At 26.4% G+C, this 72089-nt stretch overlaps 4 protein-coding genes across 4 annotated transcripts; all 4 read right to left on the minus strand.

Moving 5' to 3' along the window:
- Positions 1 to 15681: 15681 nt before the first annotated feature.
- LOC145829946 (uncharacterized) lies at positions 15682 to 20644 on the minus strand. Its single transcript, XM_082937833.1, has 3 exons — positions 20546 to 20644; positions 16669 to 16880; positions 15682 to 16288 (listed from the first exon to the last, which is right to left on the minus strand). The coding sequence occupies exons 1-3, from the start codon at positions 20607 to 20609 to the stop codon at positions 16091 to 16093; spliced, it is 474 nt and encodes a 157-aa protein (XP_082793959.1). The 5' UTR covers positions 20610 to 20644; the 3' UTR covers positions 15682 to 16090.
- Positions 20645 to 26947: 6303 nt separating this feature from the next.
- LOC145829591 (tyrosyl-DNA phosphodiesterase 2-like) lies at positions 26948 to 27987 on the minus strand. The gene has a single exon (XM_082937430.1). It carries the CDS (start codon positions 27985 to 27987, stop codon positions 27043 to 27045), a length of 945 nt encoding a protein of 314 aa, XP_082793556.1. The 3' UTR covers positions 26948 to 27042.
- A 1240-nt stretch (positions 27988 to 29227) lies between these two features.
- Positions 29228 to 33826, minus strand: LOC145829954 (uncharacterized). Its single transcript, XM_082937845.1, has 3 exons — positions 33694 to 33826; positions 30224 to 30359; positions 29228 to 29802 (listed from the first exon to the last, which is right to left on the minus strand). Exons 2-3 carry the CDS (start codon positions 30336 to 30338, stop codon positions 29612 to 29614), a joined length of 306 nt encoding a protein of 101 aa, XP_082793971.1. The 5' UTR covers positions 30339 to 30359; positions 33694 to 33826; the 3' UTR covers positions 29228 to 29611.
- A 19061-nt stretch (positions 33827 to 52887) lies between these two features.
- Positions 52888 to 57603, minus strand: LOC145829618 (uncharacterized). The gene is made up of 7 exons (XM_082937463.1): positions 57505 to 57603; positions 56938 to 57064; positions 56386 to 56554; positions 56268 to 56323; positions 55730 to 55819; positions 54560 to 54884; positions 52888 to 53756 (listed from the first exon to the last, which is right to left on the minus strand). Exons 1-7 carry the CDS (start codon positions 57583 to 57585, stop codon positions 53657 to 53659), a joined length of 948 nt encoding a protein of 315 aa, XP_082793589.1. The 5' UTR covers positions 57586 to 57603; the 3' UTR covers positions 52888 to 53656.
- Positions 57604 to 72089: the final 14486 nt, after the last annotated feature.

Here is a 72089-nt window from a genome sequence, read left to right on the forward strand (position 1 = left end):
ATAGATTTAAGCAAAGTTAACTTATAGCGTTAACAAATAAGCAAAGTTAACTTTATGCTTGTTATTTTAGTATGTTAAAGATAAAACACTCTATGCAATTTTAAAACTTTTGATATTTTAACAAAAATAAAATCTTACTTAAAATTCGCTAGTCAAAAACATAAATTTTAAGAAAAAAAACAATGTTTGCCTTAGCCATATGTTTCAAATTTAAACAATTTCTACGACTCTTAGTTGATTATACACTTTTGAAGAAATAAAAACTTGATGGCTTAGTTTTATTTTAGCAGGTCAAATAAGTATAGCGTCATTATAAATTTATATAGTTGAGGAAAAAATGATTATCAAAGAAGCACAAAATAATACTTTAACTACTTTCTTATAGTACATATCAATAAGTTTTAATCGTAATAAAATATGCAACAATAAGTTATTCGTAAACAATCTAGTGTGCACATAAAGTTTTTACTAATTGCCTACTTTTTAAATTTGGCAAGTCACTGCTTCGATAGAGTATTATATATGCCTTGAAATAATACCAATTACATACTTAAATTATTAAACACAAAAAGTAAGCAAGCAGCACTTATTTTAAAGACGCTCAATAAGGTGTACGCCTACGTGCTTTTCACACAAGACATTTTATGAAGTCAACAGCTTTATACAAGCAAGTCAAACAAGTATAGCGTCTGTATAAAAGTAGATAGAGTACGCAGAAACAGATTATTTCAGAGGCGTAAAGTATGATTTGGAGAACTTAATACTATTTTGTTATAAGACACATAGCAAAAAACATAATAAAAAGTTTCAGTAATTAAGCTGTTCATTGTAAACAATCTAGTGTACACAGTATCATTTATAATAGTCTAGCGTGAGTAGCTTTTGTTAGTTAAGCCGCTTCATTATTAGTGTATCGCATGTGCTTTGAAAAAAGCTAAACTAAATAAGTTAACTTAAAATACAAACAAAATAAGCAAGCTGCGCTTTAGAGAAGCTTAATTAGTCAGTGCTTACGTACTTATTATACATAAAGCAACAAACAAAAAAGTTTTGATGACGTAACATTTAATCACGCTGCTCAACAGTTTATTAAGAAACTTGTAATAACAACAAGCTTCTTACTCATTTTTACGTGCAATGAGCTGATATAGTTACACGTGTAAAATTTCATCCAATCACAGATCACGAAAAAGCCCAGCCGTGTTCAGCATAAATACGCTGGTGTCTTGTCAGCAATTGCCAGTTTTAAAATTCTGTACAGACAATAGAATGCTGAACCTGGTAGATGAGATGCTTTAGAGCTTTTTGTATTTTTGTTATTTAAATTTACAAACAAAATAAATTGTATTTAAGATTTTTTTTTTCTGTTGTTCTCGACAAAATTATATTTTAATCGTCAAACTAACGAATTTCTCAAAACGTTAATAAAAAAAAATAATTTTTAAACTTTTAACAGTTTATTCATTAGTTAAAAAACTAAATTAACATAATGAATTATTTGTTAATGGCAGCTACACTACTATTCTACACGCAGGCGACAGAGACAAAAAGTTAGTTTTATAAGTTTCTTATTTTTACAAACAGCATGTAGTTTTTCGTATTAATATTTTTTGGTATACAACTAACATCACACTAATTGTTATAAAAATTGTTAGAAATCAGTTCAGACGTACAAGTACATAAATCAAATTAAGTAGCTTTGTAATCAGCTAATAAAATTAAGTTCTTTATAAAATTAAAAGTGTTTAAAAACCTATTGAAAAAATGTCGAATGAAAATGACTGGCTTTATCACTTAAAACGAATCGGTCAACAGCTCAGTGGCTCTTAAACTGTTAAAATATCGAACAGCGGGTTGTTAATGATAGTCAATGTGTTTTCGCATATTTTGTTGTATTAATACTAATTGTACAACAGTTGTACATTGTATTTAATTGAAATTACCACTTTTAATAATGTCAGTCATAAAAAACTGCTTTCGATTTGTTTTTTTTTTTATTGTGCACCAAAGCACTGGAGTTTTTAATGAGCTTGAATTGAGGATATAATTTTTGTTACAGAGTGCATCAAAAAGTATGTAATAACGACAAACAAGGCGAGCTTTACAGAATCCAAAAAGGAATGTGAAAGTCTTTCGGGTGGTATGGCATCGGAAGACCTCAAGGACAGGTTGATTGCAAATTCATATAAAAATAATAAACTAAGGAATGAATTTTTGATAAGATAAACATTATGATCAAAAAGCAGCTCTAAAAAACTAAAGTAGACAAGAATAATATGTTTTTATTGGTAACAACAACTTTAAATACATGTTAAAAAAACGAATACATGTTTTTAAAAAATAAAAACTTTATGATAAATAAATATATTATGGTTAAAGGAAGATTATAAAAAAGAAGGGACTGTAGTAGTAGGCAGAAAAGCTTTATTTTAAATTATTTATATAAACTTCATCCAAAAATCATAACTGCAGAATAAAACTATTATTAGTTAATAACTAAATTATCAACTTAAAAAAAAAAACATTAAGTAATTCAAATTATAATTAGCTTATTTTAATTTTAAACTTTAAAGTAACTTGTAACTTATATATAATATATTTAAAACTTTTAAAATAATAATGTTATTTCTTTAGTTAAAACAGCTCCTTTAAAAGTTCAGTGACTAATATACTATGTGATGAATATATGTAACTAACAAAAATCACTTTAGCTAGTTATACAATTTATCTTGTATTTTGAAAAAAAATAACTAAAAAACTTAAAACTTTAGAATAAAAATCCAAATTTACGGTAACTAATAGATTTTGTTTTAAAGTTATGTCGTCTCGAAGAAAATTAACATTCACTTTAAAAGAATAAATTTGTACAGAAAATGACAAACAAAGCAAAATTACAATTCTAAGCCTAAAAAGAATATGAGTAAATAGCGAATTATTTAAAATGCGACTTCAGTAGACAAAGCTTTTATTTTCTTGGAAAGTAGCTACTAAATCTAAAAATTTAAAACGGTAGAAAAAAAATATATAAAACACAACTATAGTTTATCTAAACTTAAAACGTCAATTTAACTTTATAAAGACAAATGAAACTAAAGTATATGCTATAGTTTAAACTTTTGATTAAAAATAATTTTTAGTGGATAGTCACGATTTAGTGGTCAAATACATTTTTTTGTACTATTAAAACAATTTTTTCAAAAATTTGTATTTGTTGAATAAAGGTATAATTTTCATTAAGCTTAAAAAATAAAACTATAAAAAACGTATTGCATTTTTAAATAAAAGTTTTTTTTATCGTTTAAAATTCTGAAATTGTACGAATAAAAAGACTAATAGTACAAAATTAATAACAGTTTATAATATTGATTTTACAGTTAACAGCAACTTTACATCAAAATAATGGTCGTTTTAGGGATTTTTTTAGTAGTAGCAAAAAAATTATTTATAACTTGTACATGTAGAATAAAAATGCAGTTTGTTTTATAGTTATTAAAGCTAGTTTATTAGGAAAAGTAACAAATTATAGAAAAACAGTGTTGTTTTACAAAGTTAAAACAGCCAACTTATACTAAACAATGACTAATAGAACAAAGTACAACTATGCGACAAAATATACTTCAGAAAATTTAAAAACCAACTTAGTACAAAAATAATGACTAATAAATAAAAAGGCTATAGCTGTATAACGATATATTTTGTAATAAAAAATCAACTTTACTTGTGATTAATAACTTGAAAGATAGAAGTATATTTTTTAACTTTAAAGCGTAACTTTTTTTGAACACCACCTATAATAGAACAAAGACCTAATTTATTCTATAAATTAAAGAAGTACCTCATTCAAAAATTATGTATACGAAATAAAGATTTGACATTTAAGTTTAAAGAACAATTTTAGGCAAAGTATAAAAACACAAGTTTAGTTTAAACAAGTAACATTAGGATGAAAAAAAGAGAACATTTATCTGAAAATGTTAGCAACTTAAACTTTTTTATTAAACACCAACAATAAAAAATATTTATGACCTCTAAAAAATACTGTATTTTTAACGACAAAAAACGCTCAAAATAATGTGCCCTAGCAAAATAGTGTGCAAAAAATCTTTCGGTTATCAAGTCGATAATATATATTTATATCAAGTATTTAAAATTTACATTATTGTTAAATTGTTGTTTATTTTTTTTTTAATTTTCTGACACTGTTAAGTAAATTAAAAAATTAAGCAGCATATTAGTTATTTTATATTAAACCTACAACCGCTTAAAGAAAACTAGCTATCAAATACTTAAGAAATCAAACAGAACTCTTTGAATATATAGCGATGTAAACACCTGCTGGGAAAAATTTTTTGATGATTAAATAGGGTCTTTGTATTTTGCAGCTGCCATAAAAAGATTAAGTACATTAAATTATATTTTACCTGAAACAATTATTTTATCGTTTAATAAGTGTTCTTTAGCAAACGTTTAAATAAATAAAAAGCAAATTATAAGCGTAGATAACCAATTTCATAAAGTTTGATGTTCAATAACTGTAAAATAAACATATACTAAGTTAATTTAATCATTAGTTGTTAAATTTTAAAATTTGTTTTTGTCATAAAAAAAGAAAAAACACGAAACTTGATACTAGTAAAAACATATAAAAGCTATTCTTAAAACGAAACAATAAAACGTTAAATATATCAAAAAGAATGAAAACCATGAAGTAGTAAATCGAAATCGATAAAACAATTTTTCACAGTGTAAACTCCGTAAAAGCAGAACGTTTAATCGAGGATTATCACGAAACCAGCAGTTCGGCCATCTGGATAGGAATCACTGTCAAGAACATAGGTGAAGCTGCCAACGCCACCGACAACCCGTTCGTGTTCTCAGACGGCTCCGACGCCGTCAACGACACCGGCTTCGTCTTCAAGTGGGCGTCTGACGCCGAGCCCGACTACGCCGAGAAATCGGGCGGTCTTTACAGATGCGTTTTTGTGCATCGCGGTGGAAAGATGGACACCAGAACGTGTGACAGCTATGAAAAACACGCTCTTTGTAAAACCTTTTGTGAAGATGAAAACCCGCCAAACTCCGGATCTGAGCGTTCCCGCGCAAACTTGCTGCTTTTCGCGCTTTTCGTGGCCTGCAGCGCTTTCAGCACTTTCCACGTCGCGCTTGTGTTTTAAGGTCGCGCGCATTCTGTGCAAACTCTTCTTTTGAGTTTGCACCTGAAACACTTCGATGCTTGTGATTTTGAAGAAAATTGTTTTCATCGCGTCCACGAGTATCGTACGAGTCTTGTTTTGTTCATTGCTTTGTTGTTTGTCTGTGAAACTTTTCTGCTGTGAAATGATCAATATGTGAGACTTGGGTGTTTTAAAAAATAGTACAATCAATTAAACATGAAATTCAATTGACTTTGGCGGTGTTTAAATATAAAATCGACTTTCAAATTCACTTTTTTTAATTTACACTAAGTGCGAAACTATGTTTTTAATGAAGTTTATATCAATCCTTTTTACTTTTACAGCACCGTTTCACAAATAAACTCAAAAATAAGCAGGACAAGGTTCAAAAACTTAGTTATTTCGCATGTTGCATGCCTTAAATCAACACTGTCTTTTAAATTTTTCAAGACTTGTTTTAAACAAGCAAATAAACCGTGCTTTTTTCCTACTAGCAAATAAGATCAATGCTTAAGGTTTTTTTAACGCAGGTTTTAACCATAGTAAAACTTCATTGTTGTTTATTAACATTATACTAACGTTCAATAAAGCAAAAAGTTTCTTAAATGTCAGTTGATGAATATCTTTTAAATTTTATGCAGTGTTAAAATATATTTGCCGTTATTAATGCTCAGCAACAGTTTTTGTTTTTTTTTTATTACAAACAATTTTGTAGTTGTTTACGTTAATAAAGTGGTACGGTTGAATTTACTTATTACTTTTTAAATTATATTATTATATTATTTAAAAGTAGAGTGTACTGGTAAAAGCAGTTTTATTTTATTTTTAATGTGCAGATAGTTTATTTTAAAAGAATTCTTAAATTGAAATACTTGTTTTAAGCTAATTTATAACATTTTTCTCTAAGTACAAAAAGTAAATATTTTTCTATACGTAAAAAATGTTCCTTTATTAATAATAAATACATTTTACAGAATTATATTATGTTATTGTTTTTGTATTATTAAAAAAATTATAAAAAAAACTAGCTAATTTTTATATAACTAAAAATGTTTAGGTTTTTTTACATGTACAGCAAATAAACCTACTTACCCAATTAAAAACAACTAAAAATATATTTGCAGTAAATAAAGTTTGAACTGGTATAAATTTATTTTACTTAACTACCTAAAAGATCACTGAATTAATAGAAGAGAACAAGTTATTTATTTCGCAAAGGTTGACTTAAATAAGTAATATTCCAAAAATTGCATGAAAAAATTGTTGTTTATATGAAAAATGTACAAAAGTGATACGTAAATTTTTTTTGAACTCGGTTTTTAATGAAAGTTAGGTGGTAACTAAACAAATAAAATAATTAAATTAAAGTTATTAAGTGGTTTAATAGTAGACATTTTATTAAGAATTAAGTATATTATCGAATGTAAATTTTAGTCCGGTAAATATTTATAATTTTAGTAAGCCCTCTATGTGTTTTTTTCTTATGCCTTAGTTGTATTTCGTTATTTTATTTATTAAATTTAATTCTGAACAAAATAACAAAAAATTGTTTATAAAGAATATAATAATACTTCATTACTGTACGGGTTTTACTTGATATTTGAATTGATGTTAAAGCATTTACAAAATAAGTTTTTACAGCTTGATTGTACTTTGAAGACTTTTAAGTAAATTTTAAGTTGTTTTTAACTGTTCAAACAACTTTGAAATATACGTAGTTAAAGTTGGAGAGAAGAAACTTTTTATGTGAGGAAGTACAAAATGACTTAACAAAAAACAAACAAATTATTTATATCCAATTTCATTTTTTAGGCAAATACATTCAAGTTTTTAGATAAACTTACTTACACAAGAAATTAATAGATTACAGACAGTTCTTATACTTAAAATTATATCAACCTTATTTAATCTCACAAACTTCATGTATTTATTTAAAATAAAAGTTCTGTTAAAAAGTTTAATATAGAAAGTTTGTCTGATGAAAGAAGTTTACTGTGTATTTGTCTGCATTTCAATTAGATAAAATAGAAGAAGTAAAAGCATTTTATTTAGATGTAGAGTAGTAAAACCTCTGTAAAAAATAAATGCAAAAGTGTGGTCTGGTTAAAAATTTGGGAAATATGGATTAAAATAACTTGTTTAAGTCATTCACTGAAATCTCAAAGGTTTTGAACATAATAATAGCAATGCCGATGTGTTCAACAGAGGCTGAAAGAAAACTTTCAGTTCTCAAAAGAATAAAAACTTACCTGAGAAACACTATGGGCCAGCCGAGACTTAACTCCTTAAGTGTGCTATCAGTTGGTCGAGATCTACTTAGTGTTTGTGAAAGTTTTAATTCGAAGGTTATATAAATGTTAGTTAAGAAAAAAGAAAGAAGGATGCATTTCACCTAGAAAGAAACAATATTCCTATCATCATTAAAAGATAGAACATAACAAAGTTGATATTGTTTCGGGTTTTTGTTTAATATTTGTGGTTGTTAAGTATTATGGTTCAAGGGTTACTTTTAAACTTTTAATACTAATTTTGCAATTAGTAAACTATTAAAAATATTTTACTTATTTTTAAATTCTGTGTATTGAATGCTAACTCTGACTAAACTTTAATTTTCATTTCTTTTCAGATACAATTTATGTTTTTAGCTAGTATTTATTAATTAGATATTAACGCTTATAGATTATTTTAGAACTTTTAGTTTTGTTGGTTTGCAAATTTTGATCTATTATGTAGATTTTGCTTTATTTATTAATTTTGTTTATATAAACTAGTTCTGACTTGACTTCGATTTTGTTTGTAGTAAAAGTTAATTGTTTTAGATAATTATTTGTTGATGCTAAATATAAATTTTGACAGCTTTTTTTACAACTTTAGTTTACAAAAAAAGACCTTTTAAACAAATTTTGTTTTATTTGTTTATGTGTCTATATTCAAAACTATGTATGACTAAACTTTGCTTTTCATTTTTTTTAAGTTACTGAAAATATTTAGATATCTATAAAAACTTTACATTTATTATACAACTTTTTTTATTCATTTTTTTATATTATTAAATGTAGGTTATTTAAGTTTTGCTATTGAGTCTGAAATTATAAGTCATTATCTTTATTTTGTCATTTATTTTAAAACGTTTAGATAGATTAGATAATTATTTTTTAATAACCTTGTTATTTCTTATCAAATTGATAGCACAAAAAATTATTTTCATTAAAACAATATTTTTTTATTGCTAGTTAGTCAAGTGTTAATTTCAGACTAGTAAATTTATTTTTTTTCAAATACAGAAACTATCATGGCTTAGTTTTACAAAAAAGTAGCTACAGTTGTTTCAAAAGAGTAATGGTATATACAGGTATAAGATATTTTTCTAAATATTTTTTTAAATTTGATTTTTAACTAATTAAAAGAAACTTGTTAAAATTTTTTCTTAAAACTAGCCTATTTCTTCACGTTACCTTTATGATTTTTATCTAAAGTTTCAAACTAGGTTTTAACTTGACAATCTCAATTTGCAGCACTCCCTAAAAAAAAGACGCCACTAGTGTCTACCTTGGTTTTTTGATGATTTAGTGTCAATCGTTGCGATCACAGACTTTTTAGTTTACAAAGTTCAAAGTAGTATTAAATATATTATGTATCAAGTTTGTTATCTTTGTTAACCCTTAAAGAATTTAAAAAAACGAGCTTTTTTATTTAAAATCATTTAAACATACTCTTTGAAATCTTTATATTTTTCAATTGATTTTTTTAAATAATTAAGCAGAAATTAGAATTTTTAAAGTATTTTTCGTAAATAGTTTACTTTTTGTAATTGGATTTCTTTTTGTAGGTTTAGCCTTTAAATAATTGATACAAACTAATAGCTTCCTAACATTAGTTTGCTGTTTAAACTGACCAGTTTTTAATTACCTTTTTTTAGTTTTGTATAACATAAAAACTGTTGTTATTTTAATTTCAATTGGGCTTTCACAGGTTTTATGAAACTAATCAAACTGATAATATATTGTTAATAAAACTACACTTCTAGAAGTAATACTAAAGTTAAATGAATTTAAAGTTAAGTAAGTATAGAATATTTAAGAAAATATTTTATTAATCTAAAATATAAATCCACTACACTTCCATATTTCTAGGACTTGAAAACTTATCAGTAGAATTATATAATGTTTTAGTAATAATATAAGGATGACAATTTTACCTTGAAACCTGGATTTTTAAATAGCTTTTATGTACAAATAAAAAACGTTCTATTTTATTTGAAAACTATTTTTTATACTTTTCTTTAATTTTTTTAGTTAAAATTTAATGAAAAAAAGAAGAAAAATAAGTTTTTTTTTTAGTTTACTATATAAATAACTTACAATAACAAATATTAATAAATTTAGATCAAAAGTAGCTGTTGTATATAAAACATTAAATTTATATTAGATTTGTTAAGTACTCGAAATAACTCTGACTTTTAAAAAATTTATGGCTAATTTGAAGTTTTTATCTAAGCTCAGGCTTGTTTGATTTTATTCGCAAAACTCCTGCTAGTTTGAGTTTTTATATTTATCCTATAAATCTCAGCCTATTTTTTATGACTTTTCTGATAAATAGTATTTTAAGTTTTTAGCTCGTATTTTTTTTTTGTTTTATAGGTTTTAAAGATGCGTAAAAAGGTTTTTAGCATTAAGTTTAGTAAAACAACAAAAGGTTTTAAAGCGAACATACTGAAAATAGGTAACAACAAATTTCATACCAATTTTTAAACCCTATAACAATCATTTAGCAAAAGCTTGATGGGAGCTGATTGAAATAAGTTTTACAAGTTCAAATTAGAATACAAAACATGTACAAAAATTTCTTACATTATTTTAACAAGAAAAATTTCTAGATTATTGTTGAGAGAATCGCCAAAAACTGCTCGAGTGTGATGTTTTAACTTATAACTAAAAAAATACTTTATCAGTGTTCAGAACTCTTGTTTATTTATCTAATCCCAGTTCAACAGTGCTTAAAATCAGATTAGAAGTAAACTGTTATACATAAAATTAAATAATGGTAAACTATACTTTGAAGATAGTTTTAGTCATTGCTAACCAGGGATAAAATGAAAAAGAGTTGTTACTTTGAACTCTGTCCCTGCTTTTTATGAAATTTAGAGGCCTTTCAAAATAAACCCTGATGACTAAAATGATTTTATTGCTTTAAATGAAAAACTTCTAAAGTTAATCATTTGTCTGTACACTTGTTGACGTAAGTTGTCCAAAGGCTAATAATATATTTTTATTTACTGTAGTTAATTTTTATACTTTATTTATTTCAGTAGGTAAACAACAATGTGCTATTATAAATTATTTGTTGAAAACTTTCCAAATACTTTACTTAGAATAGCTGATTATTTTTTTAAAATTGTTCACAAAATATTAAAAATTAAATTTACAAAAATACTTCTAATCATTAAAAAATTGTGTAAAACAAATAAGTTTTAAACAACTTTAAATCAGCTGTATCTAGTCTTTAAAATTTTTATGTAAAAAGTTTTAAATGTTGCATTATTTTTAAGTTGTTATACTTTTTATTGTTTTGTAATTGACTATATTTTCTTTAAATAATTTTAAAATTCAGCTGTTAATGTTGGATTACACTTATTTAATTGTAAAAAATAGTTTAGGTGCACAAGCCGTTTAGTTTTTTATACATGAGAAAATTAAGAATTTATTTAATTTAAATTAATTCCAACAAAAAAATAGAAAAATATTTATTTACTCAATTTTATTTTGAGTTTAGACTATTTATTATCATCAGGTTTCATGTTCCTAAATACTCTGTAAGTGACATTAAACTTTTGGTAAGGTTACCCTACACACTAGAGAACTAAAAACACATTTTTATAACACTTTTTTTCTAGTTTTAAACCATTATTTAGTTCCTATATCCTTTTTTACTCTAGTACTTGCAATTTGGTAACTTTTGGATATATTTAAAAATTCAAAGCTATTTATCAATACTTTTAAGAAGTTTGCCAAAAATCTTAAATTCTTGAACAACTTGGAATTTGACAATCTAGGCTAAAATAACCTGGAATTTCGAACAATAATAAGTATAAAACCAAGAAAAAAATTATAGATATAAAATTTTTTTACATATTAAGTAGTAAAATTTTAATTTGATACAACAAACTTTTGTCATCATTAAAAATATTTCTTTTAAAAAACACATTAATAGTAGCTTTAAAGTATCTTTAATGTTGTTATACTATTTAGCATAGGTTTATACTTTGAACTTAATTTCAAACTAAAAATTGACCTAAAAACCTGTATATTTAAAAATCTTAATTGAACTTTTTAAACATGGAGAATATTTTCTAAAAACCAGTGCGACCCTACTGAATGATTACCTTAAGTAATTGTTAATGTATATAACACTTTTGGCTATAAACTGGAGAAAAAAAACATGGTGTTTTTTATTTTAACAATTACTTATAAATGATATTTAAATTGTTATAGATACAGATATTTTCATAAGATTTTTAGAAATTTATTCGAGAACATATAAATTTAGTAATTTGTAGTTTAATTTTGCTCATTTGTTTATTTTAAAAACATAGTTCAGTCTGTAAGATCAATGCTTGTTGGATGCGTTTTACATCGTTAAATTACATTAAAAAAATGTTTTAATAACGTTTAAAAAAATAGTGTATTTGCATATTAAAAAAAAACAATTTTAGTACGAAACTAATTGATAAAAATGTCTAATAAAACAACTTCATCTTCCATGCCAAAAACTGTTTGAAGCGAAGAAGATCTATACCGTGGCCACAAGGTCATACGACACCGAGATTGAAAAATGTGCAATCTGCCAACACCACCTCCAGGACGATTGCATCCAGTGTCTGTCCGACAACAAGACCGGAGAGTGCAGTGCAATGTTTAGAAAATGCGACCATGTTTTCCACGATCATTGCATTACAAGTTGAATGGAAAAACATAATGGAAATTGCCCGTTTAATGACTGTGGCAAAAAGTTTAAACTTAAAGATTAGAAGTGAATTAATTTTCACATATTTTTATTGTAGAGTATTAAGCAATAAATTTGTACATATTTTAGTGCTAAATAACTTATTTACAGAGTATTAGTTGACTGTGTTGTTTTTTTTTCTGAGTACCCTAAATGACATATTACAATATAAATATAATGTTCAAAAGAAGTTACTTTTTAGTTTGTTGTAAATAACTATTTTTAATGCATTTTATTAATAAAAGCAGAGTATCTAAAATATCCTTTCGTTTATCAAAAGATAAAAAAACTAGTTAATTTAACTTTTAGAGATTAGGTCTTAATAGTTTTAAACCGACTTTAGAACGGCTCTGGTTGAAAAGGAAGATAAAATAAAAATTAAAACTTATATGATCTCGGGAGTATTAACTTAATTTTAGATTACAAATTAATAATTATAAAAGTTAATCCTAAAAATTTTATTTTCTTTTTACTAAGATAATCTTAAAATGTTTTTTACCAGCATAATGTAAATTGAAGTAATCATAAATTAGATATTTTATTAAATTTGAGTTATTTCTTTAAATTATAAATAAAGCTGATCAAAATTAAAATTCTAAGGGAATTATATCTAGATTATAAAGATTTATGTTATAAAAAACATTCTAGAAAAAGTACATTTTTTTAACTTAACGGTCCTAGGATGATTATACAACTTGATAGTTATAACTTTGCTAAAAACTGAAAGATTTAATGAATGGTTGTTTCGAACTATCTACTTTTTTTTTTCAGAGCAAACTGCAATAAGTTAAAATTTCTAAACATCTAAAATAGTTGAAGTACAACTTTTGTATACTATGAGGGCATTAACCATAGTTGTAATATTTATACAATTAATCCAATAGTACATACTTGTAATTATAAAAAATTTAGATAGCTTAAAACAGTGTTTACAAGTAAATGGTGTGTAGCTTGATGACTAAAATGTCTTTCTCCCTACCAATCCGTTGAAAGTATTTGTTTTCAATACTTTTGTAATTTATAGTATTTGATAGTATTTTAATTGTACTGTTATTATATTCTTCTGTATTTCGTTACTTGTAATGATTAAAGTTTTTATGAACTGCTAATTTTATGACTGTCTTTAAAACATTAAATATTAATAATTTATATACAAATACAAGCTAATTTACTCAAAGGAAAAAATACAATTATGTGTCCAGCAATAGGCATTAAAGTTAATATATTTTAGCACTTTTTAAATATAATCCAGGGTGGCAACTTAACCAGGAAAAAGCTTGAATTCGAGAAATTTTGAAATAAACATAGATAAAACTGGAAGTATAAGGAAAATAACTAATAAACCTGGAAAAACTTGGAACTTTAACCAATGTTTACATGTAAAGTATTAAAATTTCGAATTGACACTAAAAATCTAAAATAAAATTTCTTTTCATTATCGAAGTTTTAAAACACACATTTAAAGCAGCTTTACATAATTTTTCAATGTTTTGATTCTAAATAACACAGTTTTTTACCTTAAACTTAATTTTAAACTGAAAATGGACTAAAAACTTGCACTTTCAAAAACCAGAAAAAACTTAAAAACGTGGAGAAATGTTTTATCCTACACAATCTTCACTTGCTTTAAAATTGTCAAATGTTATTATAAAAGTAAAATAAATGCTTCTGGTATTTTTTAACTGTAAGTAGTTACAAAACACTTATTTTTTCTTTGTTTATTTTTCCCAAACTTGTTAAAAACTACGGCAATATAGTGTTAACCAGGGGCGTCGCGTGAGGTTTTGCATTGCCTCAACTGCACCGACTTAAAATTTTGTAAGAACATATCAAGTACCTAAAACGTTTTATTTACTTTTTGAAATAAAATCTCTTATAAAACTCAAATTTAGAAAACGGCCATTTTGCTCCTCAAGCTATTGTTAACAAAAATGAAAACAAAGCTGAGCAGACTTAATAACGAGGAATTAAGAATTTTAAGCGATTTAATAACGAACGTGAACTTGAATGGCATATTTTGTTTTTTTTTTTAAACCAAACTTTAAAACCAATTATTTTAAATTTCTTTAATGCAAACTTAGAACTTTTTTTTCTAAAGAACGCTCTTTTGCTTCGCTTTTCATAATAATTTTTATCTAATTGGGGTTTTACTTTTGTACTGGGGCCCTTTTAAAAATATAATGTTTTTTTGTATTTTTTTACACCAATTTTTTCCGAAAATAATTATTTTTTCTCAAATTTATTTTTTTTTAACATACTATTAAACTGATTTTAATAACGTTATTAATTTTTTTTTTAAATTTTTTCTAATAACATTTGCCTAAATCGATTTTTCAGCAAAATTCCAAATATGCCAATTTGCACGATTTTTGTTTTTTTTTGTTCATAGTTTTATGGCAAAAATATAAAATTTCTAAAATAATTTTTATTTTTAATGGATGGACTTATGTATTTAAGTTTTATGACGTTATTATATTTTTCTTAATTTATTATTATTTTTTTCAGTATATATCCCATACAAGTTTTACCTAAATTCTTAGTACTTTGTTTACGTAATTCGAAGGATTCTTGCTCAAGTGCTAAGAATTTTATCATAAGGCATATGTAATAAAAAAAATTTGAAATAAAAATTTTTTTTTTTTTTTTAAGTGAATAACTTTATTATGTTAAATAAATATGTTAAAAAACATAAATTCAAAAAAAAAACTAATTATTTTTGAAAAAAAAGGTGTTAAGTAAAAAATGCAAAAAAACGTTACATTTTTAAAGGAGCCCGACTACAAAAGTAAAATCCCAATTTGATGGAAATTATTGTGAAAAGTAAAGCAAAAGAACGTTCTTTATAATTAAAAAAAAAAGTTCCAAGTTAGCATTAATAAAATTGAAAATAATAGGTTTTAATGTTTGGTTAAAAATAAGAACTGCAAAAATGCTATTCGAGCTAACGTAAAGCTCGTTTCGCTTTTGTCTTGTTTGTATTTTATGAACTTTACATATATTAATCGACTTTTTATTACAAAAAAAATGTTTGTATAGAAGAACTTCCGAAAAAAGTTACATGCACTCATCTAACACGTATTTGTTATGCCACACATTTACAAATAATTCTAAGGAGTTTTGAAAATTATTCTTTTATAATTCAACTTTTCATATTTCTACTGGGCGTGAATAATAATTCCTAATAAAAATATTCCTAATATATTCTCATAAAAATTAGTTACAAACGAATGTTTATTAAATAACATGTTTTTATAAAATTACATATTAAAAAGTGACAAATATAATACCAGAACATTTACTTACGAGGAAGTTTAGGTTTTATTCATTTAGAAAATATTTTTGTTGAATAATTAAAAACTATTATTAAGCTTACACGTAGATTTACTAAGCTAGTGAATGAAATAAAGCATTTGTAAAATACAATGTATATATACTGCAAAATATAAAAATTAAATATAAACAAGTAACAAATTTAGAATGACTTCTAAACGAAACCAGTGGTTAGATAAATTTCAAAAAAGAAAAAATATATGTACTAACAAAATGTTATTCGTAGTTCTTAAATCAAGAGCTAAACAACAAACATAATCAAAAAAATTATTTGTGAAAAAACAATAAAAAAATTTAAAGGAACTATACAAAAAGGCAAATATTTAACCATTTTTCCACTACAGAATTATTTTTTTTACGCACACTACATACTCTCTACAATTGTAAAAAGTTAGACACAGCATTTCTAAACTGATGCAAACAAATTTTTCATTTAAAGTATTAAATTTTGTGCAATTTCAATCAACAAAAAATACAACTTAAACCTTTAATTGATTGCAATAAGTCCTTGAGATTAAATTTTTTTTTTTGAAAACTACAAGCATACAACCATCAACTAACAAAGTGTATTACACCAAATACATTCAATTGACTGCCCACCAGCCGATCTTGGGCATCCTGGCCTCCACCTCCTCAATGGTCTTGTCCTGTATCAACCCGTAGAAACTCTGGTCCTGGTCACCATCCACCCTCTGGTACAACCACCCCACCTGGTGGTTGCATTGCGGGCAGCCGCACACCGACCACGCGTGATTGTTGAACCAGGTGTCGTCTGCTACTACCTGTGAAGATAGTTATTTTAATTTAGATGATAGTCAATAAAAGTTAATTATTTAAGAAATCCTTATATCTTCTTGTTAAGAGAATGCAAAAAAAAAGAATTTCAAAAGAGTTAGTCAAGTTTTAAAAGACTTAATTATATTTTTAAAGCTGAGAAATGTTGAAAAAATATTTATTTTTTTTTACTTTTCATGAATATCAATGAAAAAAGAATCACTTATGTAAGCAAAAACCATTGCATGAGTCAGCTTAATTTTTTCAAAAAAAACTATCCTTAGTGTGTGAAAACCCTGACAAAACTACTTAAGAAAATCTAATTTAAGGAAAAAAATTGAAGATTTTTAGATAATTTTAGTTCAAGTTTAAAATTAAATAGACAAACTTGTTTCTCCACAATTACGTCTGCTTTGTTGACAGTAAAAAGTTTAAAAAATTGACTACTTGGATTTCTAAAGTATTGCACTAAAGCTAAGGTTTCATCAGAGTATTGTTTTACTTCTTTTTTGAGTACTGCAGAGGGTTTTCCTATAACATTGAAAACATTTTTAGTTGAAGCTATTGTCTTGCCACATCTTCTGCACAAAATTTCACCACCTAAAACAGTAAATACAGTTTGCTGCAAAAAAGTGTGTTTGTGCCTTCTTGCTAAAGCTTTTAGTCTATAGTTTAAGTTTAAGGCAGGCTTATTTAAATTTGAGCTACATTTTGAAACTGCTTTGATTTGTTAAAAGTTTCATAATAAATACAAGCAATAAAGTTTAAAACTGTGTTTAAGGTATTTAAACAGTTTAGTTGTTTATAACCTAAGTACTAAACAACGCTATATAAAATACACTGTTCCAATATCAAAAGTAGAACAATAACTTAAGTAAAAATACTTAAACCCAGCTTAAATTTCAGAACCATACATAACTAATTATTTTAAACTTTAACCATAGAAAACATTATTATGTTATTCGTATGATGCTATTTATCGTAAGGGAAGCCTGGGAACTTGAACTAAATTAAGAATAAATGTTTCTAATTATTAACCATAAAATAAAACTTTTGTTTTGTTTTTTAATGTAAAAAATAAATTTCAATTTAAAACAAAAACCTATGCAAGGAAATGTTACCCCTGGTGCTATATAAAACCTTTGGTAGTTAATTTAAAGTTATAAAAACTATAATAAAAATTTTTAAGCTAAACATTGTTTTAAAGATTTTAGGGAATAAACAAACTCAGGGTTGAAAGAGTAAAAAATAATATAAAAGTACATATATGATACAAAATAAATACTAGTTTACAGTTATTTTGGGTTTGATGCTTAATGCTTTCCTGAGAATAAGTATATATGATTTTACGTGAAGTAATATATATATACATATGTATGGTTTACAAAATAGGTAAATAAAATAAACTATATAGTAATATAGAATAAGAACATAATCTATGTAGCTTTAAAATGTCTATACTTTCATGAATGAAATGGTTGCATTTACTAATAAAATCTGATCTGAAATTAAGAGATGTTAGAAAACTAGATTAGCTATTATTGATACTTCAAGACTACATAAATTACATATCTTTCTCAGTTTATTTTGTTTTACTTTATTCAGGGTTGCCACTCGCTTTTAATTTATTTTCCATGCTTTCAAAATTTCTTCCAGGTTTTTAAAAGGACACATTTATAGGTAATTTTTTAGTTTAAAGTTAAGATTATGGTAAAATACTGTGTTTAACAGTATAAAAACATTGATAAGATGCTGTAAAACTACTTAAACTGCGTTTTTTAATAAAAAAAACTTTTATGATGACAAAAATGTTTATCTATATGATACATTTTTTGTGTCAAATCAAAATTTTACTACTTAACATGTAAAAACTGTAAAAAATTCTAGGTTTTTTAATGAGTTTTCTTCAAATATCCAGGTTTTTCAAGGGTTTTTTAAATTTCTCAAATTCCAGGTTTTTCAAGGTTTGTTTTGCCTAAATTGTCAAATTCCAGGTTTCCAGGTAAAGTGGCAACCCTGACTTTATGAAGTATTATTCAAAATATGTTAATATTCATTTAATAATAATCATTAAAGTTCTTATTGTAGATAGACAAACTTAATTTATAGTTTCAAACAATTCTATCTAAAACTATACTCATTTATTCATTGAATTTGACTTTAAACTCTTTAACCAACATCATTACTATAATATGGTGCATAACTGTAATACATAACTGAAGCAATGTAACAAGTAGTTTTTGTGAGGAACATTTATTTTACTGGGTAGGGCATGTCAATTTTCTTTAACTACTTAGTTTGCTTTCTTTATATTTTAGAATTATCTTATTCTAGTGTTCAATGGTTTATTTTTTAAATTTGGTATAAATTTGGTATACATGCAAGAAAAAATTCAATGCTATTGTTGTTAAAGATGTTTTAAAGGGACCAGTTTTGGGAAAATATTAATCCACTTGTTTTACAAACTTTTTCACGCTTTTTTTAAGAGCTTAATATTGAATTTAAAAAGTTATACACTTTTCCTTCTGTGTTTCTTAATTTTTTTTTTTGTTTTCCAATATAAAATCAGATCTGCTATTCTTTAATTGTTACTGTATAATTTTGTGTATTGTTAATATTATAATTAATTAAAGATAAGAGCTTGTGCTGAATAACTTTAGATAATTCCATATAGTTTTTATGAAAATGGTTCAAGGACCTTATTCAAAAATATATTCTTTGGTTTTTAAGCTACATACCACTTAATAGATACGTATCTATAGAATGATTTGTATGTCAGTTTATACTTTTTTCAATTTTTTTTGATGGATGACATAAAATACTCTGCAAATTAAGTGATCAGTTAAGAATGTATACATCATCGTCCCCTAGCTCTGTTTTTATTTTTATATAGAAACTCTTTTCTTAGAGATAGAAACTCATAGACTTTCTCTGTCTGAACATTTCTAGATCACCATCATCTAGGTACAGGCTAAAACTTTCTTTCAGTAGTAATTTAATTTACTTTCCTAACGAGGAAAATATAACAAATTTTTAATTCATAACTCTTTATCATAAAGGATTAAAGTTTTACAGAAATGAAAGATAATTTTCATTAGCTTATTGCTATTTAATGCTTTTTTTTTAGCCTACAGTAAGATTTTCTAATTTCAAATCTAGTAGTGGCTAAATAAATTTAAACCATATAATGATAAAAATTACAACTATATTTTATCATTAAAAATATATAATAATAGAATAATAATATTTATCATTTTAAATTTTTTTTTTTTAAGTTTTTAAAAGTTTCTATGAACTTATAATAAAACTTTGGACCCATATACCTAAAGCAGATTAGGCCAAGTCTTGTTTCTAGGTCTTTCAGTTATATAATTTAACTTATTTGAAAACCTTGTATTGTTTGAATCAACAAAACTAGCAAGTGTGAATTTATTGTGCCCTGGATCAAACACATGAACTTACAAATTTGTAATTTATACACATTATTTAATTTCAGCTGACCAGTTTTTCTTTTAAACAGAGGGTTTGTTGTGGTCAGGGCTGGAACACAGCAAACATATTTGATCATTATTTTTTATTTATTTGATCACTTGTTTTTAAGTTACAGTCAGCAGCAACACCTAACGCAGATAAACAATATTGAATGTGCGGATAAAACAAACGATGATATAGCATTTTTATTGTAATTGTCATGTCCTGGACATGACGTCAAACTGTTCTGGTATATGACTCACTGACCAAAAGGTTTTTTTGTGCACCAGGTCCTTGGACCAAACTTTTTGAGCGATTTTTGACGTTTAATAAACAGTATATATAATTGTGTAAAATAATATCTCATTTTTGAAAAATTATAAAAATTACCAGACAGTTTTGATTTTAGAGAACTCAAATGTTTCTTCTAATTTAGCTTATCATCTGAAACCACAGCTAAGTGTTTTAAACTATTCCTCTGCTTAATAAGAAAACCATTAATCTTCTCACTAAACTCACAGTTTTTTGAAGTTTTATCAGAAATCAAAAACTTTTTTTTTGAATACTTAATTAAAAGTTTATTAGCGTGAAACCGTTTACTAACTTTAAGCAACTTCTTATAAATAACTCTAAACAAATAATCAGGATTACTGTGTTAGTAGCTTAAGCAGGTACATCAGCAAAAAATCACATAATAATCAGAGGAACATAAAATAGCATTAGTATATATAATTTAATAAAATAAAAAAATCATAGGTAAATTTTACGAGTTAGGCAAACAAATTCAAACTTACTAAAAACTTTTTTGATGCTAAGCCATGTTAAAACAAATTTCAGTAAAAGACTAATAGTTTGCATATTTAAGATAAGCTAAGTTTGCTAAAAGTTCCTTCAGTATAATTTTTATTTGTAGTATGTACAATGTAATCAGTTGTGAGGTAGGGAACTCACCATTGTAACAACTTATATATCAAAGACTATAATAAAAATAAATCCCATTTGTTTTCGTTTGATTACAAACTTAGATTAAAATATCTTGACCGGAGAATTGAAATTATCTTAATATTAAAATAGTTGAACTTCTAGTGATCTACCGGATCATGTATTCAATTTTGCTAGATCTCAATTTAAAAAAATATCCAAATCCAGATCAACTAATTTTAATACTAAATAAACAAAACTATAATGCTATGTTTGACAACTACTTATCGTGTATTACTTATAGTGTTAAAAATATTGTAAAAACCAAGATTTAAAAATGATAGTAAACTTAATTACTAAAAGTTATAGAAGTTTTAAAGAATACTTTATAGAGGTAAATATACTGTATAAATTATGTGCATTCATGATGAATTATGATTCATAAAAACAACAAGTAATTTAATATGTTTAGAGAATTTATTGAGAGCTAACATTAATTACTTTGCCTTAACCTCTTTAAAGATGTAAATTGGCTGAATATCTTTTTGAATTACATTAAAATTATTTTGCAAAGACTTGTAGCGATTATAAGCTTCAGAACTAAAAATTATTTGTGACAATTGACTTGGCACGTAGCATAGTACAGTTCTACAAATCTGAGAAACGTAAACAATTTTGCAAAAAAAAACGCACTTTTGAAATACCCTGTTTTCTTTTCTTCTAGTATTCTTTTGTACTTAGTTTTTAGTAGTGTACACAAAATTTTTACGGTACACGAACCTCATTTAGGGGTTCACGAAATTTTAAGATTACAAAAAAAAAAACATAGAGTTAGATTAAGTATGTAGTTAATATTCAATAAAGTAATTAAAGAGTACCGAACTGAGGATTTTGTGGTAATTGCGGAGAAGTGTCCAAATAATAAATATGTAAGACAAAGCCATACAACTAAAATATCACTGTGAAAATAAGGAAAAAGAAATAAAAATGTCAATTAAAAAGAAGATCAAATAAAAAGTTTCAGCTTTAGTTGTTAAATGGTTTGCATGTAAATACAAACTGAGTTATGACTTTTAAGGAGAAATGCACTAGTAAAAGTCTTCACGTAATCCCACCACTAGCAGCGCTTATTAAAATTAGATCTTGGGTTGCACCGATTTTTTTTTTGCAGCTTGGTGTACACAGAACTTGATTAGCTTGCCGACCACTGGTCTATAGCATTTGTAATGTCTAGAAAATTGAGCAACTTAAGTAGCTTTTAAATTATATAAGTTTAACTCAGCTAAGGTTATCTTTATTAAAATGCAATTCATTGTAAAATAAATTATTTTGAGTTACAGAATTTCAAACGTGAAAGATTCTAAATTGAAAATCATGATAATGCGTTGCAAAAATTTTACTACAACACGAGAACAATAAGACAGGTAGTTACAAGTTGAACTCGAGTAGGCCCAACTCTAGCAAAGACAACTACAACAGATACAACTCGAGCAGAGGCAAATCTAGCAAGGACAAATCGAGTAGGGGCAACTCGAGCAGGGGAAACTCGAGCAGGAGAAAGTTAAGTAGGGGCAGCTTGAGCAGGGGCTGAACAGTTTTAAGTTTAAAAAAAAGTAGTTATAACTATTAAGCAAACGTAATTTTTTACAGTAATTTTTTTTTAATAGTTACTTTGATTGTTTTAGAAAACAAGTATTTTGGTATAGTGACAAACTAATGTAGTTGTATGTAAAAAGATCTCAAACTAATTTATAATAAAAGTTTCAAGCTTAGGATTTCTTTGTTTTCCGCAGCTCCAAACAAAAATACCACGCGATGCCACTGGTGTGTAGCAGAATAAAATACCTTGTACACGTTTATTTCTCATACATCAAAATTCCTTTTTTTTTAAGTTTAACATAATAGCATCCTTTAGTAAAAAACACCATAACACTAGAGGTAGTTTAAATAACTTCTATTAACTAACTTGTAACTTCTATTACGTCATCATGCATCGTCCAGTCTTTTTTTGTATTTTGCAGATTCGTAACTTTTTTGAGCTAGCTATGTCCTTTATTAAGTAATAATTTTGAATGTTATTATTGGGTAAACACCTAATAAATCTAAACTTGGTAGACATGCGTTATTAAATTACATTACAATTGAAATTTAGACAATTCAAATTATTTAAAAAATGTTGTTTAGGCCACGTGTAAGAAATTATTACGTAACATAAAAAACAAAAATGCTCATGTAGGTCTAAATAATAAAACTATAATGGTATCAAAAAAATCTATAAAAAATATTTTCTAAAAACAGAAAATCAACAACTACTAAAACATGTTTTAGTAAAATTTTAAACTTATTCTACACACATCTAAAGTGCTAGTTTTATCTATAAAAAAATCTATTTTACGTCTAATTTATAAAGCTTTAAATGTAAAATGTTTTCTGTTTATTAAGATTCATTATAAAAGATTATTAGTTGTTCAAATTTTTTTAAATTAAATTTTTGGTATTTGTGTCGTAAGAATTAAAACAGTCGTGCACCCGCGTATTTAATTTGAACGGTGAACCAATACAGGTTTATATATAGGAGTTAACCAACTGTTTAGAAATTTTTTTCAACTACTTTTAAGACTTTTTGTGAATATCAGTTTTTAGCTAAACAACGAAAGAATGGAATTACTACTTTTTTTTGTGTATTTGTTTAGTATATATAGTCAAACGACTAATTTTAGCTACATGCCGCATGTTGTCCACCACTATTCTAAATTATAACAAAGTTCATTTGACTGAAAATTCATTAAAAAGTTTTTCTACTTTCACCCAATTATTAACTTAAACATAACCATAGGTAATGAACGGGCAACTTTCGGATCATTAGCTGAACCTAACTCGCCAAGCTGAAACCTTTCGTATGATACGTAGCTTTTTTCTTTGGCAAAGCAACTGACCTTGGTATTTTATAAAGCAAATATGCTAGTAACCTGATATTTTGTACGTGACATACTTAAAGAATGACTATTTAAATACAGTTTTTCGTTAAATTTTTCTAGTATGTTCGGTCCGCAAAGGCTTATCTGGTAGTATGATTAAAATTTCCTACAATCCGTATAGGTTTTTAATTAGAGCTAGGCAAACTGCCGCCCGCAGGCCAAAATTTCGGAGCTCAAAGTAAAAATATGCTTACAGAGAGGTACTTTACAGCTTAAAACATACTTTTTTAAAACCAGTAGTAAGAAAAGTTTTGTTGTTTAAGCTTACAATTTAATAACTACTTGTTACTAGTGCTTATTTTATCAATTTTTTGTTTTTAACAGTATTTTATGTTTATTAGTAGAAACATTTTGAAACAACTTTGGCCCGCGGAAGACTTTTTTGTACAGTGCGGCATGTTTACAAGATTTTTAGTAATTTTTCTCAGCGACTTAAAAAAGGCTGCCGTAATGTCCCCTATATAATAAGAATGAAGTAAAACTAAGAAAACTAGTAATTAGACTCTAATAAACTTGAAAGTTCTATTAATTCTAATTTTACTCGATTTGGCCAGATCTCAATTTGAAAAAAAAAAATATCTGGACTCGGTCGGTTCTTAAGTTTAGAAAAATATTGTAATCCGGTATATATAATTTATTGAACGCTCAAAATATTTGGTCCTAGGACCTGGTGCACGAGAACACCTTTCAGTTATCGAGTCGCACACCACGGATACCTTTTAACGTTTTGCCCAAGACTCAGTTCAATATTTTTCAGTGAAAAACATGCCATCAAACTTAATAAATAAAATAAAGTTTTCATCGCTTACTGCTAAAAAAAAGTTATTAGTTTTAGCTATTTAAAAAAGTGATATTGTTAGTTTTGATATAGTCAAAAATGTATATCTCAATATTCTCCTATAAAAGTTAGGATAAGGCACTGGAATGCATTAAATTTTTTTTTGGCGTTTCTTGCATGCAATACTATATATGTTTTTATTAAACTTAATTATAAAACATTACACACCTAGGTTAATTTTGTGTATTGTACCACACTAACAAAAACTATTTTTTATAAACGTTCGTTTTTTTGTTTTTAAAATATGTGGTCCTAACAAGGTCTGTAAAGTTGAATTTTTCGTAAAATTTGGTAAATACAATATCAATATGTTTTTGATTCAAAAACCTTACATATACTTCAATATTTGCTTGTGCTTTCTAACTAATTTTTGAATGTTAAATTCACAAGAGGTAAATTTTTGATAGGAAGTATCACTAAAATTCGATCCACACATTTAAATTATTAAATATTTCAAGTACTTTTATATATATGTATTATTTATGTATAGACAAGAGTCTATATCAAAAAGAAACTCTGTACTAATATGTAATTTTTCAGTTAAAAAAACTGGTATAAGATGATGAACTTCTTCTAAATTTGATACTACACTTTTATAATGTTTAACGTTATGTTGTTAATATCCATGATTATTGTTGCATGTAATTTTGTATCCAGCAGACTGCTAATAAATTTTGTGCTATAAATGAGAAAACAATTAGTTAACTGTGAATACAGTTTAAGTTATTCGCATGTTGTTTTTCTAAAACTATTTGTTTGTCATATGAAGAACTTAAATTATAAATAAGTAAAAACTTAAAGTATTCTCAGAACTCAGATAGTTTTTTATACAATTAGTTCGCATACTAAAATTTTACTAACATTGTGTTTATTCTTTTACCAAATAACTGCTGCCTGTTAGAACTGTTGTTCAAAAGAAAGTATAATTAAGTGACTCTCAAATCTCAAGTATAAACATATTTCTAAAAATAATTTTTTACGTCTAATTAAAAAAAAAATATTTAAACTATTACATGGTTGCCACTGATCAAGCTGACTAAAATTTCCTGACTTTTTACCAAAACTTTCCTGACTTTTCTAAATCAAACTCTTAATTTAAACGTATTCTAAAATACATAATCTAACACTTGAAACTATATAAAGCTTTCAATCTAATTTTAATACAGGTTAAAACAACAGTTTTTTTTTTTGCTGAATTCAATCATCAAACCTCCATTACATCACTTGAACCATTTGTGTATTATTGATGTATTTGCAATAAACAGCTCTATCAGCAAAATACTTATATTATTACCTTATAAACACAGCTTGTCCATTCAAGCAAGATGTTTTTGAAATGTGGTCCAAGGCCAAAATTATCATGTATGATAATTTTGTTCGGGCCATCTGACATGACTGTGCTATTGCACTGTCAGGAAATTGTTTGTGTTCAGCTTCGCCAGTTTGATACACGAACTGGCTGAGTAATTGTGCTTGACAGTGTGTAATACCCATAAAATTTCAGCGGTTGTGGTTTGTGACTTACTTACCAAACCTATTGATGGGCTTACACCACTGCTCTCACAACTTGCTACTCTGCCACTGCTCTCACCACTTACCCAACTGGAGCTTGATCCAGCACTATAAAAAATTGTTGGATTCAGTGAACTCCTGGCTTTTATTTCTATGTTCAGCTCCATTCATATGTACAGTGAGTGCTTTTCTTCGCATATTTGAAAGTGACAGAGTATACTCAGTATATGAACACTACTTGCATTTAAACTTTTGTGTATATATCACAGTTTCACTATGGAAGTGTCCTTGCTACAAATCATCAATACTGAAAAGCTTACAAAATTTGCTTGTTTAAGTAGGGTACTTGTTCAATATGTTTTTAGAAATTTTTTGCAGTTTTATAAAGGATATTTTATTAATTTATACCACATGAAGGCATTTGAAATTAAATAATTTTGTAAATTTATAGGAAAATTTTTGATTTTTTTACTGACTTTAGAGGATTTTCAATTAATTCTTACCATTTGAAGGCTTTGGAAAATAAGGAAATTTGTAAATTTAAACTGACTAATCTGACCTTTTTTCAAAACCCCCCCTTTTTTCCTGACTTTTGTCTTTTTTTTATTTTTTCCTGACTTTTCCAGATTTCTTGACTTTTCCTGACCGAGTGGCAACCCTGCTATTAGTTTTTATACCCATCAGCTAGGTAAAAGCTAGAAATAATCTATTGATAAGTTAAAACAGATTAATAGTTACATTTACAACAAACAGTTTTAAACAAATTTACAACTTGATTTTTTTTTCTTAAATAAAAATTTATTTAATATTTTAACTACAAATTACATAAGAACAGTAAAAATATACACTGTAGCACTCTAGTCAAGCATTTAAGACGCAAGAAAAACTCTTGTAAATAAAAAAATCACACTTTGTTTTTCGAAAGAGTGATAATGCACGGACGCCCAAATAAATTAACAACCCGAACCTTAACGAAAGCACTTGAATTTAAAGATTGAAAAACAAAAAACAGTTGAATTAAAAGATATAAAAAATCAAAGCATCAGCGTTTTCTACTGAAAGTCACTTCAACGCCCCAATGGTCCGACGGAAACAGACCGCAATCCAAACGCTCCGTCCCCACAAATTTCATCCCGCTAACTCCGTAGCACCTTCCCCTGAAGTACAATCTTTCGAACCTGAGCCTCCCGCTGCCCCCTCTCACCTGGTTGTCGTTCCTGGTGAGGTCCCACGAGTAGCGCAACTCCTGCGGCCCGCCCAGCTCCTCCCAAGCGTCCTTTACATTAAGATCAAACTGGGGACTTTTTTTGAACTTTTCAAACTCGTAGTCCCTCAGGTTGGTGTCGGCGGCGAAAACGACCAGATTGTCTCCTTCGTCTTCCTTTCTCATGAGCTCCACAACGCGGCCCAACTGCGAAATCCTCTCCGCCTCCGTGGGCTTGCAGCTTTCAAGGTGCGAAGTCACAAAAGTCAGCTTCTGCGATTTCTTGCGGCATTTCAGCACGACGGCATGGCGTCCCTGCGTCGAAGTTTTAAAATCCACCGTCGTCTTCTTTTCCACCTGTATTGAGCTTTTCAGCGTCAGCATCGCCGCGAAATACTGCCGCATGATGGCGTTTTTCGGCAGGTGCAGCTCGTAGTTTTCGCATACTTGCTTGAACACTTTCACGGCGTCCGGAACTATTTCCTGCATAAATACTGCATCGTACTCGTTCCGGTTGATCAGTTCGGCGATGAAGGCCATTCTTTCCACCAGGTTGTCGTTTAACAAGCCCTGCACGTTCCACTCGAGCAGTTTCAGATGTTCAGGAGCTTCTACAGAGTCTTTTGCGTCATCTTGCGCGACAATCGAGGCGAATTGGGTGTCCTCGTTGTAACACTGGACTGCGGTATCTAATTGGTTGTCGGCGACCACCAGGTAGTATTCCGCAATGTCCCTGTTGACCGCTGATGTTTGTTGCAAAAACTTATCTATGTTTTCATCCATTTAAAATAAATATCTAGATATACAATTGAATATATTAATTACATTTAACTTTAGCAAAACAAGTATACGAATCCCCTTAGCAAACTACACTCACCTAACAAAAAACACTGCCATTTATTATGTTGCTGATACGCTAAAAACATATTATAAGATATAAGTAATTATCAACTTCTCACATGCAAAACAGTGAATGTACTTTTTCTATTGGTTCTTTCTATAGTATTTTTTATACAATAGGTGTTCGTACTAGGTCAAAATAAAGAATAAATTTCAACTTGATTTATGTGAATAAGTAAAATTTGAAATCAAACTTAATGAGTGTTGTTAGAAAAATAAACAAAATTTAACTATTTATTTATATAGATTTGATCTTATATATTTATTGAAAAAAACAACACACCTGATATTGTCAAAAAACGTTTTTTTGGTTTAATAAAAAAAAAACTCATTTCTTAGATCTACATAAAAAGTGTGACAGCCTTGGATTTATTGAAAACACTAGTCCATGACAATTAGTGTAACATTTTTGAATATAACACTTTATTATTTGAAAAACTAAACAGAACAACTCGTAAAGATTTTAAGCATATATTTTTTTTTCTGTAATGTGTAATCTAAGTGTTTTTATGTAAAATAACTTTAAATAGCAAATTTAGTTCAAAATTACATAAACTGCATTAGTCTTATTTTATAAATAAAGTGGGAGCAGTTACTTAAGTATACCTTTTTATTAAACTGTAAGAAAACTGCTTTGAAAATATTAAAAAAATTTAAAGGAATTTAGATATGTAAACTAAATAGTATAATCTTTTCAATACTATAAGTCCTTATTAAAAAGTAAAAATCATAAACATAAACAATGGTATTAAAATTCTGCAAATTAACAATTATTAATTTATATAAAGGCATTCAAAAAATAAGTTGAGCCTTATGTACTTAAAAATTGAAACTTCATAAGCAAAAACATAGAAACTTATAGAGCTTTAGCTAATGACAAGTAAATTGTCATAAAATTGAGTTTAGAACTAAGTAGATTTAATTTTTAAGTAACCAAACTTCAAACCAAATATATTTTCAATTGAACTTAATTTTTTTTATATATTTAAACATTTTTTACTTAACAATTATATAAAATTTTAAATACTAAAGTAATCTTAGACCAACTATAAAAAAAGAAGTATAAATAAAACAAATAAGAAATAAAAGTCATTATTGGTAACAACAAATTCAAACTCAATCACCAAGTGTCTCTAAGATGTTTAGAGAAAGCAAATATTTCTGTTTATACAAGGTCTTACATTTATTGAGCAACTATAATTACAGTTGGTAATTGAATGCAAAAAATCACCTAGAAATTATCTAAACAATTATTAGTCAAATAAAATTAATATGTTATTACTAAAAGTTTAGAATATAAATGTTTGCATATAACAAAAAAACATACAATATGAATTAAATACAATTTAGTATAGCCAAACAATGTTTTCTTACTACTACGGAAGTAAAAAACGGTTAATCAACTAACTTGAACTAAATTTACCAAGCAATTATCTAAAAAAAACCTCAGGACGAATAAAAATAACAAACACAAAGTCAATATTGACCTTCACAAACTGTCTGTATATCAAAAGTCCTTGTTGTCAATGTGAAATGAAATAATGTCAGTGACCCGCAACAAAACGTTCTTGGACTGGTGACCCGGTCTGTTGTGGTGTTCCAGTGACTGCAGGAAAACGTGGTCCATTGTCTTGTCAAATGCGCCAATTGTTCCGGACACCGTCGTTTGTTCGTGCATATTGAATGTACACTTTTTTCCTGAAACAATTTTTGTTAAAAAAAAAATTTAAACTTAAGATATTTTAGGGTTAGTGGGAATTGAACTTCTTAGTGTTAATGCTACAACATTATGAATGAAGTTAACTTGTAAGATACATAAACTTTTCTATAAAACTTGATGCAGATAAACAAAATCAAAATTAAAACTATTCAGAGTTTTAGTTTGTTAAGTTTGATAGCATATTTATAATTTAAAATAGTTTTAGCACAAAATCTTATATTTTTACTGCAGTAAAATAGTTAACTTTATAACTGAATTGAATTTTAAATTCTAATTAATAAATGTAACATTTGGCTTTAAGAACAGTTATAAAATATTATATTCAAAGTATCTGCTAAACACTAACGACCACCTTATATACATACTCAAACTAAATGTATATGATCGTGTGCAACTAACCAACAAGAAATTGAAGAGTTTTCAGGAACAATTCTCTGTGAGATGCCAGTTTGTTCTGAGTTTCTTCATCTACGTTTTTCATATTTCTCACTTCATCAAGTATGGTATCAGACATTTCTTATATTTTAATATTTCTCTGTATTTGTGTTTTAAGTTTATTTAAGGGCAGAGGGGGGTTGGGTTTACTTTAGCAGTACAGTACATAACACATTATTTTAAAACTTAATAGAAGTTTTAATCAAATGTATGATTTAAAGAAGTTAAAAATGCTAAGGAGTTTATCACAGTATAATTAAAACTTAATACTTTACAAAATGTTATTATTTGTTATATTTCTGCAAGCTTAAATCTTGAAAATCACATAAATCTACTTTAGCAGTATACAAACTAATTCAAATTAATTATTTTATTTTAAATATTTTCATTAAGGTTGAAAACCAACTTATTGTTTTGAGTATGAACTTTTAGGACCTGTACCTTTTTAAATAAATAACTATATAACTTTTAGGTAAAGTTGTTGTTGATTGTTGTGCACTTGAGTCAATTACCTTAATTCCTAAACTAATGTAAAAAAAGTAATTAACTTTAAAATGTTACTTTTATATCAAACCTATAAATAAAATAAAATATTTTAAAGAACTTTAATAGAACCCTTTTAACTGAATTAGCATTCCTATACAGGTTAGATAAAAATTTATTAGTTGCTATAGATTAGGAAAGACTTACTGGTCACATTCACCCCAACAAGCAAAAATCTTTAGCTTGTAGCATAGATTTTAACTTTAAAAATTGTTAAGTTTTTTTTTAATTAAGGATTATTATATAAAAAAGTCAATAAATTTTAATTTTAGTAAACAGTGGTGTTTATTTATTGTTTAATAAACTTCTACTTTGGGTTTAAAACTTTATGAAATTTAAAAATATACAGTGACCTATAAAAATTACTTTCATAGCAAATTTGGAAAGCAAAAAAAAAATCTGTTAGGTTTGTTTATTAGTAATAAAGTGCTGCCTGACACTGTTATAGATCAAAACATCTGATTCTTTTTAACAAATAACACATGATAAAAAACTAACCATGGATACTGATTTGTGTAAACCCTTATATATAAAAATTGGTTAGCTCATTTTGAAAAGTTAATTTACAGTTAAGGCCATAGGAGAGAAGATCCAACACTTTAAAAAATATGACTTAGGTATTTATATAAGTGCTTTAAGTACAAACCACAAGCCAGTTTTAATAGAATTTAAAAATATCATTAAACTTTTGAGATGTTCCATTTTTTGTAAAGGTTTCCGAAACAAACGTATGGACTGCAAATTTTTTGGGGTCAATTTTCTCTAAAATTTAAAAAGTAACTAAAAACCTATCTCCTCTTTTATTTTTCAAGCAATCTTCTTCAAATTTTCAGGAAATGTTCTTTACGTTAAAAGAAAAACACTTTACTTATGAATTTTAATAAATTAAAAAGAAAATGACAAAAATTTTAAAATAAGTTTTTTTTAAGTATTCTTACTTAAAATCGTTTAAAGTTCAAAGTAACATTCTATTAGTTGTTGTATAAAGATTAAACGTGAAAGTCTGAAGAATATTGCTTGAAAATATAGGAGGAGATAGATTTTAAATAAAATAGTCTTTTTTTCACTTTTTTAGTTTTCCCTTCCCATAGGGAACCTATTATGTGGCCCAACTTTAACCAGTCAGATCTTTAAAATCAAATTGAATTTTTTAAAGCAGTAAAAAGCAACTTCAAGCTTAGTAAAAACTCTATAAAATAAGATACACATGTGAAAAACATGGCTTAATTAAAAGGAAGGTTGTATGTGTATACTTCTTCATTAGATGTTCACTAAACTTATAAGAAAAGCTGTTTTCAAAGATTCAACCTTAAAAGTTTAAATCAATTAAGATTTTTTTAAAGTGTGGATAATTTTATGTAGCTATGCTAGTTAACTTTATCTATAACAGAAAATAGTTTGAATTTATTTTGACATTTTAATTGAGTAACTTTAACCTCACCAGATAATATATTTTTTGAATGTTTATTTTTTAACTTCAATGTTAACTTCAGTTTTAATTAAACAGTTTAATATAAACTCAAATCTTGATAAATGTTAATTTTAAATTTAAAACAAAAACTACTATTTAATTCTAAGAATAGTGAAAAACTTGCCACTAGGCAAAAAAAATTCAAATAAGTATTTCGATATTAATCAAAATTTTGTTCTTTAACAAAATTGATTATATAAAATAACAAAATATTGAAACTGTACCAACTAAATCTTATTTTAGATCTAGAATAAAATTGTTCTGAAATTTAAAAAAATTCTTAAAATATCCTGAGATTTTTATTGAAAATCCACGCTAGCGTAAGTCATCTCGAGCTTAAAAAAAGTCAAAATATCCTTAGTTAACCTGAGATTTTTTAGAGTTTCAAAATATCTTGAGTTATCCCGAGTATCCTATGACAACCTTGATTTAATGATTTAAGTTTAAACACTTAAGTATCTTCCTATTAACAAAAATTGATAAAAATAGTTTAAAATATTTTAAATTAAAAAAAGTTTTTTTTTGTTAACATATAGGTGTTTATTCCTTTGTTTATTGTAAAACTCATACAAGAATAAAGGCTTTCTTATTACAAAAAATTACATTTGCTTTTATATAAAACCTACATATATGATCTATTAGTCACTCTTCATAGGATAAAAAATCTCAACTTAGATTTTTATTGTTAAAAAGTGAAGACTGCAATATTTTAGTAGTATTATTATTACGTGTACTTATACTTTATAGATCACACTAAAAGTTCTAGACTTAATTGTAAGGAGAATGATTAACTCAAAATTTTATATTTTATTAACAAAACAATTTTTCACTTATTTGAACTAAATCAAACGAGATGATCATCAGGTGAATAAAATATGCAATAATTTTTACATAAACAGGCAAGAAAACATTAGGCTAAACTTGAAATAAAACTGGTATGTTTGTGTGTAAACTGTTTGTGTGTGAAAAACCAAGACAAAAAACAAAATAAAACTTGTAGTTTAAAGGTATCAATTAAAAAAATCATAATGTTACCAGGTTAGTTTATGTTAAGGTTAGAAAAATGTAGTTTTAAATATTGTAGTTTTAAAACTTGAATAATTAAATAAATATACTTGCTATTAACAGGCTTGTAATATTTGTGAATAACAAAAACACAACTCTTGCAACTAAAGCATAATTCTGATTGACTGTAGTTACTGTTTAAAAAACATTTGAATATTGTATTGTGAGTAGTTATAGTTTAGGCTTATAAAATCTAATGGCTCTATGAATTTGAAACTTTGAAATTGGTTACATTTGTAGGTTTTAGTTTTTTCTGGTACAAGTTAAAATAGTGATATCAAATTTTCTTAAATTTTAAAATAAAGCTTTTTAAAATGAACACATTAACTTGTTACTTTGATTTAAAGAAGTTCACCTGTCAGCGTTTGCTATTTCCATCTTCTCAGAGGTACAGGCTATGCAGATTCTCTGTGGATTCCTTGTTTTTCCGATATGGTGTAAAATGTTCCATTTAATCTGGTTTTTAATTTCCAAATGTTTATCTACAGTTTGGTGCCGTTTTCCTTGTGGATTTTCAAATTATTAATATGGCCATACCATCTTGTTTTAAAAGGTCACCCAGTGCTTCCCACGTATAACTTATTTTTTTCTTGTGGTAACCGTAGCTTTATAAACTACGTTCTTGGTGAGGAATTTGTTTTTGAGTGGGCATAAGTTTTTATTTCTGCAATTGCAGAGTGACTCTTTTGTGTAATTTCAGTTTTGTCAACATTATTTAAGGGAACGGGTCAAAATTGCACAAAGACAAAATTGCAAGACGTTACTAAATTGCACAAGGGGACTAAAATGCACAAGAACAAAATTGCAGGAGGATATTTTATTTGAGCACAAAGAAAAAATTGCACGACAGCACAAAATTGCACTTATACAATTTTGAACCAAAAATCAATTTTGCATGAGAGTAAATGAACACATTAACTTGTTACTTTGATTTAAAGAAGTGATTTAAAGAGCAAAATATCATTAAACTTTTGAGATATTTTATTTTTTGTAAAAAGTTTCCGATACAATTGTATAGACCTCAAATTTTCGGGGTCAATTTTCTCGGAAATTTAAAAATTCACTAGAAATCTATCTCCTCTTTCATTTTTCTTGCAATCTTCTACAAATGTTCAGGAAATGTTCCTTATATTAAAAGGAAAAAACGCTACTTTAGAATTTAAATAATGTAAAAAATAAAAAAATTACCACAAAAATTAAAAATAAAAGTGTTTCATTTTTTCAAAAAAATAATATTTTAACAAATAATTTTAGTCTGACTTTAAAGAATTTTTAATCAATTTTTTACTATTTAAATGGCTTTGAGAATAAGGAATTTTGTAAATTAATCTGACAAAATCTGACCTTTTTTTAAATTTTGTCAAATTACTGACCTTTTTTTCAAAAACCCCCATTTTTTCCAGATTTTTGTAATTTTTTTTTTAGTTTGTTTTAACTTTTTCTGAAATCCTGACTTTTCCTGACCGTGTAGCAACCCTGATTTCTAGTTCAAGTGTCAGCAAATATTTACTTAGGGATTTGGGCTACATGATTTTCTCACAATTCTTGGTTTTAAGATTTAATTATGTGAGTTTTTGCCAAATGACGTGTCAGCAAAGATTTTTTTTAGTCAAATAGATAGTTTTTTTGGTTAGTTTTATGTACATTTTAAAGGGATATGTAGAATTACAGGTGACGGAAACTTGCTTGTCCTGGACATGACTTTAAACTGTATCCTGGTGTATGACTCAATAACCAAAAGGTTTTTCATACACCAGGTCCTTGGACCAAATATTTGAGCGCTTTTATTTTTTGTTCAATAAACAATAATTTTTTTATTTTATTTATTTTTTATGGTAAAAAAACATCAGTCTCAAACTCTACCCCTTGCAATGATAAACGTTTTCTGGGAAAAAGTGAGTGTTACATCATATGTAATTTTACCTGCCCCAGCAATATTTAACTTTAACTATCAAAAAATTAAATAAACAAAAAAAAACCCTTGGTGACACGCCATTTGGAGAACACTCACAAGGCTAAAAAACCACAAAGTGAGGGAAAATCATGAAGCTCAAATCCCCAAGTAAGTGTTCACTAGCACTACAACAAAAAATCACACCAACAATCCAATCATGTGATCACCGCCACCAGAGTTAACTCACAATCAGTTGTTGAGCAAATGCATAAAACTAGTATTATAATGAATACATTAGCATTAAATAACTATCTTAAAGCTTGATAACTAACTAATTTACTGAAATGGTACTCAGAAAAATCTAAAAACTAAGCTAAATTAGAAAAAAATAATAATAAAAAAAAAAATAATAATAACTATTAAGAAAAATGTAGTTTCTGAAACTTGTATTGGTAGAATTCATTTTAGTCTAATAGATGTAGAAAAAAAAAATTTATATTTATGCAATAATATTTAATATATACAGCTAACAAATAAATATAACAAAAATATAATAAAAACTGGATAGCAGCAAATAAACAATCACGAACAACGATACAATATATTTCTCCATCAACAGACCAAAACCAGCAAATCATGATGAGAGTAGACACAAACAAAATAGACCATACATATATTAAGAGAAACAGATTAAAATAACAACCAAAAGCAATTAAGCAAAATCTGCATGCAACACAAAATACTCAACCACAGCATTCTAAACCTACTCAGTATAATGGCTCAACAAGAATTTTTTGTAACTATATTTAAGCTGATCTTTTTTTAGGTTTTTAAAAATTTCTGGAACACTAGACCACAACTTAGGGCCCAAATACTTGAAGGAGTTTAGGCCAAGTTGTGTTCTAGTACTTTCAATAACAAAATTATTATTTTTTTCAATGTCTTGTATAGTGTGTGAACCATACTTACTGGAGTAAAACAACTGTGGTCAACCTCAAATCCTCTCAAAGTAATCAGCATCAACTTACAAACTTGCAAATTAAACACCTCATTAAATTTCAGAATACCAGTTTTTAAAAACAATGAATTTGTTGGAGTCAGTGCAGGTACGCAACAAACATATCTTACAATTCTTTTTTGCATACAAACAATTGGTTTCAAATGACAACTAGCAGCACCACCCCAAACAGATATACAATACAGGATATGAGGATAAAACAAACTATAATACACCATTTTCAAAGTACTCATATCCAAATAATATCTCAATTTTGACATCATAAAACAACTTCTCGAAAGCTTAGACTTAAGGTACTTTAAATGTGCCTTCTAATTTAAACTATCGTCTAATACCACACCTAAGTATTTAATATTTTCACTCTGCTCAATCACAAATCCATTTACCTTAAAACTAAATTCATTCTTTTTGCAGTTCTTTTAAACAGCAAAACTTGGTCTTTGAATAATTAATAAGCAATCTTTTTTTACACAGCCATTGATCAATTTTCTTCAACTCCATATTTATAACAGCATTAACATGGTCAATATCACGATGTTGATAACTCAGACAAGCATTGTCTGCAAACAATTTCAATTTAATATTTGTAGCTGAAAATATGTCATTTATATATACAAGAAACAACAATGGACCAAAACAAGAACCCTGAGGTATTCCAACATTCAAAATTTCATGCTCAGAAACAACATTATTTACAACAGTAGACTGACTTCTATCTTTTAAATAACTTTCAATAAAATTTAACATTGAGCATTTTATATTATAACAATTAAGTTTTGATATTCAAATTTTATGATTAACAGTATTAAAAGCTTTAGCAAGATCCAAGAAAACAGAACAATTTACTTTTTTTTTTCACCAGCCTCAATTAGTTCCTCAACAATCTGATTTACTGCTAACTCAGTCGTACTATTTTTTCTAAACCCATATTGTTTGCAGTGCAGTAAACCATTTGACAGAAAATAACCACTCAGTCTCTCACACACTAATGACTCAAAAATTTTAGAAAAAGGAGACAAAAGAGAAATAGGTCTGTAATTATTTATATTGTTTTTTTTACCATTTTTATAAATAGGCACTACCTCAGCATGTTTAAGAGAATCAGGAAACACACTATACTCAACACAACTATTATACAACATAGAAAGGTAGCGAAAAATTATTTTTGCACTAAGCTTCACAAAACAAATACTAGGGACATCAGAACGCACACTCTTGTTAGGGTTCATTGTTTTAATATAATTTTTAATTTTACTCACTGATATATTCTTAAAAACAAAACCATTTTTTACAGAACCTTTTGAAAGCTCATCATAATCACAAGCAACATGTGTTATTTTTTTTATTAAATCATCAGCAATTGACACAAAATTTTTATTCATAACATAAATTTTTTTTTTTTGGTTCAACAACAACATTACCATGCACATCAAGCACACCATTGATTTTTGAATGAGAGATAGGCTTAGTAGCAACAATATTGTTAATTACTTTCCACAACTTTTTACTGTTTGTTTTGTTTTTGTTTACAACCTGTTTAAAATAAAGTATTTTAGATCGTTCAATAACCCAATTTAGATTATTTCTATACTTTTTGAATGTAATTGAAATTTTTTTAGTTTTATCTTTGATGGCAGACTTAAACATTAGATTTTTCTTTTTAATTGAAACAATAATTCCCTTTGAAATCCAAGGTTTAGCTTTTAGTTTTTTATCTTTTTTATTTAAAATTTTAATTGGAGCATGATAAAACACTGTGCTACCAAACACACTCTTAAACTCATTCCAACACTCATTTATATCCTCACCTTTTGTAATACTCATTTTCAATTTACCCAAGTTCCTTCTAAGATCATTTAAAAAAACTCCAACATCAAACTTACTAAAATCTTGAACTGATTTTTGATAACACAATTCATTTTTATTCATTAAACATTTAATTTCACAAACAACAGGCATATGGTCAGATATATCATAATCTACAACATTAACATTTAGCTTCTCACGCCCAAAACTAGAATAAACATGGTCAATCAAAGAACTAGAGGAGCAATCAGAAGAAAGTCTAGTTGGGGAATCAACAAATTGTTGATCACGAGCACTAGAAACACAATTCAAATAGTCAAAAGTACGCTGATCTCTATTAAACAAGTTTATATTTACATCACCTCCAATTATAAAATCTTTTTTCTTTTCATTTAATATACAGGGTTCGTGCGCGAAATTTTTTTCATTTAGCCTGACTGAGACCAATTTAGCCTGACATTTTTTCAAAGTAAGGAAAATCCCCTTTAAAAGTCATTTTAGGTATTGTGGGGTTATGATTAGTACTATTGTTGTCTCCGACTTCAACCAGTTTTATCTCAAAAATAGTTTGAGCTTTAAAAATCTGCAAAAAGCAACTCTTAGCTTAATTACAACTTAATAAAATAAGACTAAATTGTGAAAAAGGTGATTAACCCCCCTGTGCCAATTACATAACAAATTAAGCGATAAGTTTTAAAATAAGTGTTATATCTAATCTATTACTTTTAGTGATTAGTTTTAAAATACTAAACACATTTGTTCAACTTAATTTAGCACTAAGTAAAAACATTATAACCAGAAGATTTATAATAAAATGATATGCATTGTCGTGTTTTATTAAAATTTAAAATGAGACGCTTACACGAGTATAAAGTAAGTAAAAAATGTTTATTATAGTATTTTGACTAATACTTAAAATTGATACATAACTATAAATCTTAAACTCTAAATAAATACAGTGATTTTTGATGTCGTATCAGATTTAAAAAGCTTACACTTAAATTAAAAAAAAACTTTAATATTTTGTTCTTGCAATAAAAATTGTACCTAAATTTTGTACTCTCACAAAACTTAGTACTTATATCTTAAAGCTAAGTTTTAGTGTTGTGAATATCTCTTATAACTTTAAATAAACATTAAACAAACATAAACTGCTAAAAGTTTTAATTTGAAAAGTATATGGTATAAAGCCTTTTTATTAGAAATTAAAACAGTTCAACCAACTAAGCTCTGAAAACATAGCTGATGTAAACAAATTCAAGCAAACAGCTAAGTTGTTGAACTAAACTGTAATGTTTTAACTGTATTTTTTTATGAATTTTTATAATTATGACGTATATAATATACTCAAAACAAAATACAAAGATTCTTAAATTTTCTTTAATGATTTAACAAAAGGTTTCAAGCATTTATTTTAACAAATACTGACTGATTTTGTCTTTAATAACTGAATCTTTATTTAGAAATATTCTCACATCTCCATTTGATCTTAAAAGATTTCTCAATTTTTTTTAATCAAAATTTTTTAAGCATTTGAACTGAGAAAAACTGAGGTTCTCAAATTTTTAAATACAAAAAAACTGATTTAGCCTGACGTTTTTCAACTTTTTTCAAAAAAACTGATTTAGCCTGATTTAGCCTGACGCGCACAAACCCTGAATATACCTAAAACTTTAACGAAATTTTCTTTAAAAGTATTAAATGTAGAGCTTAGGTGTCTGTACACATTACCAAGTATAAGATGTTTATTGTTTCCAAGTTTAACAAAGATCCACAAATCATCTATCAAACTGTTTAAATGACACACCTTCTACAACCTCATAAGAGTGACAAGCTCTTACAAAAAATGCAACACCACCAGATTGATTACTATTAGACAGCTTATTTACAAAATCATACCCATGCAGTTTACCCATAAAAGGTCTCAGACTAGTCAACCAAGTTTCACAAACACAGATTATATCAAGTAGACTTTTCACTAAATTCAAAATTTCCTCAACTCATGTAGATTTGCAGCTATGCTTCTAATATTCATGTAAACAACACTAATAGTATTTTCTTTTCCAAAATTCACACAATTTAAGTCTAAATATTGGTTAACATCTCTTCTATTAATATTCATCTTATTAGGTTCATTTAAGCAATCATAGTCAAGATCATCAACATTCTGAAATCGAAAAACAGATTTTTCACATAGAACACAATAAAATGTAAAACTATTGCTTTTAAATTGGTACAGAACATTTTTACTAATTGAACATTCAAAATGACATTTTCTATTACATAAAAAACAAGTCAAACAATTTTCTGAATCTTTACAAGCTAAACTAAATCTATAACAAACAGACATGTTCAAATCACAATTTTTACAAAAAAAAGGTAAATCATTTTTACATATCTTATTAAGACTTTTGTTTGGTATACTGACACATTTGCAATGCATCCATTTGAAACAACCATCACAATACACACATTTATCTTTAGAAGAAAATCTTTTAAAACATATTTTACAAAAGTCTTCACTCCCAACAATGTCAAACTTAAAATTATTTGTAAAATTTTTACAATAAAATAAATCACTGTTATGAGAATAGAAGTTAAATTAAGCTTAGATAGCCCAGAACAATTTAAATGTATCCATCTTTTACACCCATCACAATATATGGATTCAAAATTTGGAGGTTTAAAATCATTTTTACAAACTCTACAAAACTCAACGAAAGCAGTTTTAACTAATTTTGTCTTATATGAGCTCATTTAAAGTACTAAATAAAATCTCAACAAAAACTTTAAAAAAATAAAAATAAAAGATAAATACATAAAAATATTATGTTTAGAATTAAGTGATAGTTAACAATCACTTTTAGAATATTTTTTTAACTCTTCCACACAATGAACTACGAAAGCCTTGCTTGTTTCCTTCTATCTCATCAAAACAACCCAACCAGACGACCAAGAGAACTTCCAGCCATTAGCCTTTTGGAACCTTCTTGTATGGTAAAGAAGGTCCCAACTAAATTATGATAGGTTCTTGTTGATGTAAACTTTCTCAATATTTTTACATATTGAGTTAAGATTAGCAATTGCCAACTTTTTCTTCTCTTTCATGATCTTAACCTTCTGCTTAAAAAATCTAAACTTAACTAAAATCGGATTAAATACTTTCTTCTTATCTTCAGCCTTTCCAGTTGGTTTCATCCTTCTAAATGAAACAATATCCTTTCTATGAATCCGTGGGTCAACTATTTTCAATGTGTTCATCACTAAACTTTCCAGATTCTAATTTTCTGATACCAGTATCCCTTGGATTTCAGCATTTGACCTTCTATCAGTTGTCCATCTGGTTGACTCTTCGGGACAACTCAACACCTTCTTTAACTTTATTAGCAATCTCAGATAATTTTAAATTATCTGATTTTAGCACTACTATTTGATTTTTCATGACTTTGTTTTCCTTCTCCAGTTTGTCAAAACCACCACTAATAAATTTCACAGACTTTTCAAGCTCGACAACTCTATTCTTTTGGATCACTAGCTCCTCCTTCAGTTCCCTCATATCACTTGAAAGACCCCCCAGACCTTTTGCAAAGTCCACCTTCATCTCCATGATCAATTTCTCCATCAATTTCTCCAAACTCTTCAAGGCTGTTTTTTGCATTGACATTTTAATTTAATAAAATTACACCTTATTCAAATAGAATTGCTTGACCTTCAAAAAATTTTGATCTTTGTAGAGGGAATAGTAGGACTGATGTTTTCCTGCCATAAAAAAAAAAAGAGAATAAACTAAAAATATATTTGAAAACGTTCATGTATCTTAAAATACAAAAGTACTAGCAAAAGGACTTAATAAAAATACAATTATTAACAAAAACCAAAACTAAGTCACAAAAACTGGCTTGAGAATAAATAACCAAACTTGACTTTTTATTGAAAAATTTAAAACTAACATGAGTTATCATGAGTAGAGTTTGTGGCAACCCTGTGTAGTAGTGGGATGGAGAATACAAAAAATTCAGAAAAATTTATATTGGTAGTTCAAATTTACCACAAACATAACATTATCTTAAGCAGATATACTAATTACATTAAAAGTAAGCATTTAAAACTCGTTCCTTAAAAAAAATTAAAATAATTTCATAAAAAGTCCATATAAACATTGAATAAATTTTAAGAACAAATTAAAGATTAAATATATTATAATTATATATTTGCAAGACCTCCTGTTCAAATTGGTAACTAAATTGATATCATTTTAGGTAATTTCCACAGTCATTTAAATATTCAACAAAGTACACTATTGACGATTACATCGGGGGTGGGTTGGAGTTGTAAGAATTTTTTAATTTTTTTATTCATAGCATTAAGCAAATGAGAAGAGTAATAATTAGCAGTTGTATATCAATAACATCTTAATCAGTCGTAAGATTTCTTTTAAAGGTTTTTTCGTACACAAGGTACTTAGACCAAACTTTTTGGGCGCTTTTTTTGTCGTTTAATTAACAATATCCCTAACTATAAAATACAAAATAGCTTAATTTTTCTAAAATTAGTTTCATTTCAAAATAACTGTATGTTTATCATTAGCTTATTTCGACCCTGTTTTTGATAAAATGCCAACAAAAAAAATCCTTCAGAAAAATACTTTGAAGTAAGTCATCAAAGTTTATAAGTTTTCATTTGACTATATAGTTATTCAAATATATACAATTCAAAATCTTACAACTCAAACACTTATAAAAAAATTTTAAGGGCCACATCTTTACAAACAATTCAAATTAAAAAAAAAACACTCATACTCAAGGTTATAATGAAAAAAATAGAATAAGTTTAATCAGTTTAGTGCTTTTTCGCTAATCCGTTTCTCGCTTGTCCCATTCCTCGCTTATCTGGCCGGTTCCAGTCGAGAATTATTATTATTACAATTTTTCTTTTAGATTAGCTACTAAAGTACTGAACGTTTCAAATCTATTATAAGCCATTCTCTCATAAGGCATTAAAGCTCTGTATATACAAACATAAGAGACACACCTGCTTTTGAGAACAGAGACAGAGTCTGCTTTTCACACAGACCGCACCGAGAAATCTAATAAGTTCTAAACAGGCTACTAATGGGGCCACCTTTCTTTATTCGAAAATTTCACAAAATGACGTTTTTACCAGTTCTGGACAGTTTTTGAGGTGTCACAGGGGGTGCTTTATCTTGTTTACACGATCTTTTATATGACAAAAGTCAATAACAATTACTTATTTTTTAAATTATGAGACATGGCGCCACTTTAAAATAGTATCAACTTTGCACGAGCTGTCATGTTTGCACAGTTGAATTTTTTGAAATTTAAATACAAAATCAAAAATTAAAATACGAAAAAAGCAATGCAAAAGTAACAATTTTTGAAAAGTGATGTTCCATAAAAAAAACAATCTTCGTGTATACTTGAAAACTTTTCAAAAAAAAGACATTTGAAATATTTTTATAATGTTTTATGTATTCTATTTTTTTTTTTAATAATCTTGAAAAAAAATATTTATTAGGAAATCTGTGTCTATTTTGAGCTTCTGCTAAACATTGAAACAAAAGTAAAAAGGATGTCCAAGGTTTTAAGACTAAAGCCTGCAGCTTAATTGAAAATTCCAATTGCCGACAGCGACCTATTTTCACAGACTGATGAATTGCTACTTTACACTTAGATTACATTTATGCTCCTGGTCAAGTAGCTCCAATTTCGAAATTACGATATTTTTTTTCCACAGCCTAGTTACACAGCTTGTTTTAAGTAAAAGTTTAATAAGTATACTAAAGTGTAAAGTTCGTTTTTTACACAATACCGATTATTAAAAAAATGAACTGTTCTTTGATTATGTTTTGTATAATGTTTTTAAAGAATTTTTTTTTCCGCTTTCAAAAACACAGTTTTGTTTTCTTTTGTTAAAATTTTAAATAATTGTTATGTTTAAAAACTTAACTGAATAAAATTAGTACAAAAAAAAGATACTTAATTTATTTTCATCAAAAAACTTTTAATGGCTTTAAATAACTAAAAAAAAAATTGAAAATCATTAAAACTAATGAATAATAATAGTAAACATAAATAAAAAGCTAAAAAGTATGTAAAAATCATTTAAAATAAAATCTTAACAAAAAACTTATATTTAATTTTAAAGCTTGTATTTTGATATTTAGATACATTTTGTAAACATTAAACACAAGTTTATACAAAAAAATAATATTTATTTGTAATCGTTTTTAGAGTAAAAATTAAACAGATTTATATGTTAATAGTAAACAAAAAAACGTTTTATAAATTTTATCAAACTATAAAATTGAAACTGTAAACAACATAGATACCGTAAAATAAAAATTTAACATTTGTTAGTTAATGATAAATTCAATGATGATAATAAAAAATTTAAAACACCCGTCGTAATTTTTAAAAAGAAGATAGAAAAAGTATTTTAAATATATTTAACAGTTTTATTTTATTTTTTTCTGTGTTTGAATACCTTTTGAAAAGATCTAATATACTAACATTCAGGGGCGTAGCGTGGGGAGAGACACTGGCGCATGCGTGCCACCCAAAAAAGAAAAGAAGTAAAAAAAAATAATGTAAAATCTTTATCCTTTATTGTTTATTTTTCTGCTAAATTTGCCTTTTTTCAACTATGTTTCTCTAATATTCAAAAAGTTAAACGAAATTTTGAACACTAAATAATGACAAGTTAGGAAAATTATCCAATATACTGATTCGATGCTTAAACGAAAGTGCGCACCGATGTTGATGAAAAACTCCATAAGGAAAAATTTCAATCAGATGAAGGCAAAAAAAACTTAAAATCTTTCGGTATTTTAACAATGAAAGACGAATTCTAAAATATAAAGCTCGTTTGAGTACAGTAAATTAAAAAACAAAAGGTTGGAAAAATCTTTCGAAAATTGTTACGGTAGACAGCCGAAACGCAAAAATTTGTCAAAAAAGTTATCGCTTGAAAAAACGATAGAAATAACAAAAGAGGAGAACATTAAAGAAATAAAAATAGAAAACTGGTTTGGTAATAAAAGAAACGACTTTTACTATCATATTACAAAAGCTTTAAAAAAAATCAACAGTACAAATTGTCTTTGTTTTCTAATGATAGTCACGATTGTTCTAATCTGAGACCGAAATCCAGTCTGGAATATTATTTAAACACGGATTTTGAGGTTTTGGAGCCGAAAATTGGTTTTATACCGATTAAATCTTTGAAAAGTAAACAATCTTTGAGTGGCTTACCAAATAAAAATCTACGAAACGAACCTATTGCTAGAAGTGCACCAAATGATATATTGCAAAACCAACCGACTATCAAGAATACAATGAATCAAACACTGCAAAATAAACCAAATGTAAGTAGTAAGCCAACTAGTATAATGCAGAATCAACCAGTTCTAGATAACAGACCAAATCAAATCATGCAAAAGCAACTAATTGTAAGTAGTTTACCAAATAAAATGTTTCAACCAACTGTTAATAATATATCAAACCAAACCTTGCAAAATTATCAAACTTTTTAGTAGACCTTATAACTTTATTTCAAATTCAACCCCTTTCTTTACCGCACCCAACTATGCTTTTATACCTTACAACGTTTTTCAAACTAATCCAGCTTCTAGCAGCTTGGCTAATAATTTAAACTACCACTAACATTAAACTATTTTAATCTCTTAGTCAGGCTCAGCCAACATCAAACTTTAACAGTCTGTTGTCATTAACCACGTCACATTTAATAATTACGTTATTTTTGCAAAATATGCAAATTAATCAACAACTTGCGGAAAATACTCGTGACAATCAATCACGTATTAATCGAGCAGTTTTAAGTCGCCATGCTCAGCAAAATCAACCGTCAACATCTGCACGAAATACTCACGATCAACATCTTCACTCAGACCGTAACTTATAAGATTCTAAAACTCAAATGAAAAAACAGCTAAATTTATTGCAACCTGAGGTTAAGTCTCCGCAGCTTCTAATGTTATAAATTAATTTGCCTTTTGAATTTTTCTGTTTTGTTTTCAAGAAAAATATTCAAGATAAACTATTTTTCCAAACGATATAATTTTTTCTGACATTAATTACTTTGTGTTGTGGCTTGTTTTCTTTTTGGCTAGACTTATTAACTCTTGTTCTACTTTTTTTGTATGGTTTGTTTAAGTTTTTGTTATAGGTACACAAGTATTTTAAAAAGTTCCAGTATTTAATTTTTACAATCGCTTTATGTACTAAATTTACTAAAAAAATGTGATGATTTATAATAAAACATTATAACGTTTTAAAGTCCACTTATTTTACCAAATTTCTATATAAAAAATTGTGCTTAGTTCTAAATTTAAAAAAGTTTTTTTATTTTTCAAATTTACAATTAACATAGTGATAATTTACACTTATGTAAGTTTTATTTAATTTCATATAATAAATTCTTATAAAGTTACTTTTGATAATAATTATTAATAAATTTAGTATAAACATACTTATACTTAAACATTTTTATGATTTTGTTTTAACTAGAACCTTTATGAAAAATAAAAGCAAAAAATATGCTAGATACTCTCTCAATGTGGTAATAAATCTCACGAAGCAAAAAAAAATTATAATTATGTAAGTTTAAAGTAAAGGTTAAGCAAGATACTGAGCAGTACTAGTTGCTGAATATAACTCTGGTTAATGGGACTTATCTTAACTTTTCATTTATTGTTTTTCGTCAAAAACTAGCTCAGAAAATATGTACATTAAAACATTAAGTATTTAGTCTAAAACGAGTATTTTATACTTTTAAAGATTATATCGCCATCTTAAACAAAAACTTTTTGTACTTTTACTAAAGTTGAAAGTCATCCAGTTATATAGCTGTTTTATCTTAAAAAAAACTTTAATTTAAATATATTTTTAACTTTTTTAGTCTTGTTTTAAAAGTTAATGAATTTTTACTATGATATACCTGCGACAAAAGGAAACGCAAATTTGTTTATCGTAAAGAAATCAATTCATCTTTTAAGTTTTTTTCTAATTCACAATAAATATATTTCAGTAAACTTTTAAAATATTTGACACGTTAAATGTAGTACTTTAAGTGTTTGCTTTATTTTAAATACTACAGTGTAATTTGATAAACAAATTAAAAACAATATAAAGCAAATATAAGTTTAGTAGTCGTCAAAATAAATCAAAAAGTTTAAACAGCTAGTAAAATTTCTAAACAAAATAATAACAGTACATACTGTTTAATTTACTATAAACTAATTTATTCGTATAAAAACTAAAAGTTGACTGTTCATAACCATTTTTTTGCATATAATTTATTTTTTGCTTTGTTATTTATAAATAAAACACTAGTATTTTAACTTTAAATATCATTGAATAATCTAACTCTGCTTTATTTGATAAATTGACACTAAAAAGTAAATAGAATATTTCAATTTCGTATAAACTTTATAACTTATGTTTTGCTTTATTAGCTATTTTTAATAAAAGTTAAAACAAAATTTGCACAGACCTCAATAATAAAAATTGTTTTCATAAATTTTCAATTATTTTCAATTATTTGACCATCATCAAACGTTTTACCACAATTTAGCAAGAGTAAAATGAGTGTTTAAATGTGCAAGGTTAGTTTCGTTGTTCAATTTTTTAACTACAATAAAAAATTTAAGTCCATAAACACTCGCAAAAAATGACTAGCATGTTCGTAAATATTATAATTAGCAAATACAAAAGGTTTAGAATTTAACTTTCAAAAATTGAAAAACAGCTGAAAACTGTATTTTACATTAGATTTGTCTTATTTCTATTACAAAAAAGTTTTAAGCAGCAACTATATTTTCAATTTTAGTGTTTATAAATTTTCACCCTAAGCACTTGTTAAAAGTTTCCAATAAATCTAAAAAAGTTATGAAACATTTGAATTACTGTTTACTTCCTTTAAATCAGTAACGACAGTTTTTCTGCTCAGCAATGAATTAGTCTTGTAAGCCCTGTTTCTTTTTACAAACTCAATTTTACCGCTTCCACACAACTTTCTCAACACACGCTTCTTCAGCTTTGCAAAAGACTTTTTGAAGTCCTTGTCCCTTCGTTGGTATATGAAATAGTTCCAAAAGGAGTTGTAGAAGAGCACCACGGTGCAAACGTGGTACACCAGCAAGAGAAATGTTTGCTTCTTCCTGTAGCTTTTCAGGTCGGTGTAGCCCGATTTGACTAAACGCGCCCGTATGGTCATAACTGCGGTTGGCAGCACGCTCACAGTGAACACGGACACCATGATCAACAGCGTCTTGGCGATCCTGACCTCAGTGCGAATGGAGCGTCTTATCTTGTTTTCTTTTATGCGCCTGCGGGTCGAAAGTTGTCTGATTTAAGTTTGTTGATAATAAATAGAAGCAGGGTTTTTTTTTTACTTTTAATCAAAAATATGTTTTAACAGTAAACAATAGTGTTTTTGAGTGAAAATCTCAGCTTAAAAACAAAAAAAAACAAATTCAGAAGATAATCAAATATGTATTTTATATATGTATTGAAAATAAAGTTTGCTTTAATTTGTTGTTATAAAAACTTTTCCTTTAGCTCATTTACAAATCTACACTTTACCATATTATTATTCTAAATTTTTAAAACAATTTATTCAAAACACAAACCTGATACGAAAGTAAAGTACCAGCAACAATACGAAACTAGTAGCGACCATGACCGCCAACATAACAACAATTATTATGAGCGAGCGGAGTCGGCTGGTTTTCTCTCCAACAAAGTATGGCAACGTCTCCACGTACGAAGTCGCGTAGAAATACTCGGTAAGGTTTCCAACGGCCGCTATCCACACAACAACGCATACTCCTACTGTGACGTAACAGTTGTCACGTTTGACATAGCGCTGCGGGAAAACGGTAGCGAAGATTCGATCGAAGCTTGCGGCGATTAGAGTGAAGAGCGATACTAGAAACGATAGCCAGCTTACAAAGCCTACAAAACGCGCGAAAGAATCGGGTTCAGACTTCTGCATATCACGCATGTTTGTGACAAAGTCATCTAAATCAAATAAAATATTAAATTCATTTAAAAATTGTCTATTAGCTGTCGCTACACTATTAAACCTCTTCATAACAAAATAAATCGACGGAACGAAACCAAACAGTCCTAGCATGAGATCAGCAACAGCTAAATTGATTCTATAGATAAGTTGCGGAGTTTTCGTCTTAGGGACTTTCCCAAATATGTACAAAACTATGGCGTTAACGGCAACTATTGCAAGGGCCGATGTAGTATGAAAAAAATGCAAGAAGTATGTGCTGCCCGTGCATCTGAAATAATGATCGCTTATTACAAATGATGACACGGCAATCTCTACAATCAAGATAAAAAAATATATAGTTACATAGAAAAATATGAAAAATGCATATATACTAAAAAAAACATAAATCTTTAGTTACTAACAGAAATTAAAAACTATTTAGTTTAAATCATAAAAAACATTATTTATAATTTTCTGAAACTAGGTTTTAAACAACACTTTTTTTAAACTAACAATGATGATGCACACATTGAAACAGAAATCTGATTCATGTTATTTAAATCTGCTCCACACCAAATGTACTCACAAAACGGAAAATAAAGTTCCTTGACTTCTGCAAATTTACCGGCACTGCTGCCGTTGTTAATCATCAGAACTTTGTCGTACAGTGCTGCTTGATAACAAGGTTTCTGCAGTTTTTCTTTACTAAGTATACCAAGAGCCAAAACCGTAGTACTCCAGTTTTGTTTCGCGCCAATTTCCTCACTACATTTATCAATTAACTTTTTCTTCTCGCAATGGCGATCATATACAAGCTCTGTAAACTTGTTTACTTGAAAATTTCTTTCTTTACATTCATTCTTCATTAACTCAGAACAGTTTTGGTTTTTTATTACTTCAAGGTACGTTGTAAGAGAGTTGTTAAATTTTTCTATGCTGAGTTCAAACACTTGGCTCATTAACTCACATGCATACTTATGGATTTCTGCAGAACAATATTAAAGCTTGTAATTATTTTAGTAATTTTAAAACTAGTAAAAAAGTCATTCGGTTAAACAACTTAGAAAATAAACCAAAAATTCTTTTGTAAAATTACGTTTAATAACAAATCATCAGTAAATTAAAAATTGAGTTTGGAAAGTAAACCTAGTTTAGCATGCATTTTCATATGATTTTTTAACTACAGTAATTTAGTATACTTTATCGTTTATTAAATAAAATTACAAAAAGTTTAGATCTATATATAAAACTATAAAATTAATAAGTACATATCAATATAGTTGCAAAAAAAAAATATTTTAAATATCTATTTGTGTTCTTTAAGCCTTATTTATATATGCCTATATTTCTAAATTGTTTTAGAATTGTAAAGAACACTATAGCATTATTATGTCTGTAAAGTATTTTAGTAGAAAATAGAAATTAGAATTGTTAACTACCTTTATTTGAAGTCATTTGATTTGCACGGCATAAAATGAAGCTATTAATAAATATTATTAGTAGAAAAAAATTCATGTTAGTTGATAGAACTGTAATTTTTGTTTTTCAACTGAATAAGCGCTACATTTAAATAAAAATTATTTAATTAGTTTATTAATTCCAACACTATTTTTTTTAATTTTTAAAAACTTTTTAAATTTATCTTTTTTACTGTTATTATTAGTAGCTTAAACCCTTAAAATTTTTGCTAACATTTTATCTAGGATACAGAAATAAAGTATTAAAAAATACTTTATGAGTACAAATAAAATATTTCATGTCTATTACATAAAAGCAAACTTAATCTTAAGTAAATTCTGTAAGTAACGTCATTCATTAAAATAGTTAGTAACAAACTCATACTCTAATAAAATTTAGGATTCTATTGCTATCTAAGTTTACTAAAACTTTTACAACTAAACCTTTATTTAAATCCATCAGAAGATAAAAAAAAATCTTTAAACAACTAAACTTCAAGTACATAGAATTGAATTTTTAGCCTGTAAGCTAAACGATACTAGTAATTTTATCTAAACTTATAAATGAAAACAAAAGGTATATTACCTTAAGTTTATTGTTAAAGCTTAAATAAAAACAAACGTAATTTTACGTAAAACGTTTCTGGTAAGTTTTAACACCTATAAAACTTCTTTTAACTAATTTCAAAGTTTCTAATTATACTTTAGACAAATAATAAAAACACGACAAGTAAACTTTACGCATAGCTTTTTGTAACTAAAGAAGATACTAAAAACCATTAATAGGTTATTTAGATAAAAAATAGTATTTCAAAACTTTAATAATTTATAATTACTTGTAGTAAGTTAATATGCTTACCACAAGCTTAATAAGCATTAAAAATATTTATTTTCTATTAACTTTTTTCTTAGTTATACTACTTAAGCAGTAAGTGTTTAAATATGTTTTTAGTAAAGTTAATTAGTTCACAATAATCATAAGTATAGATTAATTAAAAACTGTTTGAGTCTGAAAGAAACAATAATATTAACATGAATTTAATAGAAATTAAATATAATCTTTATAAACTTCCTTGATTATGATACTTTTAAATTAACTGATCAAAAAGTTTTTTTTTAAGTATAATATTACTTTCAAAGTTATGAAACTAGAGCAAATTGTCTAGGATAAAATTGCTTTGTACAAGATTTTTATACAAAAACTGGCGGTTTTGTTAATTTTTTTTAAGCTACGAAGTCAAGTATTTGTGATATAATTGATTTAAAGTTAAATGCTATTAAAATTTTTGAATAAAGAAGTAACAGTTTATCATAAAAAGTCTGTTGTTGCCCTGAAAAAAGTTTTCAGAGTTAAAATATGACTTGGAGAAGCTACAATAGCATCAAAAGTCGTAATTGAAAGATAAAACAAGCAAAAAAAAAAACTTACCATAATAAGTCAAAAGCGGATTTTCATCTAAACATTTAATAAATATCTTGTTTGCAACAAAGCCTTTAGAACTTTAAGATTCAAAGTTTTTCATCGATGTCTTAATAAAGCGATTTAATTAAAATGGAAGCTTATTTTTATACACTTAAATTACCCTGAAAAAAAATAAAAGGAGTTGATTAGAAAGTTTTTTTATTTGAATAAAACACAACTGTTACTAGAAAGTGTTTTTTTGTTTAAATATGTCACTACGTTTAATAATAACTTAGTATCTTTAAAAATTTAGAATATTTTTCTAATACTTTGTCGAAAATTTATACTTTGTTTTATTTTACAACTCTTATGTAAAAATAGTAGAAGTGTTTAAAATTGTTCAAAAATTAAAGTTTTTTTTTAATTTAGTAGTTTTCAAGAACTTATGTTTGCCTGATTAAAGTTTTTTTAGAGGTATGAAATGACAACAAAGGAAAATAAAACATGTTATTATTGATTACACCAAATAAAAGATTTTGTGAAAACATCTTGTATAGACATATATACAAAACATGTGTCTGTAAAACATCAAACGACAATTTTGAGGGAGGTTAAAATAACAAGTTCTTCTTTTGTAAAAGCAAAGTTACACAACTCAACACTTTGTTTTCTTATGAAAGTTATCTTATAATACCAAGGCTGCTCGACTTTGAGATTTCTTTTATACATTTTGAACTTACATAAGCTTAAAAAATAAACCCTTTTTACTCCTTTAGTCTGGTTAGTGTTCCTTACACCTTAAATTTTTATAATAACGACAACAACTTTCATCTAATGATTTATTTATTTGTATAGCTCAAAGTACAAAAAAAATAATTAAGTTTTCAACTAAAACCTAACTAGCTTTAAATATACAAATTTTTGGAAATGTCGTGTTTTTATTCTTAAACAAATTTAATTCATAAAAAGTATATCAAAAGTTTGTTTTAAAAATATATAAAGAAAATAAAACTATATTAAGAAATCAAACACTTATAGTACTTTAGGCACAAAAATACTAACAAAATAGTAGTTTTAACACAAATTACAGTTTGCACTTTTTCTAGGAAGTTTTTAAATTTTCATGCATACAATTAAAGGTAGCAATTTTACTGACAATTTACTACATACTGTCGCAATATAAATTTATTAGTAAGGACAAAGGTAAAGTCGAAAATGCTTCTTTTCAGCTGATAAAAATATGGCTGTGATTAAAATTACTTAAACTAATAGTTAAGTTGGAAGTGAAAAGGTGCTTTAACAGTCTAAAACTTAAAATACTTAATACTTAATAAAAAAATTTTCATTTTTAAGTAAGGCTAAGTTTAAGAGTAAAAAGATATATAATAAAAAAAAATAGATATATGCTTTGAGTCACCGTTGAAACAATTATGAAATCAAAATTTATATAGTCAGTTTTTAGTACATCATTTGTAAAAGTTGGCTAAAAAGAAAACAAGCACTTAAAAAATTTGCTTCTGCTTGTCTGAAAGCATTAAACCCCATAGATATCAAAAAGAAGTGATTAATAAGTAAAAAAAAAATTATAAGTAAAATATTGCTAAATTAAGTACACTTATAACTATAGATTAAAAACTTCAAAGTTGTTAGAAATTAAGAAAAACCCTGATTTAAATAGATAAAAGTAGTATATCTAGATCATTCTTGCGAAGTTTTAGTTGTTGGACTTTCTAGTAGGTTTAGTAGATTAGTTGTTGGCTCTCCCAAACTTTTATTTTCCGCTTTTTCTTGTACAGCTCTAGAAAAAAAAAGACAGTAGTAAAATTTTTTTGATATATACTTGTTTATTTGATTTAACTTACTGTTTCTAATGTATTTCTTCACCATAACATGTATTCTAAATAATTTTCAAACTAGTTTGTAAAAAAATGTCGTAGTTTTTGTTAGAATAATTTTTTTTGAATTTGAAAAGTTTTATAGTGTGATGAAATGCTGCGTTTACTTGCATTTCATATGTTTTGAGCTCTGAATATGTAGAGTCAGACAAATCTACTCAACCGTAACTTTAACTCAATGTATTTTTAGATTTTATTTATTATTTTGTTTGTGTCAAGTACCTGCTGGTTTAGTTGTATAAAAACTAAGTTGCTTGTACGTTGATTTTTTATTATTGTTAAAATATAAAGTTACTATTAAGATCATATTCAAATATTTTATTTTTTTTTAGTTAGATTTAAGTAACTAATAGTTCTTTAAGTATTCTATAGAGTACTGCTCTTTAATATTTGGTTATTATTAAGTTTGAACTAGTTCAAAAATTCTAGAAAGTTATAAAAGTAATTTATATATCCGAAATAGTGCTTGTACTATTTTATTGTAGTTCATTTTATGAAATAGATTCATTACCTCAGTTGTCTTGTCTGGTTTGTATAAAATAGCATCTAGTAAAAGTTAAGTAAAGTAGGTGTTTAGTTATGAGTACACCAACACTCATATCCTACAATAGAAGCCAATGCTAAGTTTACCAGTTACTTGTTTCACAAAAAGTATCTTAAATTAAAAGTAAGTGTGTAAATATTAAGAAAGAATCCTGAAACTAACTTTTCTGCCTCGAAAACGGAATCGTCTTCGTCTACTTTGCAATAATCGTTTTCTACCGTTTTCACATCTTCTTCATTCACTTTTTCTTCAAAATTACTTTTATTATCTTCAAAGTCGTCCTGATCTGCGTCTTCGGCAACTTCTTCAACAGCACCGTTTTCAATTTCCTCAGTTTTATCAACTTCAATTTCTTCTGTGATGCTTGCAGTTTCAACAACGGGGGTTTTTGGAACCTCCTCTTCTACTTGAGAGTTACTGTCTTGTTCCTCCGGTGTTGTGGGTTTCTGCTCAGACACAATTTCCGGTATATTTTCTTGTTCGTCGTCTGTTTAGTTACATTTTTAAAGTTAAACGGTAGAATAAAATCTGCTTACGAATTTACTTAAAGAACATTTTATCTAACACCAAATTGTTGTGAAGAAAAACCTAGTAAAAAAATTAAGTACTTAAATAAACATAATACTTCCTCAAATTTTGGATTTTTTTATTAAAGTGTGTTTGATTTATTAAGATTGTTTTAATGAAGCTTTTTATAAATTGCTAAATTTGAAATGTATTCCACTTGAGCTAAGTTTCGTATACAATGAATGCGAATGTTAACTTGTTTAAAAGTAGTCATGTAGATTTGTAAAAAAATATTCTTACTAATGAATCTAGCTTTTATCTTATACGTAACAAAAATTTTTACTCTAAAAGTTTATACAGAAAAAAAAACATTATGTAAAATATGTTGTAGTGATGTTAGTATATTAGGAACTTTTGTTTTGTTTTGAACTTAAACTTTAAAGCTAAGTAGAGTAATGTCTTTTAAAAATAAAACAAATATTTTAAGAGTGTTTAGTAGTAAAAAAATATATATATAATCTCAAAAAATATAAACTTTTATTTTAAGTTATTTGTAAAAAAGATATAAAAATATATTAACAATATAAACTATTTTTATATGTTAGTTAATCAAAATATAAATGAAAAACTTAATACTAATCATTTTAAATAAACTCTTTTTTATGGATTTTATTATTTATTCAAAAATATTTTAAAAAAAGATTTTTTATTTCTACAAAAAAAAAATTTAATTCTGAAAAATTTGTAAGAAACTTTCAAACATACAAACTAAACTTCAAGCTATTTTTAAAAATGTTTACAAAACGGAACAACAAAGCAACAAACCTGATAAGTTGTTGGAAGACACGCATGATTCGCTCGTTGTTTCACCAATCACAGTAATTTCTGCATCAACTGGGTTTTGCTCAAACTTTTCTGTGCATTATTCAGATTATTTAGAGTATATAGGCTATATTTTCTATCGTATAATAAAACAAACGAAGTGTGTTACAACTTTATAAGTTATATCAAACATAATTAAAACATTAAAACTGTTTTATAAAAATACTAAACATACTCTACAATTAACAATTCTGTAAGAAAAAAGTTAATGAGACTTATAAGATTAAAACCAAAATCATGATGATTTTAGCACACTATAATGTAAGCCAGAATATTCAGAAAACTTTACCAAGTGAACAAAAATTAACTGTGCAGCTTTTGATATTACAACAGAACAACAAAATAAAAACAGTTACAGAATTTTACAGCAGAAAACCCGAGATTTACTTCAAAAATTAAAATTACTAAAACATAAAACAAACAAACTTTATCAGTGTGCACAGCTTTTTAAAAAATTAAAACAAATTAAACAACTTCTGACCTTTAGAACTACTGGCACGTGATGATCGACTGTCCGTGGTTGACGAAGTCAAAGACCTAATTAGTTATTATATTGAAGTTTTGAAAATTAATGTAATGGAAAAAGTTACCAAAGTTACCCTTTCTTATTCGAATAGTTTGACGAAGGCGGTAAGGGTTTGTGTTTATCAATGCTGTTTCTCTTGCGATCGCTTCTGACGCTTTTGGGTGCGGTGAACAGCTGCTTTCTCTTCGAAGACTGGCAAAAGTAGTCGAGGTACTTGAAGAAGTCGTCGTCAGAAATACTACCTGTTTATTTTATTTCAGCATCTGTTAAATTTGTAGTATGGAAGAGTCAGACTAAAATAAAAAATTAAAACATATTTTGCTTGCCTGAATTATTCTAGATAAAGTATGGCATTTGTTGAGGGCAAAAAATTTTACTGATTTAGAAAAAAAATTAATTTGCTAAGTTTATTGCTAAAAAACAGCAATTTTGAAATAACATACACTAATAAATTACTAGTAGGCGAAAAATCCAAGTGATTTAATGCGAATTTTGTATCTAAATAAACAATTAGGACAGAGTAAAAACCAAAACAAAAAGTTTTCAGTAGCTATTAAACGGCTAGAAGAAGTAACAAACAAAATAAGTATCATTAGAATTTATTAAGCTACAAAAACTGTTTTACCCTTTTCTTTTTCCACAATAAGTTGTCTGACATATTGTTCCTCTATTCCCTTTTTCATGTTTTCCGTGCTGTAAACAGTGCAGATACTTCCAAGAAATTTCCTTTGTCCTTCAGACAACTTGGGATGCTAATAAAATTTTTTTTAATTATATGTTTTACAACTAAACTGAATACAAACTTTGATTCAAAAAATTAAAAAACACTTTTAAAAACTAAAGAATGTATTAAATAGAACTAAATTTTATTTAATTCAGAAAAGATCTGTAAAGTTTTAGAGTTTTTATGTAGAATAAAAATGTTTGTCTAGCTCATTACTGAAAGTTACGAAACTTTTCTATTATGTTAACTAAAAACTACAAGTATAATTTATCCTTATAAGTTTTGAATTTTTAGCTAAAGTAAGACTTACACCAATAAGAATAAATATATGAAAAGTTAATGAAGTTTTTACAGGCACCATATACAATCTATATGTTTTGTGTTATGTTTTTAAAGCATTAAAACTTTTTAATTAAAAGTATGAAGAAAATAAAACTTTAAACTTAACAAAAAATAACTAAAACTTACATTTAAATAAGGATTTTTTCTCATTGAGTATGGAATTGGGTTTTTATTTTTTCTTCTCGGTTTTGTTTTTAGTTCTTCCATTTTTTCTAAGTTTTGTTTTATTACTGCAGATATATTTAAAAGTTTCAATTATCTACAACAAAACTTATACATTTGAATAATTTTCTTAAAAAGGAGGTATATATGCTTGAGGATAAACAGTTTACTTACAGGTTTTAAATTACTAACAAATCTTAAATTCTCTGATCCTAAATTAAAACAACTAAGGTTTTATTTGTATTAAAAAAATATATAAAATTATTAGGTTAATATTGAAAAAAAAAAGTTGCTTATATAAAATTTAATTATTAGTAAATAAACTCTAGTTAAGTATTTACTAAACTAACACTTGCTTTTCGTAACTGTTTAATATATTTTAAATAATTTCAATTCAGTTTAATATTATTTAATTTTTAAACAATACTTAAACTAGACTGGCTGCATATAATAAGTCTTAACACACTTGTTCTCACTACTTAAGTATCAGACATAAGTATTCAGCCTATAACATGATTTAAATACATCTTAGCTCATGCTAATCAGCCGTAAACTTTACATTGTTAAGTTGGGCAAAGCAAACAAACTTAAAGTGCAAAACAAATATACTTTTCCGCAATTGAAAGTCATAATGAGCTATGAAAACATGATTACAAGTCATTGTGTACACACAAAAGAAAGTTACATAAGGCTTGGCAGTAACCAAGACAACGAGAACTCTAGCGGAAAGTAATTCTTAACATTGTAGAACATTTTAGAAGTATTTTAGCCATAGGTAGTTTTTTAAAATTTTTAGTTTAATTTTATGAACACTAATTTGGTTAATTGTATCATTTGAAATACTCTTGAGACATATTGTTATGAGCTCTAGTAGAAATTTTGAACTGATAAATAATAAAATAATAATAATAATAATTAATATCAAACTTTTGCCTTCATATTAAAGCAAAACTTTTGACTTAGTTTTTAAAATCATTAAAATTTAAGTCGTTATAATAATTGTTTTAAACTTTACTAAATTAGTTTTTAAAACGATTTTATAAAAAAAAAGTATCAACAAGTTAGCTACTTTAGTTATACACATCTACTAAATTAAGAGTTTGCAAAATGATATTTTATATACGGAACTTACACTAGGTTTTCTGGAGTTGATGATGAAGAGAGAAAAATAAAGGTTTTAGGCGTTAAAATGGTAGTTTTTTTGAGAAATATTGTCGGAGGGGCCAAAGCTTTTCAATTTTTATATTAAAAGGCCTTTTGAAAAAAAGTTAGAGAAATCCTGTTCTAGAGTCAATATTACTTATTAATAACTTTGATAAGTATGTTATAAATATTAAAAACGAAGGTATTTATTTATAGGAATTTTAAATAAAGTTGTTCCCCAGTATTCAATTGGTTAAAAGAAAAATTTGACAACCTTATACAATAAGAAAAACTCTTAATATAGCAAAAATTTAGCTTTTAATTAACTTAAGTATATTCTTAGTTTAACATAATATATATATATTTAAATTTTCAACCAAAAATAACTAGAATACCTAAAAGAATTAATATAGTCAATAAGTTTTTTTTAAACAAAATAAATAGTTTAGCTTTTAATAAAAATACTAGCTTAGAGCTATAGTACACTATAAAATACTGTTAAAAAAGGTACTACTACTATTCAAAAGCATAAATTGTTTTGTTTAATTAAGTAGAAGTATTACATCTTTAAAAAATCTTAATTATCTTAAGTTACATTCAAACAGCAAATATTTTAAAATGATATTTCTATATTTTATAAAATTTATCAGAGTCTTGTTTAAACTGGTTTTCTGGAATCTATGCGACACCTTATATAGAAAGAATAAAAATATTGTTCAATAAAACCGTTTTTTAATCTAAAATTTTACTTATTTTACTAGATTTAAATGTGCTTTCATACATAAGTATTTAATAAATAGATACTCAAGTATGCATAACATAAATAATCAAAAGCAAGATTGGAAAAATGCAAAAATGCAAGATTGGAAAAAAAAAAGTTTATATATTCATATAAAATATTAATAACTCTAGGTATTTATAGTATTTTTACTTAATTATTTGAAGGTCTAATTATTAAAATTATGATACTCAATAAAATTTGAAAAATAAACAATAACAGACATATCTTTCAACAACTCAGAATAAATAAGTGCGAAAAATCGGAATTGAATTCATAACAACCCGCATATGTATCAATACCAAATAACTTTTGTACCTGGAATAAAACAAAGTAAAAATAGCTTTACTTTAGTTAATGTCAATTTTTTTTAAGCTTACTATTTGCTGTCAACGGGAAGTAAACTGTTTTTTAAACTGGATTAACATTGACGCATTTGTAATAACAATGACTCGAAAATATTTATTCATTTTTTTGTGTCAAGTGCGACTAAGCGCACTGAAATAAATAAAACTTTAAATTAAAAAAAACTTCATTAAATAAAAAAAAAAGAAAAAATTAGATTATTCAAAACGTTTTAGCAATTTTTTTTTTCGATAAAAATTTTGTTTTAAATAAAAGTTGTCAGTTTTAAAGTAGTATTTCATTTTAAAACGAGGAATGTAAAATATATATATTTTCTAAGTTGTAACAGCTGATTAATCTCAAAAATATTTAACACAAAACAATTTTATTTTTAAATGAACACGTACACGGTATACTAAACTTATTAGTTAAACTAAAAGTATATAAGTACATTTTTTTTGACTACGGCTATGTTTCAAATACTCTTAACATATTCAATAGAAAAAGTAATGATCAATTTATTTTATTCTTAAAGCAATCTTCAATATCAAAGGTTTTCATTAATATACAGATTTATGATTATCCGTTTTTCAACTAATTTTAGAAAGTTCAACATGTTAAGGACGTCTGCAAAATTTATATGGTATTTTTTTATCTTTGTTAGTAACTGATCGAAAAAAAAAATTCTATTTATGTTTAAAAATTGTGTTTAACTTAAACAAAAAACAAACGGAGATAAAATATCTGAAAGTATGTGGTTTTGGTTTGTCATATAACTTTTAATGTTAAAATATACTTATCTAATAACTAATACAACTATATAAGTATACTGGTTATAATGTATAATATAAAATAAGTATATAGATGCAAAAATTAGTTGAAAATAAAAAGTACTAAGTTTGTGTCATAAATAAAGTTTTTAAAATAAAATGAAAATAAAAAAAAAATAAAAAAAAGGATGCTATAAGAAAAGTTTAAACTTATCCGTCAGACTAGTTTCAATTTTAATGGTATTAACAAAAGTAAGACTAAGCTTTTAATTCTAAGTTTATATTCTAAAAAAATTTCAATTTTATTTAACTTGCGGTAAAATTTAAAAAAAGGGTTTTGTCTTTATAAGTGAAAATTTTATTTTTTTACATTTTTGTTCTTTATATTGAAAGTAGGCGAAAAACGAGTTTTCTGATGAAATTAAAAAGGTTTTGAATTAAATTGTTTAACCTTAAAATTTGTTAACAAAAATTCAGAAACTCTGTAAATTGTAAGATTTTCGAGTATTAGTAAATTTATTATTATTCACAGTCTAAATAAGGTTATTTATTTGAAAACATATTTTTTTCAACATTTTTACAACTGAACTAATTTTTTTGTAGAAAGAAGTAAATTTAACAAAGTAACTTTCTTTGAATTAAATTGGTATTGACGCATCTGTAAAATATGCACTAGTATAAACTAAAACTCTTTTTGTTATAACTTGTAAAAAAGAACTATCCTAAACATCTTATCTTAAAATGAATTTATAATTTTTTAATTAGTCATACTAACTTTGAATGTTAAAAAGTTTCAGATACAATACAAAATTCTCTACAAACTTTAAGGGCTTTTTATTTGAAAAAGTATTGAAAGTTTAACTTAATTTTCAATATGGTAGTAGGTATGCTTTGCCCGTCGTGTTTTTCATCTGTTGACTATTATAGATTATATTAAACATGTTTTACCCTTTGCTTTAACTTAAAAATTAATAAAATGCTTTGTGAATTTTTGCTTTCAGTTGCAAAGTATAGGAGCATCTGATTTGCTAAATTTTGACTTCTTTTTATTTTAGGTTTTAGTTGGTGAATATTATTTTTTCGGTTATTTGTTATGTGTTTACTAAGGTGAGTTATAATATATAGATTAAAAAAAAAATAAAACTTTACTAATGCAGTCGACCTTAGTTTTTGTGAATAAAAAGTATTTAATTAAACATGAAAATACAATTGTTTCGTAACTTTTTCATAGACATTGACTGCAAACAAAGTTAAAGTAAAGGTATTAAGTAAAATAAGCATAAAAAAAGGAGATATTTTTATATTTGTAACGAAGCTAATATAATATTCAAAGTTTCTAATTTATCTTTCATAATAATTAATTTAATGCTAAATTTTATTTAAATCTTTAGCAAACCTAAATTCAATAATACAAGCTATAAAAACAATTATCTTAATCATATATTATATATAGATTCAAAATTTATAAAACATAATATTGAAAAATAGTTTTTATTTATTAAAAATAAACAGAAAGGTAGCAAAATAAAATAAAACCTTAAAACAAAAACCTATAGATTTTAACAATTAGATATACATAAACTTATTTTATTAAAAATAATGAACATCAACAAAATATTAAATCGTTGTTACGGATACGTGAAAAACAAACAAATTGTTTTTTCGTGAAATTGAAAGCAAAGATTTAGATGGAGCAATCAAAATAATATCTTGGTTCTATACGGACGGATTAGTTCATAAATCAATGCGAGTCGATGAAAATAAAGCTAAAGTTCTCGCAAAGTATTACGTCGACCATTATCTTTTCAATGGAATGATTGTTGGCGTTTTCGATGAACGAAAAGACAAACTGGTAGGGCTGCAAATGAATAAGATTGTAAAATGTGGCAATGAAACATTAGACATAGATCCAAAAGAGCATTCGTTTCGCAGCATAAAGCTAGCGCTCGAAAAAGACTATTTCAAGCGCAAGAGTACTGAGCAGAGTTGGTAAAATGCTAATAGTTACTATGGTAATTCAGCAATGAAGTGTATAAACTTTGGTTTGTTTTAAGTTAGTAATTTCACGCTCGAGTAAACAAAGCAGAGCTTTTTAACATGTCTGGTACTGAGGACGGAAAACTTTTTCAGTTCGGAGTCGGAGTGGTGCACCCCGAGTACTTTTTGAAAAGAGTCGCCACAGAAGTGGTGGCAAAGCTGCATGATGTTGCAACAAAATAGGAGAATTTGCTCTTCCTTTCACACCCACCACATTTGCCTTCAGTTCGGCTACGAGGTTGCGAACAAAATTAAGTGTTCCGAGTTTTACGATGGAAAACTGGCGCCTAACCTGGACGACTTGAACCCGGAGCACGATTATTTCTATTGGATGAACAAGTCTTTGTGAGAAAGTTTGTTTTTTCTATCACTTTTCGCTGTTTAGGTTTGTAAAAAACATAACAGTCTTAAAATTATTTTGATAGAATGCATAAGATATATTCGATGTCGTTGAGAATATTAAAAAAATGTTATTAAAGAAACAATTGTTGTATACTTTTAAATTTATTTAAGAGTAACCATCAAAATGTCTAATTTGAATCCTATAAGAATTACAGGCTTATTGCTTCTTGAATTTAATTGTTGAACTGAGCTAAATATTGTATTATAAAAAGATTACTAAAAGATTTTTGAAAGAACTTTTTTACAATATAGTGATAATTTTTAGTTATTTTGAAAACCTTTCAATTTTATTGTGTAAATCTTATTATTAAATGTGTTTAAAAGTTTTATCTTAATTCGCAGTGTTAAAGAAATGTATCTTATTTTTATTTACTCTTCTTTTAGCATAAACACGTGTAAACTTCGCACTTTTCCATATAAAAACGTTTAGTTCAAAATAGAAATCTTAGTTTTTTAAATTTAATCTAAAAAACTAATAGCATAAATAAGTATTAATGAAAAAAAAACTGTTTTTTTTTTAAGGTTTATCATCTTTAGTGAAATTACACGTAAACAATAAGCAAACATTAACAAAAATGTAGTTAAGCAAAAAAAACAATACTAATGTAAAGAACAGTTCGGTTTACATCTAAAAATTTCACGACTTAGTATAAATATACATATTTTTGAATAAACCCAGCAATAAAACATAAAATAACGATAGTTTAATATAAATTAGCATCATATAGAGTTGATAAACTATTATAGAAATTGCTTAGTTTGAATACCGTAAATAGCAAACAGTGAATTAACATTAAAGTAGATGTTCTAAAAAACTGGTCTGTAACAGTAGCTTGTTTTTATAAATCTAGCCTAGACTTTCTGTATTTAAAATTGCTTTTAGAAGAAGAGTGAGTTAGCTACCAAGACTGATTTAGCCATCAAGTTGTTTATTTATAAAGAATGTTGTTTAACGAGCTTTTAATAAAGTTAATTAAAATGTATTGTCAAAACTAAGTTTCAGTTTTGCTTTTTCTTCGAACTTTAAAATTACAGTTTTAGTAATATTGTTAAAAAACTGTGTATTAAGTTATTCAAACAACCGTTAGTTAAGGATCTACAAAAAATTCTACAAACTGTTTTTATTTTTAAACTATCACTTTTTTTATATATTCAAATAGTAAAACATACTTCATATTTACTATTTTATATTTATTATCTACTATTTATATATATTTTAAACAGATATTTATCAAACTTAAATTTAGGAGTTAAATAAAAAAAAATTGAACGTTTGTAGATTGAAAACATTTATTTTTACGTAGTTTAATAGTTAAAGATACTTTTAGCTCCAATAAAACAGAGTTTTATTGAACTTTTTTTTTTAGGAAATTAATATTTCTTCAAAACATTATAGACTATTCACATATTGAAATATTAGCCATTTAAAAAAAAAAAGAAAATATTATGAATTCTTGAGTTTGCACATTTAGGCTCAAAGAAGACTACTGTATTTTAGAAGTTATGTAAGTTGAAGATCGGCAAGCTTTTGTTATCTTTTAGTTTAGAAAGTTCTCAAAATGTTGTATAATTTATTGTAAACATAAGGCTTGCGACAACTACTCAAAGATACCTGAAATACCTATATGTTGTGTAAACTTATAATAGTGCTTTTCATCGTTAATTTGTGTAATAGATTGTTTTCAAAATTTTGTTAGTTAATTAAAAGTTTTACATTTTCTTAATTCTAAACATTTGCATTTTTTAATATAGTTTTAAGTCAAATTTAAATTATATTCAGGGTCATATGACTTAAAAGTCCTTAATTAAGTAGTCTCCGTTTTTCTTAGTCTTTAGCACGTAAAATGACACATAAAAAAAATTGCAGTCAATATTGTCTAAATACTTTGTAGCATAATTACTTTTTTTCTGTAATTTTTTTATTATTTTTAGTTTTTTGCTGTTTTTAAGCTTTAAAACTCTTAAAGTCAATTTTATCTTTTGTCTATCATACGTTTTTAATAATTAAAATAAAATTAAGAAGTCCAGTTCACTTTTAGTTTTTTAAAATTTTGAAGATTTTGTAAACAAAATAATTTCCGGTCGGATAACGATTTGTAAATAGATAATTCTGAATCTTAACTTGAAAATAGATCCGGATGCGATTTCGGCTAAATCCGTAATATGTGCTGTGCATCCGGTATATAACTATTAAAAACACAAAGATTTTTGTTTTCATAATGATTTAGCAATATAAAAAACTTTATTTTCACTTTTAAAAAGTAATTAGAATAAATTAAAAAAAGTTTGCTTAAATAAATGTAACCTCATAACCTGGTATACACGGTATAAAAACAAATAAATATTTTAAATAGGTGTAGATAAGTTTATTTAACAACATTTCGACTCTCCATAAGTTATTGAATAAGATAAATACACAAGTTATAAAACAAAGTTTACATTTTTTTAACATCATTTGTTAAAATCTACATGTTCTTTAAAAAAAATATGTTTATTTAGATAAGTTATTTACCTGTTCTCAATTATAATTAAACAAATATTTTTTATAACAACATTTTACAAGACTAATAGTTTATATACGAAATAAAAAAAATTAAACAATATTACATTTTCATTTTGCTATGCTTACGCATCAACAGCTTATTATGCACAGAAGCAAGTTTTGTTACAAAGACTTGTTCATCCAATAAAAATACTCGTGATCCGGCTTCAAGTCGTCCAGCTTAGGCGCCAGTTTTCCATCGTAAAACTCGGAACACTTAATTTTGTTCGCACACACGTATCCCAACTGAACGAGAATCTTGTACGAGTAAAAAGAAGACATTACGCCTCCGATTTCGGAGCAACCATGAGACTTAGCGATGTCTTCCATCATTGCTACTCCTTCTGTGGCAATTCCGTTCATAAAGTATTCAGGATATACCGCTCCAAGTCCTAGTTGAAAAAGTTTTCCATCCTCTTTAGTCTTGCCCTTGAAATAGTCTTTTTCGAGCGCTAGTTTAATGCTGCGAAACGAATGCTCTTTTGAATCTATGTCTAATGTTTCATTGCCACATTTCACAATCTTATTCATTTGCAGCCCTACCAGTTTGTCTTTTCGTTCATCGAAAACGCCAACACTCATTCCATTGAAAAGGTAATGGTCGACGAACACTTTGCGAAAATTTTTGCTTTATTTTCATCGACTCGCATTGATTTATGAACAAAACCGTCTGTCCAAAACCAAGATATTATTTTGATTGCTTCATCTAAATCGTTTCTTTCAATTTCACGGAAAATAAATTTTTGCCTGTTTTTGACAAACCCGTAAGAACGATTTACGATATTCTTTATGTTCATTATTTGTTTTTATATCAAAAATATCACAAAAACTCTGTTGCAAGATATGTTTTTAAGAATTGTTATATTCTATTCGGCTACTTTTATATATTTTTCATAATAATTTTTTAAAGGTAGGTTTTAAAGTTTCTGAACTTGTATAAGCTATACATTTTATTTTGTTTTAATAACTATTTTTGTTTAATGCTTTTAAGCTTTTGTTAAAATATAAATTAAGTTTATTCTTTAATTAAAAATAAAACAGAAATAATAACTTAATTTATTACTTAAATATCTAAAAACCAAAAACGTTAAATGAGTCTTATAAGTATTTTTTGAACTTACTTTAAATAATACACATATAGAAAAACTTTTACCAATTATATATAATATTTCTAGTTTGACTTGATTGTACTCAATACTAACGTCATTTTGAACATTTTGTACTCAGTGCTAGAATCTGTAGTCATTTTAAAACTAAGTAAAGTCACAAACAAAAATATCGTTTTACAAAATTAGTTAAATACGACTGCTTATTAGTTTAAATCACTTTAGTTTTTATTACTATTAAAATCGATTTAATAAATATAATTAAAATTAAAGTAAAACAAATATTATTAGTACATATCGACTGTATTTATTTTTTGAGTATATTAAAATAAGGTAAGTTTTTATGGTATAACTTATAAATATAAAATCGCACTAATAAGCAGTTTTGTTTTGATTAAAGAAAATTAATGGTATCAACATAAACAGTTTCGAAAAAAAAAAGAATGAAACATTATTTTACTAATATATACTTTCACAAGTATTTTATTCAATGTTTACTTTTAATAACAAAAATAATTTTCTTTAGTGCTTAATTTTTTCTTTAAAGGTACAAAAATGTTTTGAGTCATTTTGAAACGGTAAGGGTTTTATTCTGAATAAAGTTTAGATGCAGTTAAAGTACTTCAACTTATTTCCATTCAAGTTTTAAGTAAACTAAATCAAAAGCTTACATAACAAAGCACAAAATATTTGTAAACATTTTATTATTAGAAATAAACACAATCTACACCAGGGTTTCCCAAACTCATTTACTAAATCGCCCCCTTTTCAGTAACTTGAAAAAAAAATCGCCCCCCACGATTTTACAAAGTAGTTTTTCTTTTGAGTACAAACTTTTGAGCTTAAAAAAAATTGTGTTCGAAATGTAATTTAGTCTTGTACTTCTTATGCACGCACTTTTGTCTTCAAAGTAGTTTACAGGGCTTGAGAAAATAATTTACAGTTATTTTCTTAGAAGCCCAGTAAAGTGTATTAAAATACTTAATTATTAAAAAGCCTTGAGTAATCTGTAATCAATCCTGTTTAAATATGATCTGTTTTGAAACTATTGAAACTTTTAGGTCAGTGGTGGACAACTTTTGTAGTCAGCAATTCATATTTACTAAAAAATATTTTCTATTTTCAACTCGTTAGAAAATGTAATTGCGGGCTGCATGATTTAGAAAAATTACAAATAATAAAGTTGAAAAACTCGAGCAAAATTGTAATAAAATGATTTAGTATTATTGTGATCTAGGAAATACATTTGTGAACTGAAAACGAAATGAAAGCGTATATCAAAATATTAAATATCAAAAAACTAAATTTTATTTATTTTGCACAAGTAGTTTTCAATTTACTTAGCGGGTCGAAATTCGACTGGATCTGCGACTGGATCTGAGCCGTACGTTACCCACCTGAAATCTTAACTTAAACCTGACATTTTAATAATATCTCATATAACAAATTTCGGACATTTAGAAGTTAATACTAAGTAACTTATTTAAGCCGCACAAAATACTTAAATTACTTTATAAATAGGCTTTTTTAAAATATCTATACCAGAGATTAAAAAACTATAAAAGAATGAACAGTTTATTTTACACTAAATGAAATAAATATTAAAACATTATTTCTGATCTAGTTAAAGGAAGTTTGACCGACTGGTTGATTATCTCACATGAAAAGTGGTTTCATCAACAGCTTCAGTTAATGCAGTAAATTTACTAATTTCAATGCTAAGATATATTGTAAGCAAGTTAGTTGTAAAGTTAAAAAATTATTTTTAACTTTTTAAACTATTTGTTTCGTAGTAGAATACCATGAAATAGCATTTGACTTGGAATAATCTTTAGGGAACTGAACCTAAATTCTAACAATTTTTTTTCTTTATTTAAATTCAAAAAAAAAATCCAATGTTTTACAGTTAATTCTGTGAACAGAAAGTAATCAATTAAAAAAAACTTTTAACTAGGTTTAAATTTTGTTTTGTAATTGTAGCAGTCTTTTTGATGGCTTATTTAATTCTGTTTAAAAAGTTGTTTTTTCTAGCTATTAGCCTACAATAATTTAACAGAGGAAAATAGTGAAAAACTAAAAGCTAGTGTTTAAGTATTAAAATAAACTAAGTATATTCTAATTGCTAATATATATTGAATTAAGATAAAACAAAAAACAGTTGTATTAATAGTTTAAAACTCCTCATATTATAATAAACTTTTGAACAATAATAAATCAAGTTAGAAAATAAAATTGTGTTTAAGAAACTTTTAAATGAAAAAGTAGAAGTCATTTCAAATAGAAACCTCAAATTTATACTCTTTTAAAACCAAAAAAATCTTATTAGAAATAAAAACTTTAATGGTTGTCAAAATATTACAATCAGATAATAGTTTTATAGTGATATAAGTTGTATACATATTAAACTAGTAATAACAAAAACCTGTCAAATAAAGGTCTTTCAAACAAATAAATTAATCACTATGCTATAAAAACTTTTAGTGTAATGTAAAACAACGAATATCAACTACAAAATTAACCAGGTCAAAATAAAATTATTAAAATCTTTAAAACATAAACCATTTAATAAATATAGTAGAATTCCGCTTGAGTTCGCACTTTGAAAAAAATCAAAAAGTGCAAAATCAAAAAATTATTACCATATTTTTTTTTTACAAAATGACAAATTTCAATATGTTATATGCAATGATGTTATGAATAAACATGAAATCCATTAAAACATAAAACAAACTTTCATTAAAAAAAAAAAGATCTATATAAGCTATTAAATATTATATATATTTTGTTTTATTAATATTTAGTTAGTAATAGACTTTACTTTAGTTAAATTTAATAAAATATAAATTTGCACTTTTTTTTGGGTAAAAAGTGCGAACTCAAGAGGAAGTCTACCGTAAATAATATTTATTAGGCATTATGCAAACCTGTTGTAGAATTAATAGCTTAACAAAGTTGTTATTATAAAAAAACTACTTAAATACAATACAAACCAGCTGAAATAAGAAATACTTCAAAATATCAAATAAAATTAAAAAACTTTCATAAAATAATGTCTGCTACTGAAGTCTAATATAATGTGGAGGATGAGGAATATGACTGCTTGCAAGTTTTTCTAATCTGATTCTTAATTAGTAAAATAGAGCCTTAAGTCACCTCCTTTATAAATATCTAGATTAGACCTTTTGCTCAAGATGTTGATAACTGAACTGAAAGCTTTCTCAACAACATAGCTAGAAGGAAAAGCTATAAACAACAATCTAAATTCCTCTAAAATGATTGGATACTTTTGCCTTAGTTTTTGTTGATTCCAAAAGCTTTCATATCGTTCTTTGGAAGAATTTACTTTAAGTTCAAGGTCAGTTTGTAAGTCTGAGAAGGTTTCCTGTAAGTCGTTTACTTCAAAAGTATTTGCCTCAAGGGATCCATACTTTTATCTATATGATAGCTTTTTTGTGTCAAATCTAAATTTTACTACTTAGTATGTTAAAATTGTTAAAAATTCCAGATTTTTTCCAGGTTTTTTTTTGCTTAAATTGTCAAATTCTAGGTTTTTCCAGGTTTCTAGGTAATTTGGCAACCCTGTATAGTTTTATTTCTTAGTCTAACTTAGTGACTTTTCAAAAAGCAACTGGAAATATCATGAGGTGATAGATAGTAATAAATAACATAGATTTTTACATACCTTTTATAACCCCAAATAACATATATGTCAGGCTATAAAATAGTGAGAGGGATTCCAATCGTCTATGATATATGTAATTGTTAAATATGGAAATATATAAATGAAAATATAGTATTTACTTGAAAGTAGGAGTCATAAGCACTAGATTTTTTTCTTTTTTTTTCATAAATAAAATAAACTTTTTTGTTTAAGTTTTACCTCAGGGTCAAATAATTAATAGCAAGCTAAAAATAGTAAAATAGCAAGCAAAAAAGTAAAAATCTTATGACAACCCAAAATTTTAAAATCGCCCCCTTTTCGCCCCCTTACTAGTTATCGCCCACCCTTTCGCCCCCTTACTAACTATCGCCCCCCAAAATACTAAAATCGCCCCCAAGGGGGCGATATCGCCCACTTTGGGAAACCCTGATCTACACTTTTACTTTACTTTTAATACACTGTTACAACAGCCTACTACTAAAGCCTACAACGTAATAGTTACATCAAGAAAGCGCTTGTTCATCGTTTGGTAATACGTTTACAATACTTTATTAAAGCTTAGTTTTCACGTAATTTATATTGTAAAAAAACTAGGACCTTGTTTTTTTTAAGTATCGTTTTCAAATAAAGAGATAAATCCTTTTAACTCTTTTTGTTAACTAAAATTTAAACGAAGTTATCTAAGCTTATCATTTATCACATTGTAAAACTTTAATGACTAATTATCATTTGAATTATTTTTATAAACTGCATGATTTTAAATAGCTTAAAAAGGGTATTTAAAACGGCTTCAAAATTTACAATACTAGTAATAGAGCTTTCTTTATTAGGTATTGAAACTTTTAGCAATTATAAAATTTGATTGCAAATATTTAAATAACGCATAATATGATATTTTAAACATAATCAGTTTAGTTGTCAATAGTTTAAAATTTAAACAATCGTTTATTGATAAAAGTATTTGTGTTATCGAGACACGTTCAAAGTCCACCCGCGATCAAAATTCACCCGATCAAATTCCACCCAGTCAAATTCGAGAACCGCTTACTGATCGAGGGTGAGGGTTAGGGGTAAAAGTGATAGTGAAAAACAAATAGAAAAATGTAAAAAGTATATAAAATAAATTAATAAATAAAGAAAATAAAAAAAAAATTAGATGGATTTTGAACGCAGGTGTATTTTGATAGTATACCGTTTTATCACTACTTTTTACGATCATAATTAGAAAAAACTGATTGCATTCATGACATTTCTTTAAGTTTCAACGTTTAGCAATAAAATAAAACTAAACATTTGTTTACTAAAAGCTTTTAGTTTATTAAGCTGGTAATTTAAACAGATTACTAACATTTGTTTTCAATAGCATATTTTTCGATTGGTTTGCTTAATCTAGTTATTTTTTGTCGTTCAAAATTTATAGTCCTGTACAAGACGTTAAAAGGTATCCGTGGTGTGCGACTCGATAACCGAAAGGTTCCTCAAGCACCACGTCCGACGACAAAACCTTTTGAGCACTACCTAACGTTTTATATAGATGGAACGTTTTGAACAATGAAATAAAAAATATAAGTATAACAACGACCAAATTGTTTCAGATGATATTGAGTCTTATTGAAATTCTGTGTTTTTCCCTAATATTTGTTGAGTCAGCATAAAATGTTTATTTAAATTTTGTTTTTTAATTAGTTTTTAATATGTTTGGGTAAGGTGGGTTAGGGCAAAGGGTATAAGTAATAAATAGCAATTAAAAAAAAATTAAAATAAA

Source organism: Thalia democratica, chromosome 2, assembly GCF_965202585.1.
Source record: "Thalia democratica chromosome 2, ktThaDemo2.hap1.1, whole genome shotgun sequence".
NCBI lineage: Eukaryota > Metazoa > Chordata > Thaliacea > Salpida > Salpidae > Thalia > Thalia democratica.

Excerpts from the sequence above, each read along its gene's own strand:
- LOC145829946 (XM_082937833.1), bottom strand. The coding sequence starts at position 20,609 with ATGCAAACTATTAGTCTTTTACTGAAATTTGTTTTAACATGGCTTAGC. Across the intron at positions 16,881-20,545 it reads TAGCATCAAAAAAGTTTTTA|GTGGTGAAATTTTGTGCAGA; the intron begins GTAAGTTTGAAT and ends TTACTGTTTTAG. Across the intron at positions 16,289-16,668 it reads ACGTAATTGTGGAGAAACAA|GTAGTAGCAGACGACACCTG; the intron begins GTTTGTCTATTT and ends CTATCTTCACAG.
- LOC145829591 (XM_082937430.1), bottom strand. The coding sequence starts at position 27,987 with ATGGATGAAAACATAGATAAGTTTTTGCAACAAACATCAGCGGTCAAC.
- LOC145829954 (XM_082937845.1), bottom strand. The coding sequence starts at position 30,338 with ATGTCTGATACCATACTTGATGAAGTGAGAAATATGAAAAACGTAGAT. Across the intron at positions 29,803-30,223 it reads AACTCTTCAATTTCTTGTTG|GAAAAAAGTGTACATTCAAT; the intron begins GTTAGTTGCACA and ends AAATTGTTTCAG.
- LOC145829618 (XM_082937463.1), bottom strand. The coding sequence starts at position 57,585 with ATGGAAGAACTAAAAACAAAACCGAGAAGAAAAAATAAAAACCCAATT. Across the intron at positions 57,065-57,504 it reads GAAAAAATCCTTATTTAAAT|CATCCCAAGTTGTCTGAAGG; the intron begins GTAAGTTTTAGT and ends AAATTTTATTAG. Across the intron at positions 55,820-56,267 it reads ACGTGCCAGTAGTTCTAAAG|AAAAGTTTGAGCAAAACCCA; the intron begins GTCAGAAGTTGT and ends AATAATGCACAG.